The following is a 72,089-nucleotide window of genomic DNA, read 5'->3' on the forward strand; positions in this document are numbered from 1 at the left end:
TTGTTTTACTTCTACGTCTCCTTGTGTTAAGAGTTCTCCACGCCTACACAGACGGACCTGCTGCACGCCAGCGTTTTCTATTGTCATGAATGAATGTTGACCTTATGATGATCTCTTAGAAAATCGTAACCGGTTATCTAAAAAATAAAAGGTAACAACATAAATACAACCACGACTATGTTTATTAAACAAGCGGCAATAACTTACTATAATGATTGTATATGAGCCACTATAGTTCGTCACAGTGACAATGGCAAGACTGAGACCCAGAGTACCGACTGGTGTTAATTTACGGAAAACAAGTTGAAGGGTAGCCCAGCTTGATGCGTCATTTTTCATTCTCAAGCAATTATTTGAATATAACTGTGGGCTAATCCCACAATATGACTTCAAACAAGTTGAACAAACAGTACATAAAAGACATTAAAATGCACATATCTCTACTGGTTATTCTGCTGTCATACAGACAAGAAACGGCCAAGCTGCCCAAAGCCTACCCTCTCGTAAAACCCAAATAGGAGTAGTACTTCTGACTGGCCACAAGCATGTTCCACGGAAATCCCTTTAAATACTTAAACTATTGGTCCTCCAAAAGACAATTAAAATGATAACGACAATAACACCCTTTTTTTTTTTTTAAGAAATCAAGAGAGTCAGTGCTTAGTTTGCCCAGAAAACTTCATCATACGCCTACAAGAGCCCTACAATAGCAGAAATATTGAGTCAATCAATCACTTCCTAATCTGGCAACATCCCCGTCATGGCACAATACCAACATAACAACTACTACTCTTAAAACTGGGAGATCCGCAGAATCGCGTGTTACCTGCCAACACTTAGGCCTCGTGCGATGTGGGGAAAGCCGCGGAAGGAGAGGGAAAACGCGTCCCGGCCCCGGGCCAGCTGAACAGCAACGCGTCAACCGTCGAAGATACAAGGCGGTCAACATACACCAAATAACAAACAGGAAAACAGGTATCATGAAAATTAACGTACACGGTAATACTTAAACGGACAGTTAAAAATTTGACTGTTAAACTTCAGTATGAGAGTGGCCCGCTCATAACATTGCAAGTTAGTCTTGCCAGCAAAAAGAAGAAGCAATGTACAAGGTCTTTAAAAGAATAACTCCATAAAAATTTAAACAAGGTTTTTTAAAAATGAAGACATATCTTTATTGGGGCCTCTTAGGGGCTAATAGATATGGTAATTGGGATACGCACAAAAAGCCAGAAGGTCGATTACACCGTGCAACTATAACCCCAAGGGCTCCTCAACACGGAGTAAGAGAGACTGCAAATACAATCACGTACACACCCATGACCCACGCGTGCATACCTTTAGGCTGAGAGCGCACCACTTTAGTTACTGACCAAATGTAGTAACTCGCTCCAACAAAGGCCATGAGCACTACAACAAACAGAAATTACTATCAATAGTATCAAATAGCCAGTGATAACAAAAAATGATTTCAAGTACAAGATTAACATTACAATACACTAGCTTGGTGCACATAGAAACCGTCAGATTGAGACACACAAACCAAAGGGGTCACCGAAAGTCATACACAAACTGGATTCCTGGCCAGCTCACAACTGGCGGAATTAACAATCTTTAAGTACAGTACTTCCTAAACAGTCTTGACATAATTTCAAACAAATGCGGTGGATGCCAATAGCACCAGGACTTCAGGTAGGAACTGGGTAGTGCTACCCTGCTGCTTGTCGAAATTAACAAGTTGTTCAGAACATCTCGCCGTGTTTACCATCCCACAATTAGCTGATGCATGCCGTAACCGCGTTGCTCGCGACGAGGGCCGCTCCCTGCCCACTAACTCGTCGGTGGAAGCGGTCAACGCTGCAGGAAAACGCGGGCCCGCACACACCAACGTTCGACGGTGTTACCCCGCTGCAGTCGCCAGTACGCCGAGTACTCGGACACACCCGTCCGGCTCCCTGTCCCACCACACAGCCCCAGAGGGAACACGTAACCCAACAAATATTCTACGACAAGGGCTGGAGTCGACGGAACGCGCACACAAGTGGCTCCAACAGGACCACGCGCGCCATTAAGGAAGCCACCACGGAGATTTCGGTATGCGCCAAGCTACAATAACTTATTGTCATGGCGCAATAAGAGCCACTATACTTTATCACAATAACAATGTTAAAATTACATACGAATAAAAAACACAGTGTTGCTCTACATGCATAAGGGATAACGAGTGGGAGACCAGAAAACCAGAAAACATTCTTTCTGTTCTTTTCCAAGATGACCTAAGCACCTTTTCTGCGAATTCAGGTGTTACCCACGCACACAGTTCACGGACACCGACGCATCAAGATGAAACTGCGCTGCCAAGATGGATTTAGCCACATTATATCACATTACAGATTGCCATAAATATTACAAGGTGTCTTGTTAGTGACCAGTAGACATCGAACTCAACACTTCGGGATACTAGAAAAGCCATACTCCGAGCAGCGATGACGTAGAAGACTCATAGTTTATTATTGAGAGAATAAATTTTTTTAGCCATTACAAATCTAAGGACGGCATCCAACTGTGACTCATCGAATGAAACAGTTGACTTCACCTTTTCCTGAAAGTCAATTTGAGTGGCGTGTCATGTTTGTGTCTCAAAAGGGTAGACAGTTCGGACACATGATTGTGCGAGAACCACTGTGGCCGAGATGGTGGCAAGAACGGGCTGCAGTGGGGTCAGTCAGCTGCAGCAAGTGGAACCAACCACATCTTCCGCGTAATTTGGAGGCCAGTGCTGTCGTCGCAGTTGAAGTTGTGGACAAACGAGAAGGGTGTCGTCAGGGACCGGAGGGGCTGTCGATGTGTCCATAACGGCAGGCTGGGCCGAAACATGTTGGAGAGTCAGTTGCTGGAGGGGACGAACGAGCTAGTTCTCACCAGAGCCGTCAGCGAAGGCTTAAAGAAACTGGCGTGCTGTGGTTCTGTCAATCGGACGTCACTGTTCGCGGCACAGGGCGCGACGGCTTAATGAACACAAAAGCTTAGTGGAGCATTTGGTGTCTTTTCCCGGGAGGACCCTCAGTGATCCCAGTCAAAGAAGACAAAGAGGCTTCTCTATATCAAGTGGAACGCTTTTGGAGTTAACAGTTCCTCAAAAGTAGCTTTATGGGTGATAAGTGTGGTACAGCAACAGTGCATTGGCTGTGTTTTCTATCCACTAAGTGTGCATAGAAGACCGTGGCTGTCGTCTGACAAGTTGTGCTTGCTTAATAATGGCGCACTCAGTATGGGTGGGTGCACTGTGAGCGAGAGCAGTTGAAATTTCTTAAGTACACTCTCTGAACGTGATTAATTGTATTAATTCTAAAATGTATTGTTTAAATTACACCATGAGCGAATTAAGTTGTTGATACGTTCTGCTGAGAGTTCATCTTGTTACTTGTTATGTGTAATAAGTGTATTGTTTGTATTTTTGTATAAGGATTATTAAAATTTAACTGTAGTTAGTTTGGCAGAAACTTGTGTGTAACAGTTCGCGCTTTAACAATCCCATAGCGTTTTGTTTAAGTTACACCATGAGCGAATACAGTAGTTGACACATTCTGCTGAGAATTCACCTTCTTACTCGTTCTGTGTCAATAATATATTATCTGTGCTGTTGTATAAGGATTACTAAGATGCATTCATAGATAGATTAGTAATATAGCATGTAGTGTTAGCTAGCTGGTGACAGTAGTACACGTACACGAATGAGTAGTTGCTTGTTATGGTCCCAGTTACGTTAAGAGCAGTTGGGCATCTTATGTTTTGCATCTGAAGTTGCCTCAGATATTATTACCGCTCATGCCTGAGGGACAAGCAATACAAATTATTAATGTTCTAGTCTGCTTGTGTATATTAGAGCATAGGTGATATACAGGTTGCTCCATTGATAGTGACCGGGCCAAATATCACAAGAAATAAGCATCAAACTAAAAAACTACAAATAACGAAACTCGTCTAGCTTGAAGTGGTAAACCAGATGGCGCTATGCTTGGCACGTTAGATGGCGCTGCCATAGGTCAAACGGATATCAAATGCGTTTTTTAAAATAGAAACCCCCATATTTTATTACATATTCGTGTAGTACGTAAACAGATATGAATGTTGTAGTTGGACCACTTTTTTCGCTTTGTGATAGATGGCGCTGTAATAATCACAAACGTATAAGTACATGGTATCACGTAACATCCTGCCGGTGCGGATATCGATATCGTGGTGATGGTTGGCTATTGTGATCAAAATGCCCAACGGGCGTGTGCTATATATGCTGTTCGGTATGCCGGACGATATCATCCAAGTGTCCGGACCGTTCGCGGGATAGTTACGTTATTTAAGGAAACAGGAAGTGTTCAGCCACATGTGAAACTTCAACCACGACCTGCAACAAATGATGATGCTCAAGTAGGTGTTTTAGCTGCTGTCGCGGCTAATCCGCACATCAGGAGCAGAGAAATTGCGCGAGAATCGGGAACCTCAGAAACGTCGGTGTTGAGAATGCTACATCAACATCGACTGCACCCGTACCATATTTATATGCACCAAGAATTGCATGGCGACGGCTCTGAACGTCGAGTACAGTTCTGCCACTGGGCACAAGAGAAATTACGGGACGATGGCACATTTTTTGCACGCGTTCTATTTAGCGACGAAGCGTCATTCACAAACAGCGGTAACGTAAACCGGCATAGTATGCACTACTGGGCAACGGAAAATCCACGATGACTGCTTCAAGTGGAACATCAGTGACCTTGGCGGGTAAATGTATGGTGCGGAAATATGGGAGGAAGGATAACTGGCCCCCATTTTATCGATGGCAATCTTAATGGCGCAATGTATGCTGATTTCCTACGTAATGTTCTACCGTTGTTACTACAAGATGTTTCACTGCATGGCAGAATGGCGGTGTACTTCCAACATGATGGATGTCCGGCACATAGCGGTATTGAATAGCATATTTCATGACAGGTGGATTGGTCGTCGAAGCACCGTACCATGGTCAGCACGTTCACCGGATCAGGCATCCACGGATTTCTTTCTGTGGGGAAAGTTGAATGGTATTTGCTATCGTGATCCACCGACAACGCCTGAAACCATGCGTCAGCGCATTGTCAATGCATGTGCGAACATTACGTAAGGCGAACTACTCGCTGTTGAGAGGAATGTCGTTACACGTATTGCCAAATGCACTGAGGTTGACGAACATCATTTTAAGCATTTGTTGCATTAATGTGGTATTTGCAGGTAATAGCGCTGTAACAGCATGCGTTCTCAGAAATGATAAGTTCACAAAGGTACATGTATTAGATTGGAACAAGCGAAGTAAAGTGTTCAAACGTAACTAGGTTCTGTATTTTAATTTAAAAAACCTACCTGTGAGCCACATGTTTGTGACTATTACAGCACCATCTGTAACAAAGCGAGAAAGTGGTCCAACTAATACATTCATATTTCTTTACGTACTACACGAATCTGTAATAAAAAATGTGGGTTCCTATTTAAAAAAATGCAACTGATATCCGTTTGACCATCGGCAGCGCCATCTAGCGGGCCAACCATAACGCCATCTGGTTTCCCCCTTCAAGCTAGACAAGTTTCGTACTTTGTAGTTTTTTCGTTTCAAGCTTATTTCGTGAGATATTTGGCCCGGCCACGATCAGTGGACCACCCTGTGTAATTGCTTTATATAATGGAAGGCACTTTATTGTAATACTAGTATGGAGGTCTGTGCAAGGTTCTTGATGGCTACATAAATATTTTGTTTTGTTTCTTTTGGAATTTTATCACTACGCTATTGATCCTATACATAGTTAGTAAACTGAACCCAATGTCTGCATAACACCCAGCATGAGCCCGGTAGCATCTACATCCGATGCTACAGCACTGACCCTGAGAAAATAGGCACAACCAAAGAAGCTCTTCCTCTGGTATGAAAGAAGCAATTAAGGCCAGTATCAGGAAGTGCTGAATCAATCTGATTGGACTTTGCAATTTCATTTAACCACTGACTGCAATATGTACACCATAAGGTTGCCATTGGTATGAAACAGAAAAAGGGAATGAAGAACAAATCAGAACCACGTTCACTAGCGGGTGACCGATTAAGTGTGAGAAGAAGTACAGCGTATCGCAAAAGGAAGCACTAGCAGTTGTGTGGGGATTAGAGGTATTCATTTTGTGGTGTCACCGCCAGACACCACACTTGCTAGGTGGTAGTTTTAAAGCGGCCGCGGTCCATTAGTACATATCGGACCCGCGTGTCGCCACTGTGTGATCGCAGATCGAGCGCCACCACAAGGCAGGTCTCGAGATACGGGATAGCACTCGCACAAGTTGTACGGACGACGTTGCTAGCGACTACACTGACGAAGCCTCGCTCCTTTGCCGAGCAGATAGTTAGAAGAGCCTTCAGCTAAGTCCATGGCTACGACCTAGCAAGGCGCCATTAGTAACATTGCATGTATCTAAAGAGTCTCACTTGTATCGCCACAAACTCCAGATGTACCAAAAGATGGATTAAAGTTAAGTATTCCAGAAGCTACGTACTTTTCTTTATAGCATTCATTACGTATCCTGTTTCAGACCTCACGCCCATCTGCGTGAGCGTAGCGCGTGCCTTTCGGCTTCCTCTCATTGTGTCTAGGCTGACTTGTCTAGACACAACACATTTATTATGCATGGGGTTAAGTGCGATAGTTGTCATGGACCACAAGACAAAGCTGCAAATCATGGTAATTCGATTGTTATTTGCCATAGAGGCGTTTGACACACGTGTTAAATGTGTTAAATGAAAATAAAACTTGGTAGCAGATGTTCTATCTCATTTTCCCATAGACGTTCAGGAAGAGGAAGACAGCTTACGAGTCAATGAAAAATACCTAACAATGGATATAAAAGTTGTTATCAACTGGGTATGTAAACAACTGAAGAAGCTACAAAAAGAAAATCCAAACTGGCAGCCAGTATTGTCAAAACGGAACCACATGCAGGACGAAACTGAAGGCAATATACTAAATTTCAAGAAATATTTTTCAGGTGGAAGGGGGTTATGAACTGAAGACATGCTGGCCACAGAGCTACGTAGAGCTGCTAATTGATTACATGTCTTTGTGCCATGAACATTTCTGTGTTAGGTAAGGTCCCAAAAAACTGATGGAAATGATGTATTCAAACAGCATAGAAAAGTTTACGAAACAAAATATTATCAGTTGCAATAGTTGTCAGAAAGTCAAGAAAGCAAACGAAACCATGTAAAGGTTTATCAAAATATCCTACCACACGATGTATTAGACTGGATACCAGTTGGTATGTTTGGTCCATGTCAGTGCTAAGAATACATCGCATTAGCTAAGCAGCAGCGTGGAATGCAGCGCCCAAATTCGGTAAGTATTTGAAAGATATAGGTAGCCCAAGAGCAGCTCTGTCAGGTAATTGTCCTCAGTTGATCTCAGGACGATGACAATAAAAAATCATCAAAGTATTACAATGAAATTATCTACAGGCTGGAAGAAAATGGTGTGGCCCGACTTTCAGGAAACATTCTTCACACAGAATGCAAGAAAGTAAATTATAAAGATATCAGTCAGAAACGCCTTTATCTCACGCAAGCGGTCGTTTTCCAATTCTCTTCGTATATTAATGGTGAGAACACACAGGAAACGAATGTTTCAGCTCAGTTCTAAACCCTTTCCGAAATGGAATGTCCAAAAACCCCTCGGATACAGCCCGTTGTTGCATTCAATTCCCAAGGCATTTATGTATTCCTGGAGAACTGCACGCTGTTTCGCAGTCTTAAATAATATGGGCACCAAGAAACTTATATTTTGCGCCGGGTTCCGAACGCAATGCTTTCAAATGCCTGAACAAATAAAAGTCAAGTGGTTTTAAGTCTGGAGAGCATGGTGGCTATGGAACTGGTCCACCTATACATATCCATGCGTCATGGTATCTGCTTGCACAATCCGTGACGAGCATTAAACAGCAGATGCTACGTGCTCCATGATAGTTGGGCAATGAAGTGAGGCACACATCAGTAGTACCCATGTTCCACTGGCACAACAAACAGTGACTGTGAACCTAACAATTGCAACTTACGGTATATTGTAAGCAAACGTAATCAAGGGGAAAATTTGAACATTTCGTGCAAGAAAACGTTTCATGCAAACGTTTTCTGCGTGTTTCCGACTATTTATGTCATTAAGATGACACGCAGAAAATGAGGATGTCTAAAATCGAAGTGCTACGTTTCTAGAGTCATGTCCATACAACATATTTTCTTCTTCTACAAGTAAGGAATGTTTCCTGAAAGTCTGGCCATACTATTTTGTTACACTCGTATACAACACTATATCATCTAGCTAGAAAGCAGTCTGAGAAATCCATGGAAGAGAAATTCCGACCGTCAAGAACCCATTGTTCACACAGACATACTGTGTGAAGGAAGTACTTCTTCATTTTAAAGTGTTCGAAAGCTTGGGACGTATGAAACAGAAAGCAATGAAGAAACGCTAGAGATCTTATTCGATAGGTATACCTCAGAGGAGTGAAATCAGTACTCAGGGAGAACAGCATAAGGAAGAAGGAGCTGTAACAGGATAAACACTTCCCAGTTTACCATTCGTGATTCAGTGCTTGTACATGTCCAGAAGAATTCTATTGATGAGACGGAACTAAGTGAATAATTCTTTGATTTACATGATCGCCTGTTCAGGGTAACAGGAGTAAACAACAAGAAAGTGTTGGAAGTCATTACTCTGGTGTCGAACCAAATATAAGGAATAATATTCATCAAAGAGTTTCATACGTAATGGGATAGTGAATGAAGAAGAAGGATATGGGGATACGACCGAATGAATGGGCAATGAGATTAAAGCAAATACCACAGAGAAACTGTCAGGCTAGCGCAGACAGTTATTATTGTGGAACCAATAAAATATTCTCGGTTTAAAGTCACTTCGATTAAAGTAGTCAAGTGTTTAGTACCTGTCTCCGCCATCACCATCAGGAGTTAAGCTCACCGACTGCCGGGACTGGTAGGCGTTCCTCTTATATAGGCGCAACGGCAGCGTCTGAAATCTTTCAGACAGCGCTGGAGTGGCGCATGTGCAGAAGGCAAGTTTGGCTGTTCTGGCAGCCTGGTGCTGTCGCGGGAGTGAATGACATCAGAGCGGGCGCCACGTTTGAAATTGCCACACCCACGTCATTACAAGCGTCAAAACTCCGTCACAGGTTTCGGTCAGTGCCCAAAGCCTGTCCTCATGCCGTACAAAGTGTAACCCCTCGTCTTTGATAAAATGGTTGTTGTTTATTCTAATTTGCGTCGCTTTTTTATAACATATTCCCGGTATGACGGGTGAATGAAGACTCTAGACTTTTCAAATCGTATTTTATGTCCGTTTTCAAGACAATGTTCAGCCACAGCCGACTTCTATACACCCTTTACTTAATAGAATGTGAAGGCTCTGTATAACGCTCAGCAAACAGTACGAATAGTGTGACCTATGTACCATTAAATGCTGCCACATTCACACAGAACGCCATACACGCCAGGAACTCGAAGGCCTGTGTGGTTTCAATGGAGAGTAACACGTCTCTTACCTTGGAGGTGTGCTGGAACAATGATCTATCTTGCTAGAAGTTTTTCTTCAGTATGAAAGCAATGCAGTTAGCTTTGCCCCCTCCGCCGTATAACGGGGCGCCTTACGACGATGGCACGAGAAAGGTTTTGCAACTCCCCCCTAAAGTAACAGTATTCTCTGAACACGCGCTTAAAAAATTTCAGGTTCTAGATGGTCAATCGTCAGAAATAATTTTTGCCCTGTAAACTAACCGCTTTCTTGTGTACAAGGTGGTGAAAACTGCTGCCGTTGACGTAGCGCTCGGTCTTCGTAGATTTCCTGCAAACTAAATGACCTACCCGGCCTCCTACCTTTCAGTCAACTAAAATATCCAAGAACGGACACCTGTCATCCTTCACTAACTCGGCAGTAAACGTAATGCTGCGATGGGTGCCATTCATTTGGTCCACGAACTGCTGTAATGTATTTTCACCGTAAGACCATATCAAGAGGGTGTCGCCAATCTACCTTAGCGTCCTCGCTGAATTCAGAGGTTCCTCCTGAAAATGCTGCATGAAAAAGTTCGCGACGGCGGGAGACAGTCAGGATCCCACAGTTGTGGCATCCGTCGTCCTATAACAGTCGTTGCGCTACACAAAATATGTTGTCGTTAAGGCATTACGGACCAGCTTGACAATGTCAGGTGGAAACTGTTGAGCCAGAAGATTCCGTATCTCTCGTACCCGTACTCGCGTAGAAGTGACACCAAGTCCACAACAGTTATTAACTCGTTTTGGAATACCTTTATTTTCCTGAGGGTTCCAACGAATGACTGCGAGACAACAACGTATATTCACAGTGTCCCCGTTTGGTTGCGAATATCCCTGCAAGATATTTTGCCAAATTGTAGGTGAATGAAGAGTCTGGTGGGTCAAAAATAAGGAAAGGCGAAAGTAATGAGAAGTAGCAGAAATGTGAACAGTGTGAAACTACATACCAGGTTTTATAATCACAAAATAGATGAAGTTCAGAATTTCTGCTATATAGGCAGCAAAATAACGCTTGACGGACGGACCAAGGAGGACATAAAAAGCAGACAAGCATTCCCAAAATGTGAATTTCTGGGCTACAGGTCTACTAAAATCAAACACAGGTTTTAATTTGAGGAAGAAAGTTCTGAGAACGTACGCTTGGAGAACAGCATTGTATGGTACTGAAACGTGGACTATGGGAAAACTGGAATAGAAGAGATTCGAAGTATTTGAGATGTGGTACTACAGCAGAATGTTGAAAATTAGGTTGAGTTATAAGGTAAGGAATGAGTTGGTCATCTACAGAATCGGTGAGACATCCATGGTACCACAAGGAGCTGTAGAGGGTAGAACCTGTACAGGTTGACAGAGTTGGAATACATCCAACATATAATTGAGAACGTAGGTAGCAAGTGCTGCTCTGAAATGAAAAGTTTGGCACAGGAGAGGAATTCGTGGTGAGCCACATCAAACCAGTCAGAAGACTGATGACTCAAAAAATAAAATAAAGAAAAATAAAGTTGGGTGAACTGATTGCAGTAACTGTAGGCCTCAGAGGAAAATGTATAACATTCATTTCTTCGCCACTTTTTCCTTGTCTGTCTCACAGTGGTCTCTAATGTATCACGACTGAGCTTCTGATATGTACCGTCGTGTAATAAATGCAGCATCTTCCGGCGGTAGTCTTTGGTGTTTAGGAACTCAGTTGCATTTCCTTCATCCGCTGGCAAGCCAACCAAGTTCTCACTCTCAGGTAATAAACCAAGAAATGTCTAACATTAGATTTCAGTTGCTTAGCTATGGCTGGGAAATGGCTAGTAGTTTCTCTTCTTTTGCTGCGGCGTGCGAGAAATACCTAATGTGCTGTTCTACTCTACTTACTATATCCTGAGTTGACAGTCTTCCCGATGCTGAAGAAAAATTGAAGCCTTTACGCACAGCAAAGGAGACGTAATCCAGTTCTTGGTTGGATTCATTAATGACTCTTCTGTGGGACTTACTGGACTTCAGGTTGGCACTTCCGCGAGTTAAGTGGTAAAACTTGGACTACGTGTTAGATGTCGTCTTGCAGAAACCAGTACGCTGTTGCGCTGCCGTCACTACGTCTACCCACTTCCAGTCGAATGGCGACAAGGTTGATGCCGGAAGTACAGGACAACGAAGTGAGTTCCTGGCATTTACATCGCGCTCATACCTTGTCTGTCGCATTTTCTGCTCGTTATGGTGTAACTACTCTTCGTCTGTCCATAGCCACAGTGGTCAAACTATTCGCACTGTCGCTGAATGCTGTGCAAAGTATTCACGGTATATTAAAAAGAGGGAACTTAAGAAGTCGGCTGTGGCTGAACATTGGCTACAAAACAGGCATAAAGTAAAATTCGAAAAGTTGAACGTCACACGCATCATCATACAGGGGTTCTGTTGTAAAAGAAGCGACCGAAATTGGGATAAACAGCAACAATTTTAACGGAGACGAGGGGTACACAATTAGTACGGCATGAGGACAGTCTTTGGACATTGAGCGGAAGCAAAGACGGAGGTTTGGTGCTTGTAGGAACAGTGGGAGCAGTAGCTCCAAACGTGGGGACGGCCCCTAGCGACATTTGACGTCACTCGAACCCGCGGCGGGACAGAGCTGCCCCGAACAGGCAAACTTTCATCCCGAGCATGTGCCACTCCAGCATTCTCTAGAAGATTCAGGACACTGCGGTTGCAGCTATGAAAGCGGAACGCCGTGCCAGTCCCGGGAGTCATTGATTTTAGCTCCTGATGACGATGGCAGGGACAGCTATCGAAAGCTCGAGATTTTATTCGAAGTGGCGTTTCTTCTAAACGGAGAAGATATTATTAGAATATGCCTCTATGAGACTTAGTGGATACATTACTGAAGAATGGCAGATACCATTGGTATGTCTTGCAAGACAAACTGTGTGATACGGTTTTGGAATATCAGATGAGAAGTGGATGTGATACTCCAGCTACATGAGACTTAGTGTGGGGGCGGAAAATGAAGGACGGGCTATGCACACATTTTACTATCACCGATTTTAGAGGCAGCGGCGTGATGTTAGAAACAGGTCATGACACTACACTGATGATGCTACTTGTGGATGATGAAGAATGACTGCGAGATGAACATTTGACAGTTGAAACTACGGTAGTTACGGTTATGAATTTAGAAAATAACTCCCCACATGTAACTGTTAGATATTTTCTGAAGTATGCTTTGATTTTACGAAAAAACTGTGTGCAGATCCAGTTTCTTATATACCTCTGTTTTGAATAATGCATTGTCCACGTATGTCTTACCCAAAAACGCAAACAGGGCACCTAGGGAGGGTGGCAGAACAATCAAGTTTATGTCTGAGATGTAGAGAGGCGAGGTAGTTATAGTTCGCTCATGGTTCCAGGGAGTATTTGTTGCCTCCAGTTGTGTGGTCTGAGACTGTTTTTGCCAATGAGCATCGCTGTAGCTGGACGGATGTGGGAATCCAAGGGAAGTGATTGATAGGTGTCATGTATAATTTGGGCATCTGAATCGATTGTGAGGGAGCAGCAATGTTGTAGAGCTATATCGCGGTAGTTAAGTTAGTATTTCTGATGTGTGTGAGGGCGCAGTGCAGTAGACAGTGTTAAGCTGTGTCAAAATGAGGAAGGAAGCAGACATTGCTAATCTGTGCTAGAGTGAGGAAGCAATGGCAATATTATGTTTCAAATTTAATGTCTCAATTTATCAATGCGCTCAATCGACATGATTATATCAGGGCTGTAACGGAAATTGATTTGTCAAGGAGGAAGTCTAATGGAATATCAAAGGTAAATATTATAATGATGTTATTTTTTTCCAGTATTGCTGCGTCATTGTATTGAGAGTTACTAGATTTGAGAGGTAGGGAGTGTATTGTTTGGATGTTAAGAGGTTAATTAAATTTAAAATCTGCCCTGAGCACTTTTTCACAGTAAACAAATAGCTGTTGTCATTTATGCGCATATTTCATTTTCTACCAACCTTTCTCTTACAATTGTTAATGGATCATCGTACCAAGTGTGTTCGAAAAGCAGATCGATTTGCAATTAACAGAGAACTCATTGCACCTTTCGTGTGTCTCTGTGTAGATAAAGTAATTTTCAGCTTTACTATAGTGGTGCGCAAAACAGCAGTACTGCAATGCGTTGTCCAGATTTGTGCAGGATATAGGTAAGTGCAAAATATTTTGATTTTGTTTTTTCGGTCAGGGCCAACTTATGTCATTCAGAGACGGTTTTTGTGATCAATTTTGGAAAACCAATTGCTGTAGCTTTTATGTCAAGCTACTTTATTCAGGCAGCATATACTGTTCGAAATTCTTGCAGAGTGCTAACTTTTACAGTATGAAATACTTCCATTTTCATTACGACAATTTATTATTACAGTGCAGCTTTGCTTGCACATTATGACATTACAAGATCCATTACGACAGTTCTTTTATTATTAAGCTCAGAGCTTACAATCAAATACACTAATCTATATGTATTTTTAATTATTAAGAAGAGAAATTTCAATATATATTATGTTAAGAGAACTTTCATGTAGAAGGTATTTTATCTCCATTGTCGGTGTTACATGTGACCCACATTCCTTGGGTTTTTTCCCTGGAGGAAGTAATCACGTAATATCCAAAGAAATAGAAAGGGAAATGCAGTTGCTTATAGATATCAGTTTTGTCTGCATAAAGTTGTTAATCACTCATTATTATGCCAATTATTATATATATAATAATAATATATAAATTATAATAATATATAAAAATATGTAAAACATATAAATTTACAAATATTAAGATAAATAAAATAAATCTGTAAATATATTTTAATATAAAATATGTAAAAGATATAATGAAGAAAATATAATAATATGTAAATAATAATACATGAAAATATATACAGTATACAAATATATTAATAGAAATAAAATAATTATATAAATATATTTAGATATGAAATATATAAAGAATAATATAGAAAATATAATAATATACAACTATACATATATAAAATAATAAATATTATGATATTAACTATGATAATTATGTGTGAGCTCATAATTACTATGGCTGTGTCTTTATAACTCAAAACATCACAGTGTAATACAGCAAATTTTAAACAACAAAATGGCCCTGACTACTATGGACTTAACTTCTGAGGTCATCAGTCCCCCAGAACTTAGAACTACTTAAACTTAACTAACCTAAGGACATCACACACATCCATGCCCGAGGCAGGATTCGAACCTGCGACTGTAGCGGTCACGCAATTCCCAACTGTAGTGCCTAGAACCGCTTGGCCACTCCGACCGGATTTTAAACAACAAAATTACATCTTCAAGAAATTCGTTATTACGTTTGAAATGGTTCATATGTTACGAAAATTTCATTTCAGTACAGTAGAAGAAATTTAAGTAACCTTGTTAAAGGTACACAAAAGAATAAGTAAGAAGACAAGAAGCAAGATAAGAAATCATTTGTTGCAATGTTTACTTAACATAGTTTTTCGTAAATACGATACTCATTAACACATTACATTTCGCATTATGAGAGAACTTAAATTCTTGCAGGAAGCTCTAAACTGGTTGTGCTGAAAAGGAAAAAAGAAACGCATGCACAATGCGCATTGACAAAGGAAGCCGCATCGTCTTAAGAGCCAGCCAAAAAAATAAAAAAACAAAAGTAAAAAAAAATCCATGTATGGCATTGTTGCGTGTGCGACAGTGGTATGCCGGATCTATCTTTTCGTATGTACAGTGGCATTCCAGGACGTCCTCTTACCTTTCGTTCTTTGAAAACTGACTCCTGAGTAATTTCAAGGTGTCCTATTAATGTCACAGTGGTTACCTCAACAAAACTTATGCACTGTCTGAGGGCATCGCTATTCACTTACACAATATGTCGTATAAAACAGTTTTTTACAACATTATTTACAAAATCACAAATGATACATATACCACAGTGACGTTTATAGACATTGGTCATGGCTTGGGTTTTTCTCTCATTTCAGTTGCTTCCAGAACCTTTGCCCTGTAAGCTAAATTTCTCATTATGCTTTTCGCAAGTTCGGACCAAGAAATAAATTTTCGAATAAATTTTAAGTTTTTTTACAGGAATATCGTTCTCAAATTAATCAGTTCTTGACTGATACAAATTCAACTCAACTACTTTACGTACACCTAACAGCTTACCACAATTAGGGAAAGATAAACTGAAACCTCCCCTTTGAACAATTATACATGACTGTGCTTAAACTGACACACAATATTTTGTTAGCGCAACGCAATCTGACTTTCAATGATCCGTACAAAAGAATGGGCCCTGACTAACATTGAACTATATCTTTCACAAATCACTTACCTCATAAAAATCTTCGCTACTCAAGCTACTGCAATACAGCGAGCGCCACTACTACCAGCTAAATAAAAGATTCAAACTACTGAAGGCACTAACTACTGATAGGGATAGTTAGCAAATGAAAGATATTAATAGAGAACAAACAATGTATTTACCTTGATATCATCATATATAAATATAGCAGTTCATGACAAATTTCAAAACTCCGCCATCTCTCTCCCCACATCCACCACTGCTGGCGGCTCACCTCCAACTGTGCAACGCTACGCGCTGTTCACATCCAGCTGCCGCTGCCCAACACTACAATGGCAGACAACAATGCAAACTACCCACAGACTGCACACAGCACAGCCAGTGATTTTTCATGCAGAGGTGGCATTACCAATAAAAAAACCTAAACAGCCTACTTACATAGCCCCCATGCTCCCCAGAAAAAATTTTAAAAATTGGATTGGGCAGTGGCCAATACAGATTTGAAAAAAATTTTTGATAATTACAATAACAAAGAAATCAAATGCACACACTTATTGATACAATGTTGGTCAAAAGCTAAAAATTTCTCACAGTCCATAAAGACAGTCCAGATTGTTAATCACAGTAAAAATGCAGAGTTTTTCTCAAAGTCTGACCAGTAAAAGAAAATGCACACAGAAGTAGTGGATTTTCATGCAGTCTTGAAGAAGTAGTGTTGTCCTTCCAACGGAAAGACATTGCTGACTCTTGACATGCATACAGGTAATGCGCCACAACAGAGCAAACCCACAGCAGAGTCAGTCGAAATTTTGAAGAGTGTTGGTAGGTAGGTCATCACAGAGCAGACCCACTGTAGTCCTGGTAGAGATTGTGGTATTGGTGGGCCACCAGAGGTGCAGACCCACTGCAGTCCTTGTAGAAATAATGGTATTGATGGATCATCAAAGATGTAGACCCACTGTAGTCCTTGTAGAGACGGCCAGCAGCCATCTGTTGCGACTGTGCAGGTGCACAATCACCATCGAAGAGTCTTGCAGAGAATATAGCAAGTCCATAAACCACCACTTGTGCGCTCACAAAGTTTTTTAATGGTCCTTAGAACCAGCAATGCTGTTATCCAGTCCCTCGCTGAATTAGTAACACACGTGCAAACACTAACAGTCCCAACTTCTCACATATTGTCCATATACTATGACCAACAGAAATGTGTGCAGTGAAATGTAACTTACAAGTTAATAATATGATGAGCTGGTGTCAATTACAATTTTATAACATGAGAATACAATTACAAAGGTACAAAATACATCATTAAAGAACATAACAATACAGTACAGGCTTTACAAAAGAATAGAAATAAACATATACATCAGTGTTACAGGAATTATGACATGAGTACAAAAATAAAAGATCAGAATCACTTTCGAAACATGAACTTCACACATGAGCATTAAAACAAAACAGAATAAATAATGTGTAAGCATATTTATAAGGTAAATAATATATTATTAATGCCAATTATATTTGAGGATAACAGTATTCCTCATCATAGTGAATGTAGCTTAATATTAAAAGAAGAAAAAATTCTATGAAACTACACAGAGACAGGAAGAAAACAAATACACAAGGGTACACAAACACATAGTGGGATAACACCAATAGGAAAGGACAGGGTTCGTTTTCAGTGTAACATGTGGTACTGCAGTCCAACCCATAACTTCATATATCTTTCCTCTTATTTCATCCTTTGTTTCCACCAAAAAAATTCTATCTAAGCATGCTTTCTGTATTAATATGTTCACACATTTCTTACCTCAACATTTATTTCCAAGAAAATCCTACCTAAACCTGTTTTCTGTACTTTCTTTCGTATAACTTCTGAATGCATTTCTTCCAATTCATCGCAACTCATTCCCTTAGAGGCTACCCCCTCTTAAGCTAACTTAAATCTACCGAGCTCAGATGCTAAACTAAGGGACGAGGCAATGCAGCAGCACAAAATAAGTAACACAAACAGCAATGACCAAAAAAATGGAAAATTGCAAAGCAAGCTACAGTAAATCTGAATTACCAAGCAATGCAACATTACAACTAATATGAGCCAATGTGCAGCAACAAGAAAAATAAATCAGTAGTAAACTGGCTTAGCAGAGTAACACAAAGTCACATTCAGTAACACTATGCCTGGCAAACAGCAGTAACTTACCCGTATACCTAAACATGACATAGCTCAAGCAGAAAAATATTACAGTAAAAACAACAATGCAGATAAGAGAAATGTATATTCACATCTTAATGTCTATGTAATTAAAGTGGTGCACCACAAATTATTCTACAAAAGAAATTACAAAGTACTTAAATAGAAAATTATAGATGCAGTTACTGTTATTAGTCCCTTCTTATTGTTCTCTCCATTCCAATAGCTCCTTTTTCGAAGAATGTGGATCAGAAAATACTTATTTAATAAATCTGTTGACAGAAAGTGTTCACATTAGCAGATGCATTTAAGTTTATTTTATAAAACTAATGCTGTAACACAGCTGGAAAACAGGTATCAAATGAAATAAGCAATTACGCAAACCAAAGCATAAAAATATTATTCAATAGTCATGTGACATTTCATAAGTTAGTAGAAATTCTCTCAACTCTCGTAGAAAGACACTTGTCGTAATCAGGTGTGCAGATGTAAAAATATTTCTCGTCATTTCATTAGGCATTTCAGTAAATATCACAAATTACGAGCTCCACAGTATGCTTTCAACAAGGAAATGTCAATAGCGAGGATAATGGCATCCCCTTTTTTTTTCTCTACCTGTGCTTCCGGAAAGGCACACCCTAATGGCTTGTTCTCTAGGTGTCTGACACAGCGGTGTGCCGACGACCCACGTGCAGGTGGTCACTTAACTTTCTTACGGAAATATTTACGACAGCAGTTTCCGCTACAGTGACAGTCTCATATAAAAATTTCACAGGTCGAGAATTTACGTTGCAAATGTGTAGAAACAAAATCCTATGAATATAACAGTGTCCAAAAAATTTTTTGCCGGTATTGTGATACAATCACGTATTTACGCACATTTCATAACCCTTAAAGTATGCTTCTTGGTTTCCAACATACTTCTTATTCCTCATATACGGTAGCATCATCTTATTGATCATAAACATATCTCAACAGCATAGTACACATCGTCGTCGTAATAATATCACAACATCTCAGGCAATTCTCAAAATCGTCGTAGCTTCCTCCAATAATGTCAAAACCTAAAAAAAATTCTCTGCTCATTTCAATAGTGTCATCTACCTCAAACGTACTTTAAAATCATGCTCCCTTACCAAATATATCATTCAAAGCTCTCATAGTATCACAATGGTTCCGAAAAAATATGAGCATTTCACAAAGTACAGACAAAATACAATTTCATAAGTGTGAAGTTATCCAACTGTGTAATTGCGTAAACATCTGTCACTGATGTAATAAAAAAAGTTTATCTCTCAGTTAAATGATCAGATAGCTGTATAATTTGTGTGTTAGAGAAATATGGTACCGATGTGTAAAGTTGTATAAGCAAATACCATATTAGCTAGGGTTCCTTGTGGTTGCCACACACATGGTACACAAAGTAAGCCTGTACCCCCCTGAGGATTAATGTAATTATACCCTCAGGTGTTACAGATTACAGCAATGGAATGAAATGTATCACGGAACACCTTTGTATCATTGTACTCCAAATATCTTTAAAATTAAATACTTTTAAGTACAAAATCAATCACTCAAATACGTGTCCTGTAGCGCTAAATGTGCGTCTTGTTGCAACATAATCTCTGTGGAAGTGTCGTAGTTATCGTCCTCCGAAAGCTAAGTTCTGCAGAAGTCAATGTACTTACCTCATGATAAACAAAAGTGAAATGCTTTGTGTATAGATATCGTAGTTATTACGCTTATTGTTGTGATGAAGAAAGTACTGTACTGTAACGTATTGTTGTGCTACGGAAAACCCTGTCTCATTGTAGCTATACTACAAAAGTTACTACTAAAACCTGTTTTACTTTCCAGAATAAAACAGAAAACTGTGCAGATATAAAACAGATACACTGCAAAAGCAACATTGTAAATAGTCACTCATTAGTAGCGTCGTGTTGAAATCGTGTAGCTGTGAAATAAACTAAAGTAAATCAAAATGTTGCATTAAAATCTCATTGGCAGTACTGGTAAATGTTCTAATCGTGCAACTAACAAGCAAGAATGTACACACACAATAACACTGTGACGTCTGTTCACTATAACAATGCATTCGTCATTTCTGTTTCAATAAGTTCTATTGGTTCTTGACTGGATATTTAACTTCAAACATTGTTGCATGTTAACAGATTCTAGGTCTGACAAGCATTCTAGTAACGTAAAGTGGAAAGTGATATGGCAAAGACAAAGGTAAAAAACAGATTATCTTTCTATAAACGGTTTTACATGTGAAATGTGGTGTAAACCTTTACTCTTCCTAGTGCACAGAGATTCAACTTCAAAGAAATTATCATGTTGTATACATCGGTAAAGAATGCTAAAATTTTTCTCAAGGTTAGCGTCTATGTTATTTTTCTCTGAGCCCCTGGCGCACGCGGCTGCCTGCTGTGCGAGTCATTGTCTGTCTCTTTGTTGGCGCGCGTCGTTATTGGGATTAGGAGACCTAACTTCTACAAATTCGCCTTGCCGAGAGGGCCCAGCCGTGTTAGAATCCCGCCAGTTCTGATGAAATTGACGTCTGTCGTTATGATTATATCGTCTGTCGTCATGTCGGTAGTTCCTGTAGCTTCTTTCTTGTCAGTCATGTGGTGGAGAATTTCTCCCTGAATCGAAACTGTGCGTCGAACTGTTGCGCCTGAAGTTATTCTGCCTCCCTTGATAATAATTATTCTGGTTCCCATATTGTCTGTTTCTAAGGTAATCTCTGTCGTATTCATTACTACGGAAATGCAATCTTTCTCTGTAACTATTATTCTGCCAACGGTTGTCATAAGGGTGGTGTCTGTTTTGGTCACGATTTGTGTTGTGAGAATAGCCTTGTCGTGTCCATTTATTGTTTCTGTCGTCACGGAATTGTGACGTATGTGACCTGTAGCGACTGTTTTCCTGTTTTCGCATCCGGCGACTGTCTGTGTCAATTTCTAATTCTTGTAGGAGTCCCTGAAAAGCTTCAATGTCGTCTTTGCAACGTCCTGCTAAAATAATATGTCGTAAATGTTCAGGTAATTTGATTAAGCAAATGCGGATGAGTTGTGAGGGGCTGTATGGGTTTGACAGGTACTGATTCTTGTGCAACATGGCTTCAAAATATTTCACAAGACTGGAGAATTCAGATTGTTCGGAATGTTTAATCATTATGATGCTATGTTTTACTCGGTCTTGTGTGGCTTGAGACCAATATGCTGAGAGGAAGGCATGGTAAAACTCTCCTTCACTGTGGCAATCGTGAATGACCGATCGCATTCTTACAGCTGGTTCATTCTCTAAGTAGCCACACATAAATTCTAATCTGTGTTCCAACGACCAGTTGGGAGGAAAACAATGAGAGAATTGATGGAGCCATGTTTGTGGATGAATGTCGTTGCCAGAATTCTTAAATGTTTTGAATGTACATGTAGTAATGAACAGCTTATAGTCAAAATCATCATGTCGGCGAGTCGCATATCGGTCATTGTTAGGTCGTGTCAGCCGTTCCAACTCAAAATTCGGTGCACATTGCCAATTTATTTCATAACTTCCGAAATGCCCTGTGTTATTATTTTGCGGCTTTTCCGTATTTCTAAGTCCCTCTTCCTGTGTTGGAGCGTGAGTATCCTCTGAAATACGTAATTCTTGTATTACCTGTGTCAGCTGATCTTGTACTACCCGGATTTCTCTTTGGTGTTGCGTATTGATTTGATTTTGATTTTGTTTGAATTTTCTAATTTGTTCATACTCTTCTGTGTCAGTGAAAGCTACAGGTCTTGTGTCATTCAGATCATCATCTACCTTTGTAGATAAGTTAGTGACCTGATCCGAAAGTTCGGCTACTTTCTCCAATAGTGAACACATTTCCTCAGTGTGTTTTTCTGAACCAAGTTTCAGAGTGTCCATTTGTGTTGAAATCGAATCTACTGTGTCCTTCAAGTTTTCTTGAGTTCTTGCAATCTACCGAATCGGTAGATGCAACTGAGTCAATTTTAGATTGCAAGGTGTTGTGATTTTCATGAACAATAGTTTGCAGTTCTTTTATGGCTGCTTCATGATTCTGTAATGCATTTTCATGACGCGAAAAAATAGGTTGGAAATGCTCACAAATTTGTGTTTTTACGTCATTACAGACTTTTTGACATTTCGATTCGATATTATGTAACTCAGTAGTTAAATCTTCACGTGTTTCTTCAAGCGTGGTGTGAAGATTTTGTTCCATTGCGTCTAACTGTTGCTGTGTTTGTCTCTGGTGTTGTTCCATTGTGTCTAACTTTTGAAGCTTTTCCTGTGTTTGTCTCTGATTTTGTTCCATTGTGTCTAACTTTTTGAGATTTTGTTCCACTGTGTCTAACTTTTTAAGATTTTGTCCCATTTGTCTCTGATTTTGTTCCATTTGTTGCATTAATTGCAATAATAATGTATTAGTGTCTGGAATTGGTTTCTCTACGCTTTTCGGCAGTGCATTTGCACCGACAACATTCACATTTTGACAAGCAGAAAATGTGTCTTGACTTATTTGAGAATACGGTGATAACCCAAAACCTGAATCTACAGTATTTGCGAAATTGTGTCCTGTCATTTCGGATTCCTGAGGCGAGCTGTTGCCGAGCGATCGATCGATAATGCTTCTCTGTTCACTAACTGTTTCACTGCCTACGCCATTGTTTGCCGCCCGCTCCATTTCCCTATGCACAATTACCAAATTACTACTTTGAACATTAGTTAATTCATTACACAGTGGTGCTGATAAGCTACGCTAGTCGTCACTATTATTTCTCAGTTTACATTGGAGCCTAATATTACGTTTTTCACACGCCATTATTGTCACAATATTTCACACGACGACACAGAAAAACACAATTTGAAGAGGAAAAATAGGGGAACACATTAATATAGCACTGAAAATAATAGCTAGTTAATTGTAGCTGCGAAATACTTGGTGCAAATCTACATGCATGCCACAACTGTTTTACTGTACAACAATGAAAGACTGCAACTACAAAGGAGATTCTCTCTACAATTACGCGCTAGCAATAAACAAAATCTACACTAATTACACAAACTACAAGAGAAAATCAGAAGATTCCAGTGAGGTATCCTCGGCTAAGGGTCGACATATGAAACGTCCCCTTTGAACAATTATACATGACTGTGCTTAAACTGACACACAATATTTTGTTAGCGCAACGCAATCTGACTTTCAATAATCCGTACAAAAGAATGGGCCCTGACTAACATTGAACTATACCTTTCACAAATCACTTACCTCACAAAAATCTTCGCTACTCAAGCTACTGCAATACAGCGAGCGCCACTACTGCCAGCTAAATAAAAGATTCAAACTACTGAAGGCACTAACTACTGATAGGGATAGTTAGCAAATGAAAGATATTAATACAGAACAAACAATGTATTTACCTTGATATCATCATATATAAATATAGCAGTTCATGACAAATTTCAAAACTCCGCCATCTCTCTCCCCACATCCACCACTGCTGGCGGCTCACCTCCAACTGCGCAACGCTACGCGCTGTTCACATCCAGCTGCCGCTGCCCAACACTACAATGGCAGACAACAATGCAAACTACCCACAGACTGCACACAGCACAGCCAGTGATTTTTCATACAGAGGTGGCGTTACCAATAAAAAAACCTAAACAGCCTACTTACAAAACAGTAAGCGTTGGTGTGAGGTATACTGGCAATCTAAAATGGTCCATTATGAATGAATTTAAATTTTGAAATCTCATCATCACTCTCGAGCGATTTCTCCTTCCCTTTAATGAGATCGCAGTCACCAACTATAAATTTAGCATACCGCTTTTGCCTCATGACGACGTATTCGCCCCTCAGCTTTCATTTTCATTACCTCTCGTACGCTTTCTTTCTTCACCAAGATTGCAATACTAATTCGTGGAGGGAAATCAGTTATCTCTTTCACCAAACTCAAACTTATGGTCTAATATGATATCCTCCGGCGTGAATCCTGTAGATTCGTGCGTCAAAGCATTCATAATATTCTCTAAACCATTTATATATTTGTCCCACGATCTGAGATTGTGGTGATAATACGTTCGGCAAAGACGCCCCAGTTCACGCATGTATCTTTCCTCCGGATTTCCGGCCAGGCAGTAGGCCGAGGTGTATATCAGAAGTCCATTCTTTCCATACATTCGGCCCATAATTTGGAAGTAAACTGTGCCCCATCTTCGGACAAAATCACTTTTTTTACCGATATGCACAAAGTAATCGTTAGCAACTTCTTAATAAACCGCTTTCACTGTCGCCTTTCTTACCGCTGTAACATCGTGAACTTTAAAAAGACCTTCCAGCGTTACTAGAGTGTAGGTGAAATCGCCTGAGGCCTTTGGTAGAGGCCCATAGAGGTCCGTGCACACTAACTCTAGTGCGACGTCTAGTCGTATGTTCTGCATAGGACCACTATTTGTGCAGTTGTTAACTTTCACCGTCTGACACTTACCGCAAGTCTTTATGGTATCTGTTACTCTGTTTAACAAGTTGTTAAATTTCAAAACTTCAGCTATTTGCTCTGTACTTTTTTTAGTCCGCAATGACCATAGGCTAAGTCATAATAGTCCACTATTTCGGTGGTCTACTTGGTGGTTCAAGACACGTGCCAAGTGCCGCTATCCCGGTCTTTGCGTATATACAGGATACTTTTGTACATACTGTAATACTTTCTCAACTTTCCTCCGTGTTTATTCTTTAGATCATACTTGTTCTTCACTGTTTTCAAGCACTCGTCATCGCTTTGATGACGACGCATATTTTTTACAAATACTCTATCTTCTTTCGTCCTTCTATATATTGACAGTAGAACGATTTCAGTACACCTCTGGTTTCGTTTCCCCATAACAAGTCCTCATCCACATCTAGGTCATTTCAGAAAAAAATAGTCCATCCCAGATAATGAAAGCGCTTTATCTGGTGGCTTTCTAATTTTCTGTTCTAGGACATACTTAATTTATATCTGCCTGCCCTGCGGTTCTTGAAGCCGTTTTGACCCCAACACTGTAACCCTTTTGTCAATTTCTTTGGTTAACGAACTTTGTTTTACCAACAGTTCGCTAACTGTGAAGTCAGGTAAATTTTCTTCAGAAAGATGGCTATCATCTTCCGAACTGCTTCTAATTTATCTCCTGAGCTCACGCAATCTAGACCACTCTCTTCTCACTGTATGACGTCAGTCTTAACCACGTAGATGTTGTAATCTACGTGGCTTTCAGTTAGTTGTACCCTTTCACTATCGGCAAACACGTCCTGCCTCTCTTCAGAAATTTCCCGTTAGTTTTCTTTAGGGCCAGAGTTGTTGAGGTTGGCCAGCCAGAATGGCCGAGCGGTTCTAGGCGATACAGCAAGGAAGGCGCGACGGCTACGGTCGCAGGTTCGAATCCTGCCTCGGGCATGGATGTGTATGATGTTCTTAGGTTAGTCAGGTATAAGTACTTCTAAGTTCTAGAGAACTGATGACCTCAGAAGTTAAGGCCCATAGTGCTGAGAGCCATTTGAACCATTTTGTTGAGGTTGGCTAATTCAATTACTACAACATTAGGACAAGCCTGCCTCTTCGGTAGAAAGCTTTCATTTCCCTCATCAACGCTAATTTAGTGCAGGTTGATAAGCGTTAAATATTTTCCCCTCTCCCCTTTTGCACAGCTCCCATACAATCCTCTATAATTATTCAGTTCGTGATGTATCCGAAAGAATTGAAATAACGACAATTATTCGCGTTACGTATTGCCCTGCGTGATAGCGGAAGTTTTATCCGATATCAGATTTTTTAATTCCTCCAGCGAATCACACTGTATTGGAGCCTGTGGTACACTTGTTGCTTCAACAGCGGCCGCTTCTTCGTTACTGACCGCTACTCTATTTTCATCATTATTACGGACAGTGATTGCTTTGTCGACTGCCGTTTCTACTTCAATTATTGTGGCTGCGGGTGTGTTACTCGCTCTGCCTTCTTGCACATTCTCCCATCGGCGAATTACCCATTCGGATCTGTCATAGCGACGTTGCCTAGGCTTTCTTCTGAGCCTCCAAGGTCGCCCCATACTCGGTGGTCGCAATATGACGCGGTTAATGGTTCCCTGATTAAGTACGACGGACCCGCTTTTATCAGACTGTCGTAATTGCTGATTTTGCTCCAACTTACTATCATTCTGCTGATAACCGTGTACCATGTTCACCTGATTCTGGCCTCCATCATTTCTGCTATTATTGTTACCACTATGACATTGTTATAGTGGCGCTATTATTAGCATGGTGGTTGTTACCATTATTGTCATGGTTATTGTTGTTGCGGTTGTTGCCGTTGTGTATTGCTATTGTGTAATTGTTCCCATTACCACGGTTTTCAAAATTTGTGCTGTTATTCCGCGAATTAACTTCATCTTCGACCTTCTCTAAGAATGCAGTAATTGTTCCGCAGCTACTGCCTTTCTAACTCTTCGAATTATCTGGAAGCTTATTCCACAGCTTCCAGACAATTTCCAATTCAGTCCGTCCGTTACGCATGTATTCTAATTTACGGAACCTATTTTCGCAAAATTCTTTCATTGAGCCGCGCGAGTTTGCGACGTAGGATTCTGAGACTACGAAATCGCGCCATACGCACTCCTGCTACTGCTCTGACCATTATTCTTTCAAGAACGCGTCCTTAAATTCTTGAAAGCTCAAAATCGCAACATCAAGGTCTAAGCCACTTCCCTTAGCGGCGCCTGCTAGCACGTCGGTTACAGCGTTAATTATTGCTATATTCGTCCACGATTCAGGCAGTAGCCTTTCGCAATTTTTAATGAAGTCGGTAGCATGCAATCCAGCTTGCTTTTTGATGGGATCGAAACATTCCCCCTTCGCCATGGTTTTAGTATTATGTGCGTGGCATGACACACAGTGCAGCTTTACGTCTAATCTCTTTTCTAGTTCGGTTCCTTTTTAACTACCTATTGACTGGTCATCACTAACATTTCCACTTACTTCTTTTTCTCATCACACGTAGTCAATTGTCCCTTCAGTCAGGTATCTACGCCGGATGTTAACGTTTTCTAAATCGTACCCTTCTCCCTGTCGTCTTTTTGCTCGAAATTTTAAATTTATTAATTTCAAAAATGGGATCAACGATCTGTTCCAGTTTCTGTTCGATCCTTTCCACTTGCTTCTCAAGACGACCCTTTATGCATCCCATTTTTCAGTGTTCATCTGTCATGTCCTGCTTAAGTTTAATGATTTAGATATTCGATACAATTATTTCTTTCTTGATTTCATCTTCTTGTCTTAAAAACTTCAAATTATTGTTAACAGTCTTTATTGCTCCGTTCTGAACATCCATTTTAGTTAATTATGAATCAGTTATACTGTTAACTGATTCAGACTGAGCATTACATATGCCGATCAAAATGCTCAACAAATCGTTTATATTTCCAGATATTACTGGTTTTGACTCAACTCGGATTCTTTCTTTTCGGTTTCCTCGTACCCATCGTCAATGGATTTGGTTTTTATCTTTATTCCAAACTCAATAGCTTCTGCGAATGCCAGGAGTGACCTTCTGATAAGTTCCTGGCTTTCAGCGGCACTGTCTGTGATGCTATCCGCCGGTTCCTCAAGGGTGGGTACCGCTGCCAGCGTTCCCCTTTGTTCTGTCGATTGCTCCCTGTTAAGTACAATCAAATTACCAGTTTCATTTATGTCCTTCATGTTGCCTGTTTAACTGACAAATGCTAATTTAGAAATTTTGGGAGCTCTTTCCACCATTTAGTAATGCCGTGCGTGAGTGGCTTTATTTACAGAGAATCAGCTCAATGCAAAATTCATGCCATGAACAATACCAGATTGATACTGTCCTGTCATAACGTCGATTGCGATATAAATGACCGTGGTAGCATAAGCCTAATGAAATTTTACAATGAGCAAGGCTATCGTTATCGAAGGAAAATAATTCAGGTTAGTGGGACAAATGTATACAACAGACCTTTCTGGAAGAAAAATCTATTCTAAACCTAATCTATTCACTGATAATAATTTTGAAATGGGTGGAAATTAGTGGAATCACTCATGAAGCACACAGGGGGAAAAGAGCAATAATTAATAAAAAATAGTGATTAGCTCAAAAGTGTCAATTAAATGGTCTATATCTCACTTCTTTGAGTCAGCAGTCTTTAGACTGGTTTGAAGAGGCCCCCACGAATTCCTCTCCTTTGCCAACCTCTTCATCTCGAAATAGCACTGACAACCTACGTTTTCATGCATTCCAAACTCTGTCTTCCTCTACACTTTTCGCCGTCTACAATTCCATCTAGTACCATGGAAGTCATTCCCTGAAGCCTTTACAGATGTTCTACCATCATGGCCCTTCCCCTTGCCAGTGTTTTCCACATATTCTTTTCCTGTCTATATTCTGAGTAGTACCACCTCATTCCTTACCTTATCAGTCCACTTAATTTTCAACAATCGGCTGTTGCACTGTATCTCAAATCTTTCGTTTCCCTTGTGTTCGTTTTTCCCCACAGTCTAAGTTTAACTGCCATACAATGCTGTGCTCCAGGCGTACATTCTCAGAAATGTCTTCCTCAAATTAAGGCTTCCTCAAATTAAGGCCTGCGTTTGATAGTAGTAGACTTCTCTAAGCCAGAATTGCCTTTTTTGCTATTTATAGTCTACTTTTTATGTCCTCCTTGCTACATCTATCATTGGTTATTATGCTGTCTAGGTATCACAATTCCTTAACTTAATTTAAGTCCTGATATCAGTCCTGATGTTAAGTTCCTTGCTGTTCTCATCTCCTGTACTTCTCATTACTTTCGCCTTTCTTCGATTTACTGTCCATCCATATTGTAGACTCATTAGCCTGTTCATTCTATTCAGTAGATCATGTAATTCTTCTTCACTTTTACTCAGGATAGTAATATCATAAGCGAATCATATAATTGATATCCTTTCACCTTGAATTTTAGTTCCACTCTCTAGCATCATTACTTCTTCTAGGTACAGATAGAACAGCAGGAGCAGAGGTCTGCATCCCTCTCATACACCCTTCTTATTCTGGGCACTTCCCACTAGGTCGTCCACTCTTATTATTCCCTCTTGGATCTTGTACTTACTGTATATAACCCGTCTCTCCCTGTAGCTTACCCCTACTTTTCTCATAATGTCAAACATCTTGCACCATTTTACATAGTCGAACGCTTTTCCCAGATGGACAAGTCCTCTAAACGTGTCTTCAATTTTCATTAGTCTTGCTTCCATATTCAACCACAAAGTCATAATTGCCTTTACCTTGAAATTACAATGATATCAACACCCTTAGCTGCTTACGGGCGTTGGCATATGCCAACGGGGACAGATGAAAATGTGTGCCCCGACCGGGAATCAAACCCGGGATCACCTGCTTACATGGCAGACGCTCTATCCATCTGAGCCACCGAGGACACAGAGGATATTGCGACTGCAGGGATTTATCTCTGGCACGCCTCCCGCGAAACCCACATTCTCAACTTATTGTCCCGCACTACATTCGTAGTGCTCCCGCCCATTATACGTATTACTCGCGGCGCGTTGCCGATTCCCGTAAGAGTTCGGGCACTGTTCGTGCATTCACACAGAAGAAGAAGATAGTGAAGTGGCCGGTGAGCCGTAACTATATATATACTAAGATGGATAGATCGTCAGCCATGTAAGCAGGAGATCCCCGGTTCGAGTCCCGATCGGGGCACACATTTTCCTCTGTCCCCGTTGACGTATGTCAACGTCTGTAAGCAGCTAAGGGTGTTCGTTTCATTGTAATTTTATTCTAACAAGCTGCATGGTCACCGAGGGTATCTGTTCTTTCGGACTTTCGGACATGTCCGGAAGAACAGATACCATCTTAGTATATATGCCTTTATCTTTCCTAAAGTCAAACTGATTGTCATCTAATACATCTTCAATATACTTTTCCATTCTTCTGTATAGCATTCTTGTCAGCAACTTGGATGCATGAGCTGTTAAGCTGATAGAGCGGTAATTTTTGCATTTGTCAGCTGTTGCAGACTTTGGAACTGTGTAGATGATATTTTTTCGAAAGTCAGATGGTATGTCGCCCTATTCATACGTTCTACACACCAACGAGAATAGTTGTTTTGCTGCCACGTCCCCCAGAGATTTTAAAACCTTTGATGAAATATCAATCCCTTCTGCGTTATTTGATCGTAAGCCGACCAAAATCTCTTAGTCTGATTCTAATACTGAATCCCCTATCTCTTCTAAATAGACTCTTGTTTCTTCTTCTATCTCATCAGACATATCATCTCTCTGATAGAGGTCTTCAGTGTACCTTCTTTGTACCAATGTTTTGCTTTCTAAATTCTGGGACTGCCCTTTTTAGAGACGTCCAATCCCCTTTAACTGTACTGGCTATGGAGCTATTCCTTATCGGTGTAAGTATAGCCTCTTTAGTACTTCCGTATCCCACTTCTTTGCTAACTGGTTGTTTCTGACTAATCGCTTAACCTTGAGCGTACTCTTCATCACTCCTCCATTTTGGTTTGACAGTCTGTACTCGTTCCTGGATACGCCTTAAAATCCAGTATCTGATTTGGGAATCCCAGTCTCACAATGATGTAATCCAACTGAAATCTTCCCGTGTCACTCGGCCCTTTCAAGTTATACCTCCTCTTCTTGTGGTTCTTGAACAGAGTATTCGCTATTAATAGCTGAAATTTATTACAGAACTCCATTAGTAATCTCCTTGCCCCTGCCCATATTCTCTTTTAATATTTTCTTCTACAACACGAGCCGTGTGCCTCCTTCTTAGTGGAATGACTGGAACTGATCGCCTGTCGGGCCCCCTCCGTCTAATAGGCGCTGCTCATGCATGGTTGTTTACATCTTTTGGCGGATTTAGTGACATTCTGGACAGTGAAATGGACTGTGTTTGTGATCAATATCCACAGTCAACGCCTGTTTTCAGGAGTTCTGGAAACTGGATGAAGCAGGACTTTTTTGATGTGTGTATATCTAGATTGAGCTTTTTCCCTTTTTCTTTTCAGATTTTCTAGCTTCCCTACCACATTCTAACTACTTACATTTCACACCCCGACTCGTGGATCGTTATCCTTTCTTTGGTTATTCAATGTTTTGCTCGTGGTTACTTCCCTCTTGGCAGTCGCCTCCCAGAGATCTGAGTGTAAGGCTATTGTGGAATCTTTTGCCAATGGAGATACCATCATGACACATTTTCGACAGCAGGGCTCATGTCCTGTGGATACACGTTACATGTCTTTAATTCAGTGGTTTCCATGGCCTTCTGGATCCTCAAACAGTTGATCATTGCTGATTCTTCAGCCTTTAGTGGCCGTTTTTAACACGTAGTACAGGAGAGTGTCCTGAACCTCTGTCCGCTCATCCGCCCTCTTTGAGAAGGACTTCTTATGCCGGAAGTCTTCGGCCGCCAATGCACACTCAAAATCTAAGCGGTGGCTGGTTTCGAATCCAGATCCGAGCACGTTTTGATTACTGAACCAAGAAGCTGCACATTTTTTTGTTTTTCTTCAACCGTGGTCTTACCATTTTTTTCGCTTTCTCATTATTGCTATGCAGGCACGCTTTTTGTTTTTTAAGGGTTACACCTTTCTTGTTAATTTTTCTCCTTTTTCAGTTTTCTCTTTATTTATCTACTTTTTTCTGTTTTCGGCTTGCTAGGGCCACAGTCAGCTACAGGTTGGAGGAGACAAGGGGCCTGGCCACGATGCCTGCCTCCTCCCGCTTCTGTGCTGCACGCTCACACTGCTCATATTAATTTTACTTATATATTTATATATTTATTTGTGTCCATGTATACAGTGGAAAAGCAAATGAAACTTAGTCCACTCATCCCGAATCCTGAAAATGGTAAAGGATGGCAGCGCTGGCTGAATCTAAGCTAAGGTATAGTCGCTGATATTTCATTACGTATTGGGCGAACGTCAGCCACGCCGGGAACGCGCCATTTTGGTGGAGACGTGGTAAAACCGCTCTTAAGATAATTGGTAATATACGCAGGGTAACGGGAACTGCTCGAAATCTCCGCGTGTTCAGTCTGCAGGTATTGCCAAAAATCAAGGCGCGACTGACGAGCATTTCCAAATAGATAAGCCAAAGTCCCGCACTTGATCGAGGCTACCACCTGAGACGTTCGTGCAGGTAAATATTCCACTGTTAGGTAAAGAAAGGACACTGGGTTAATAACATGCGGCGGCACTCGTAGAAAATACGCTACCGTTTGTCGTCCCGACAACCAGACATCCGCAACGGCTACACCGTTGAATCGGTGATGATCATCGTCGGCACTAAGAAAAATGGTGCACAGGCGAGACTCTTCCAGTCCTGCATGGAGCTGCTGATTGTTTGGATACTTACCACAGACAGCATAATGCCAACTTGATCTGATATGCGTCGGAGAAAGCTGTTACCAATGTGCCGCCAAATCACCGCAAGAATGGGAACTCCCGTTTCACGATGTACAGGAGACACTAAGCAGGGGAAGGACAGAGAAATCCTTCGCCCGCGGCCAGCAAGTTCGTGGGAGTTCAGCGCTGGCATAACTGAGGTCCACAAAGAAGGTCGTGATGTGTGCAAAAGCTAGCCTTATCCTACGACCGGGGCCAGAAGGGTGAGGGCTACTGCCAGAAGCCGAGCAATAGATGATGCATAAAAGAGGCCTAGTGGGCTTGTGAAGTATTGCCTCACGATAGCGGACTTTAGTAAGACCAGGCACTCCTACACGAGCCGGGCGAGTTGGCTGTACTTTGAATTGAAAATTTCTGAATGCCGCTTGATACAGCGGCCTATCATAATCTGCAGCGTTAGAACCTGGGCAATACGAACCAGTCTGGTGCAGTATGGACATTCAGGTACACGCTGCAAAGGATCAGCCGGCCGCGGTGGCCGAGCGGCTCTAGGCGCTTCAGAATGGAACCGCCCGGCTGCTGCGGTCGCAGGTTCGAATCCTGTCTCGCCCATGGATGTGTGTGATGTTCTTAGGTTAGTTAGATTTAAGTAGTTCTAAGTTCTAGGGGACTGATGACCTAAGATGTTAAGTCCCAAAGCGCTCAGAGCCATTTTTTTGCAAAGGATCGAGGCGGCGTAGGGAATTGTGGCTGATCGTCATACTCGTAATTCTGAGAACTTGACGAAAGATGACCGCCGCTGTACGCCGCGTTAATGGCGTAAATGTGATCCTAAGGTAGCAAAGACGTTAGACGCGGGAAGGGGCGCCATATCATCCGGAGATCGTTCGGCCATTAGACAGCGCTTTGGATTTGCGCACATTCATCACACTTCCAGTTGCTCTCCCATGAACCGTAATGGCATCGAGGTTTCGTGCGACCCCAAGCCGAGAACGAACCAGCGGTAAGAGGTCATCTTCGTATACACGACGTCGGAATGTGTAACGGCGTAAGAAGAGTCCAGACAACTGCGTTGTCTGCAGACTTTTCAGCGGCTCCAGCGCCACTGCGCAAAGGTACAAGTACAAGGGTAGGCCTCGCCGGAACGACCGTTGAGTAGGTATCGGACCCACCAATGCCAACTGACGTGGACCAATGACCGCCGCTGCTGAAGAGCCCAGAACTGGGCAGGGAAGCTCATCCGTTCTAAGACGAAACATAGGGAGACATGGCCCACCCTGTCAAACACGCTGTTAAAAGCTATGGCTATGACCGTCGCACGACGTCTGCATGCCTTTCCCAGCGCAGTCACGTCACGACAGTCCTCAATTGCTGATTAGACGTTACCTGTGCCACCTGGCGTAGTTTGCGCGGTGGAGAGGCAACGTGGTAAGACAGACCTGCAGCGCGCCGCCAATAACCGTGCAAAAGTCGTGTAATGATTATTTAATAAGGTGATACGGCGGTAGTGGCCCGTAGTAATTCCAGGCGTCGGTTTATGAATGGGAACAATACTGTCTTCGAAAAAGGCTGGCGAAATCGAGGCTACAGACGGCATCAATTCATTATACATCTCCGTACATGGCGTAGGCATGAGACCACAAAACGTACGATAAAATTCAGTTGGGAGTCCGTCGATGCCTGCTGACTTGAATAGTGTCCCATTGAAAATAGCGATAGTGACCACCTCGGAATTCAAAAGGTTCAATTAACGTAACCTCCTCCTCAAGCGTCCACGATAGGCTCGTAGTCCAGGACGGCCCCATCATCGGCACGGAAGACTTGGCGATAATTTTCCACTAAAATATCGATGATGTCCGCTCGGCAGGTGACCCGCTGCGTACGATGGTCTACGACTTCAGATTTGTCTGCAGTATCTGCAACAGTGCACAATATGATGCATGCACAATACGATGTATAGAGGGATGCTTCCGCCACACCACATCAGGTCTGCAGGCAGGTTCCACATCTCTCCGTAGTTTCCGGCGAGAATTCGCTAGTGGGTTCGCGTTAATCAAGCTGCGCTCAGTTTGCACTTTCGGGGAAGGTGGCTGGCCATCAACATCAAGGAGGGTGCTTAAGTAGAACTCCGAAACGTGCCTATGCCAAGCGGCCATCTCCCTGCTGTAAGTGAGGAATATGCGCCGGTGCATCGGTTTCGCACATTTCAGCCAACATTCCACCACAGATGATTTGGATCGGAGATGCTGTTCACATCTTTTTCACGTCTCTGTCATAGGCTTGTGACAAACAGGATCCTGCAGATACTGAGTTTTGAGTTTCTGTGGTACTCGATTCCTACAAACCTCCTAGGCAGGGAAGGAGCAATTGGCAGATATACGTGGAATGGTCAGAGAACACAGAAGTCCAGCGTTATACACAAGGAACGCCTCAACGAGTCTACGGAGACATAAATGCGATCGAACCGACTTGCCGAATGGCTTGCGTGAAACGTTAATTCCGCGTTGTCTGCGGGCCGTGCCTGCCAGCTATACCATAGGGCTAGATGACGAACAATGAGATGCAGCTCCTGGCACGGCGTAATATTCGGCTATTGATTTTTCCGGCCGAGTACGCAGTTAAAGTCCCCTCCAAGGAGCAGATGTTCATGTCGACCTAAGAACTGTGAGGCGATCTCCTCCGCATAAAATAGTGCTCTTTGACGCCGACTCCCGTTACCAGAAGGCGCACAGACATAAATCACATGTGTGGAGTGAACCGTAATTGCCATATCCCTGGCAGATGGTAGATACATGATGTCATCAATCAGGATGTCTTCGCATATGTAATCTACTGGTCATTACAATTGCTACACGACCAAGATAATGTGCTACAGACACGAAATTTAACCGACAGGAAGAAAATGCTGTGATATGCAAATGATTAGCTTTTCAGAGCATTCACACAAGGTTTGGTGCTGGCGGCGACACCTACAACGTGATGATATGAGGAAAGTTTCCAACCGATTTCTCATACACATACAGCAGTTCACCGGCGTTGCATGGTGAAATGTTGATGTAATACCTCGTGTAAGGAGGAGAAATGCGTACCATCACGTTTCCGACTTTGATAAAGGTCGGATTGTAACCCTTAGCGATTGCGGTTTATCGTGTCGCGACATTGCTGCTTTGGTCGAGATATAATGACCGCTAGCAGAATATGGAATCGGTGGGTTCAGGAGAGTAATACGGAACGCCGTGCTGGATCCCAACGGCCTCGTATCACTAGCAATCGAGATGAAAGGCACCTCATCCGCATGGCTGTAACGGATCGTGCAGCCACGTCTCGATCCCTTAGTCAACAGATTGGGACGTTTGCGAGACAACAACCATCTGCACGAACAGTTCGACGACGTTTGCGACAGCATGGACTATCTGCTCGGAGACCATGGCTGCGGTTACCCTTGTCGCTACATCACAGATAGGAGCGCCTGCGATCGTGTACTCAACGACGATCCTGGGTGCACGAATGGCAAAACGTCATTTTTTCGGATGAATCCAGGTTCTATTTACAGCGTCATGATGGTCGCATCCGTGTTTGGCGACATCGCGGTGAACGCACATTGGAAGCGTGTATTCGTTATCGCCATACTGGCGTATTACCCGGCGTGATGGTATGGGGTGCCATTGGTTACAGGTCTCGGTCACCTCTAGTTCGCATTGACTGCACTTAGAACAGTGGACGTTACATTTCAGATGTGCTACGACCCGTGGCCCTACCCTTCATTCGATCTCTGCGAAACCCTACATTTCAGCAGGATAATGCACGACCGCATGTTGCAGGTCTTGTACGGGCCTTTCTGGATACAGAAAATGTTCGACTGCTGCCCTGGCCAGCACATTCTCCAGATCTCTCTCCTATTGAAGACGTCTGGTCAATGGCGGCCGAGCAACTGGCTCGTCACAATACGCCAGTCACTACTCTTGATGAACTGTGGTATCGTGTTGAAGCTGCATAGACAGTCTACCTGTACACGCCATCCAAACTCTGACTCAATGACCAGGCGTATCAAGGCCGTTATTACAGCCAGAGGTGGTTGTTCTGGGTACTGATTTCTAAAGATCTATGCACCAAAATTGCGTGAAAATGTAATCACATGTCAGTTCTAGTATAATATATTTGTCCAATTAATACCCGTTTATCATCTGCATATCCTCTTGGTGTAGCAATTTTAATGGCCAGAAGTGTAGAACGCCCTTCCACAGCCAAGGTGACAGCCGTGAGGGGCATAGAAGCCGTATCTTGTTATCTATGGTAGCGCTGCTAAGTGCACATCCTATAACAGTGCAATGTCTAGTTCCGAAACCCATATCATTTCTTTCAGATGATGCATCTTCACCGGCGCGTGGACGCCGTTGGCATTCCATGTCGCGATACGGTACTTGTGAAGCTGTGCACTAGGAGGGTGGGGAGCTGCAGACCGCTACCGTCAAGATACGGGGGCACCCAGTGGCAGGCGCTGCTGGTGCCCTTTGCACAGCGTAGAAGTTGACATCAGCAAGTCGCCTCCTCTTTCGGTGGATACTCCTGTACAGGATCTGCCGCTTCTTCGAAATTCTCGCTCCACGCCCACAGTGACGCCGTCGTCGTGGTATCCATATGTTCAATGGCTACCGACACTGCCAGGTCGGCTGTTACCCCTCCCCCCCCCCCCTTTTCTTCGGTAGGAGCTGCAGAGGCAGGAACATTCCCGTCCGTCGGTGCAACAGCCACTGAGAACCAGCGTTCCACAATGCAGTGACGACGACGCCGTCCAAGGTCTCAAACGCTGAAACGTAAAAGGTAATGTATTATCTGGACAGGGTGAAGAGTCTTCCGACGTCACACAGCGCCTCCTTTTGCGTCGTTTAGGGAGCGTTGTTTACGCAATCGGCCTTCCACATCCGAAGACTGCAAGGAATCTCGTCAGTCAGGCATTAGACCGCCGTCAGGCCGACCCAAGAATCGACCAAGGAGTCAAGGAGTTACGTTCAACGTCAGCGTAGAACATGGGCGCAGCCGGAGCAACCACTGGAACTGAGGAAATGGCTGAAGTCACATCGTCAGTCATCTCGTCCGTAACCGGTTCAGGAAGTATCGGAACATTATCCAGCAGCTGTTGATGTGCTTCCGAGAACCGCTGAGCGGCCGGCGGCGACTTAAGCGCCATCGTCTATGTGATCGGAAATACCTCAGACGAGGGAAGTACCACTCCTCCATTTGGTAGCTGCGATATTCGTCGCGGCAGACTTTCAGCCTGATGTGTCCCTTTTCTCCTCACCCAGAACAAGTACACGGCTGTCCGCTGAGAGTCAGATAAGAGGGAACATAACTCCGCAGATCAGTTGTGATCTGGTGCACCCTGTTAAAAACAGGGCAGTGCGTAAGTGGGCCCAGCGTTCTGCCGTATGATCATGAACAATTCCGTAAGGCCGGAGAGCCGCTAAGGCGTCATATGCAGATACCTCGAATGGCAGTTCCAACACATCAGTAGTTCTAACGCTTAATCCCACATCTTCGGCTTTGACCACGCCGACGTAACCGTCAGCCTGACGGAAACGGAATCTGTGTATAGTCGGGTTTAATATGCGCTCACACGCAGCGTCGTTGATCATTTTAACCGAAATGACAGTGCTGAGAATCGAGAGGTGGATATCCAGAAGTTCCGATGGCTGGATCTTCGCCACATCACGGGAGGGAACGTTCCACATTTAAGGCTTTCGGTCGTGCATACTTCGGAAAAAGTTGAAACATAATATCGATTAAGTTAAAGTCGTCTGGATTCTTAGCCCGCGTCATATTTCCTTCTAAAGAATCGACGTTTCAAGGGTTATTGGTTGAAATTTCTCCTACTGCCTTTGGTTGGCCACCATCATTGGCTAGATACGAAACGGAAAGAGCAAGAGAGGGGGAATGTTTACACAAAATATTGTTGGGCGCCGAGGTGACATGCAGAGCATTGTTTGTATTGCTCGCACACCGTGGCCACATATTTACTTTCTTGATGCCGGGAAGCCACGATGCCGGAAGCCTATAATCGTCCTCCCTACTGACATTATATGCATTCTTGGAAAATTCGATCACTCCTCGGACCTTTCTTCTTATAACGTTTATAAAATCGATGTCAAAGCCACAGTTGGTTCAAATGGCTCTGAGCACTATGGGACTTAACATCTGACGTCATCAGTCACCTACAACTACTTAATCCTAACTAAACTAAGGACATCACACATATCCATGTCCGAGGCAGAATTCAAACCTGCAACCGTAGCGGTCGCGCGGTTCCAGACTGAAGCGCCTAGAACAGCTCTGTCACACTGACCGGCCCAAAAAGGCACAGTTCTCATGATGTCCGCTAGTGCCGATTTAACACTTTGCTGTAGCCACGTGTGCCGTTCGTGTTCCTTAATGCGTTCTTTAACATTCTTCCAGTTTTGACTATGCACACTTTGCTGCAGTCACATGTCACTTGATAGATGCCTGCATTGTCGAGGCTACCAGGTGCTTCCGTTTTAGTCAGAAAAAATCTTTTATTTTATGTTGACTAAAGTAAGATGTCTGGATACCCCCTGTTTCTCTAGAATTCTGTTACGCGGTCAGAAACGAACGGTAGTCTAACGGAGTTTGAAGCGGTTGTTCATCATTCTTACCAGCGTGATTAATATTCAACGATGTCACATCGAAGCTAACAAGAATGTCGTCTGCAGATATCTTTATTGTGCCTATGATTTGTAAAAAAAACGTTTTCCACCTTTGGCAAAAGTATTTGTTTTACCAACCAGATGGATCAGTTTACCAGATAAACGACGTACTAAAACGAAGTTGGCGAGTTAATCCCACTGACGATCGGCCTCAAAGGAACCTATTCCATATGTATCTTGGGTAGTCCATACGTTCTGGGTGAGACAGGTATTCGAGGTGTTAGATTATTATTTATGTTCGTCGGATAGCTTTTTAAATTGTGACACCCAAACTCAGCTAGTACTTTTTCCTTCTTCCTTTGATAATTCACAGCGTCCAAAACAAAGGTAGCATTCCCCTTATCCGATTTCATTACAACGATGCTCTTACTTCTAATGATTTCATTAAGACATTTCCTTTCCTACGCTGATGTGTTGCTTTTGGGAGGTTTCGATTTCCATAGAACTCTCGACACATCTTGTTTTAATTTTTCGGCATACACCTTCAAAAGACGAAACAACGGTGCTTTGACGGCACCTACGATTCCTTCAATAGGTATTCTCTTTTGTGTAGTTGCGAAATCCAGACCTTTGCCCAGAACTGAAACAGCGGCTTTAGCGAGTACTTCTGACGAAAGGTACACCACTATTCATTTAGGATCCATAGTGGCGTCTCCCTGGTGCACTATAACCGATAGTTTCTCGAACTTCTCTTTTTGTTTCGTAGCCCTGAAATCCGAAAGCGTTGTTGAATGATCAAATGTTATTATGCCCACTTTGTCCCAGTCCTGGGTTGAGAGAGTTGCAGCCAGTGAAAAATGCAGATAAATTAAAACGGAGCTTACTTAATTCAAGTCTCTGCGTATTTGCTGGATCCTTTGACGAAGAAGTGCTTGGCTCTTCCTTTGGAAGATCCCCCTGGCTTCCAACATCGTATCACTTCACCGGGAGAGAAAGACCAGATCGCTTAGCAATTTACCTCTTCTTCTGCGAAGGTTGTCCAGTCTTCTGATGGTGGTATGAAGCTGTTTCCTATACAAACCTTTTATCAAAGCCTGCAGGCTTTCGTGACCCTTGTCACTAAAGTTAAAATCTGCTGGGTTGTTAGGTCGTGTCATATTTCCTTCTAAGATAATCGACTTTTCAACCCCTCTGCTGGGATTTTCTTCAAGGTGTTTCAGTGTCTACTATTGCTAGAATACTGTCAGATTCCAATGGCGCATTCTCTTGTAAACGGGAATTTTCCCGCGTTTGTGCTGCACCTGCTTAACTCCACCATGCTGGCATCTATCAAGTGACATGTGGTTGAGGCAAAGAGTGTATAGGAAAAACGGGAAGAAATGTAATAGAACGCATTAATAAACTCGAACGTCAGATGCGGCTAAAACAAAGTATAAAAATAGCAGTAGCGGAACATCATGGGAACTGTAGCTGTGACAACGATTTTAATAAAGTACGTGTGCTGGCTGACGAAACCAACATTTATAGAAGAAAGATCTGAGAAGCGGTTGAAATTTCCAAAAATGCATGTAATTTCATTAAAGGGGGCGGCTATTGGCTTACGGCATCGCAGCTCCTCGCCATCAAGGAAGTAAATATGAGGCCGCGGTGTGCGAGCACCGCTCTGCAAGTCACCTCGGCGGACAATAATATTTTGGATAAAAGTTCTCCCTCTCCTGCTCTGTCCGTTTCGCATCTAGCCAGTGATGATGGGTAACCAATAGCAGTAGGAGGAATTTCAACCAATAACTCTTCTCCAGTGTAATTATGGAATAGTGCCTTTCTATCAGATGTCGGCGAGCTACCAATAATACCAATTACAGTTTAGCCAATATCGCTCCAACTTCAGCGGTAGCCTATGACGACAACCCACCAATAGCAATAAGAAGAATTTTAACTGATCCTCCCACTTCTCCAGTTCAAACACAAGAATATCTGCCTTTAGCCGGCCGGTGTGGCCGTGCGGTTCTAGATGCTTCAGTCTGGAACCGCGTGGCCGCTACGGTCGCAGGTTCGAATCCTGCCTCGGGCATGGATGTGTGTGATGTCCTTAGGTTAGTTAGGTTTAAGTAGTTCTAAGTTCTGTTGCAAGCAGGTATATGTTTCAGCACGTCTCGAAATATTCGAAAAGTATACATCACAGTTCGGGACATCCCGGGAATTTCGATCGGCCAGCGGACCAGTGCCTTTTGTTGGCACTACACCCACAACCTGTTTGTGTGGCACTCTGAATTTTAACAATGAGAATAACAGTGGAACACGGACTAAAATAGCTTCAAGGTTGTACGTCATATCAACGGCAAGTTATTAGTGAGTAAAAGTTTAGTTATGTTTCTGTAAAATCCCGAGTTTCGCTCTTCGCGCTATCTAGTGACGTCTGATGGGTATTAACTCCAAGACGGAGAGGAAATGTCGTAAGCGAAAACAGCTGCGCAGGGGGTTCGAAGCCCAACTTGGCGGTTCATATGACCAGCCCTAGTGAAAAAACCTGAACACCTGGCGGAGAACAGTGTCGGCGGAAACGGCAGCTGCTTTGCTCGAGGTCGTAATTTGGAAATCCTTGAGCGCGGCCTGTGTTCCAGTGCCAAGTCGCATGGAAAGCAATTCTTCACGACCAAAGTCGGGATCAGAAGATACAGGAAAGCGGGAGAAGGCGTTCGCATTGCCACGTTTCGACGTAGGTCGAAAATAGATTTCCTAATTGTAGCGAGACAAGAACAGCGCCCGCCATTGTGGGCTTCGTGCAGCTTTGACAGGCAAGGAAGTGTGATGGATAAACAAGGAAACCAAGGGTATATGGTTAGCAAAAAGGTGAAACTTGGAGCCATACTATAAAAATGAACTGTCTGGAGCGCATACACTGTGGCAAGAAACTCTTTTCCACTTGAGAGTAACGCTGTTGCGCCGGAGTGAGAGATTGAGAGCAACAGGTCGTTCAGAGCCAGCGGCGTGTCGGTGTGCTAGGATCGCTGGTCGGGAGAGAAAGTAGCTAAAGAAGGGCCGAGAGCGGTTTGGATTTCAACACTTGTTTAAATCTATTCGGATTTCCAGGAAGGGATTGCTCAGGAGGATGTCATTACCTGGAGAAACAAAAACTGTTGTTCTATGGATTGGAACGTGGAATGTCAGAGCCCTTAACTGCGCAGGTAGTTTAGAAAATTTAAAAATGTGAAATGGATAGGTTACAGTTATATGTAGTTTGAGTTAATAAAGTTCTGTGGCAGGGTAATAATTACATAACTAAATACGGGTATTGCTGGAGTAGGTTTAATAATGAATAAAAAATAGGAACGCAGATAAGCTACTACAAATAGCATAATGAACATATTATTGTAGCCCAGATAGACAAGAAACCAACACAAACCAGTAGCACAAGTTCATATGCCAACCAGCTCCGCCAGTTTGAACAGGAAAGGGCGTACTCCTGGCTACGTGATCGGCTATCGAGTTCTCCTTGCTGAGTAATAACACATTCTTTCATTTTCTCATGTTATTGTGTGAAATATTGTACATATTAATATAAAATTGGTTACAGACTGTAATATATTGTTCTGCATATTAACTGTATTTCTGTAAATTTCTGTTATGATTGTGTAAACTTTTGATGCAAGAAGGTCTGCTGTGTATTTAACGTAACGCGATGATCCCGTTAAGCGTCCTAATCGGAGACAGGCACGAGACTTTGCCCTTTGCAATAAAAATTTTTGAGATACTTAGGTACCATTTCTGAACAAACTGTTAAAGACAGAACCTTGAAATTTTAAGGGGGATATTTAGAAATTATTGCTTTAATCTAGGTTAGATTCAGACACACGACGTTTGTAGAGATCTGTTGACATATGTTTAAAAAATTCAGTTACCGTTTTAAAAAATTGAGTCTTCTCTTTGGACCTAAATCAAAAGAAATACACTTACAAAGCTAAATGTGCCTCTGTTGTTTCACTTGTTGTCTCAGAATAAGTGTAGACAATTTCAAGTTTCTAGGAGACACGGTTTTAGAAGTAATGGTACCTGTAGGACAAAAATATAGTTTTACATAGCTTTAAGTATTATTTACCAGTTTTATAACAATTTTTATAATTAAAATTCTCCTTCACCATATTCAATACCATCTGAATCGTAGGCATCTTCCCTGTTTTATTCTCGTCTCTTCTTTGTTTTCTCAGCTATTTTGTACAGTTGAGTACAGCTATGTCAGCTTTACAAATTGTTGAAAAATAGATATTTCGTAACGCTAGTCTTGTGGTTGCACCTGTATTGACTCCTCGTCTCTCCAGTACACCAGTATTTCTTGATATGCTATTACTAAAAATCAAGGTCATCTGTTAATTTCCGGCCGTGCGGTTCTAGGCGCTACAGTCTGGAACCGAGCGACCGCTACGCTCGCAGGTTCGAATCCTGCCTCGGGTATGGATGTGTGTGATGTCCTTAGGTTAGTTAGGTTTAATTAGTTCTAAGATCTAGGCGACTGATGACCTCCGTAGTTAAGTCGCATAATGCTCAGAGCTATTTGAACCATTTGTTAATTTCCGGCCACAAACTGAAAAGTGTTGAAGAAATTTCCGTTTTACATAGGCAAAAGCTACAATTACATAACAAAAATATTTTCAATAGCTTTAATCCACTACTTGCAAAATTGTGATTCGTTGATTTTTTACTGTGTCTTCTTGTCTCTAGTTTCGAAACATATTTTTCTTAAAATCTCATATAGATATGTACTCTTAAAGTTTCCTTCATGCAGATGTTTCTATTTCATTTTATTTTACGTTTGTGAGTGTGCAGCTCTGAGGAAATATTTACAATATTCTGTACGTTATGTAACAGATGGCTCTCAGTTGTACTTCACTTACTTGTCTACTTTCTACTTTCAAAAATACGCTAAGCTCTCATCTTCTGATTTTTCGTTTTCTGTAGTTAACTGTCGTTCAGTCCTGTTATTTCTGGTACGATGCCTCAGATGGGCACGCGTCAGTGTCCGCGCTCTTCAGGCGGGCAGCTTGGGTCTTCTCTTTTCCTAGCAAGAATGGAAGCCACTGGGCCGGTCATTCTGATGCTCCTTGAAAGGTGTACGTACCAAAGGCTGGAACATTTTTTTTGTTAATGTTTATATCAAACTAATTTTCCTATGTGTTATTTAATAGGGTTGTCAAAATTTCATTCTGATGAAGACATCTTTCCAGGTGTCGAAACCTAGGTCAATGTGTTAAAAAATATTTGCAGCTGGTTGACAACGTTATAAACAGTTGCTGAAAGACAGCCGACATAAAACTGTATTATTAAAAAATAAAATAGCGTTTAATGGACCAAACTTTAAAGTTTCATAGTGTACAAACACCGTGTTTGGCTGTCGATTCCTAATTTCAAAGCTCTAACTATCATTAATGATGATGATGATGTTCTGTTTGTGTGGCGCTAAGCAGCGCGGTCATCAGAACCCTTACAAAGTCCCACCTTCACACAGTCCAATTTTTACACAGTCGAATCTAGTCAGTGTCACTAATGATGATGATGATTATGAAATGATGCGGACAATACGAACACCCTGTCCCTGGGCAGAGAAGATACCCAGTCCGGCCGGGAATCGAATCCGGGACCCCGTGATCCAGAGGCAGCAACGCTAGCCACTAGACCACGAGCTGCGGACAACTATCATTCAGATTAAGATTTCTGCCACGTGTCAACTGCTTCAGTAGATCATTAATAGCAAGGTTCATGAGTAAAGGATGCATTGTGCTCAAAACTTCTAGCGGTAAAGAGTGTTTATGCCCACAATTTTCGTCAGAACCTAATGCCCGTTGATGTTTGCATCAACTTTCACGGCCGACTGCTGCGTTGCGGGTCTTCATCACTTAATACTTTATGGTGAAAATTTGCCCTTACTGCTGTTCTCATATTTCTTAAAATTTCCTTCTGATGGCTAGTACGTAACGAGTTTGCAGCTTCTCTGTTTCAGAATTAGTAAGACGTCGTTTCCTCCAACATTTTTTTTTCCAAAGGAACAAAAGAAACATTCAGTTGTCACCTAGGTTACAGGATGGGAAACCAATTGAAATATAAATTTAAGATGCTTATATCACTTGGAGGCAGCATGAAGTCATATGCCTGAATACTGGCAAGGCACTTGATGTGCAACATATTGTAAAATATCAATATATCCGAAAATAATCATCAAATTTGGATGCGATGAAGTCCATTTTACAAAGAAAACTACAAAACATATGAAATGGCAAAAAAAAGATTTTTTGAGCCGATTGTCTTCTCTTATTATCTTTTTAAGATTTTCTTAAAGTAGAATAGCAATCTGTAAAAAACATTGACACTATCGGGCAGCTCTACCAGCGTGTGAACGCGGGAGTGGAATGGTGCGCGCTTATTTCGGATAATTCAGTCCGGTTGTGCGGGAATTAGAAGTCAAGACCTAATACGAACAGAGATATGTTTTGAAAGACATCGAACAGAAGAGTTGGGGACTGGCTTGCAGAACCTACTCTATTTGGAGACCGTAAGAACGCGATTTGGTGTGATGCATTGTTAACAAAATGGATGAATATTCTGTTGTTAAAGGATACCAACACTGATAATTTCATCTGCGGATTTGGACTGTGTGAGAGGAGGAAAATCAATTAGTAGACGGAGCAAGTGAAAGTGTGTACTCCGATATATATGCTGGAACTGTGTTCGATTATAAACTCTGACATTCAGAACTGGGGCATACGACAAAAGAACATGTCATCCATTAACGGTAACGATTACCATAACGAAATTGTAGGGGTCATTCGCTAGTCTTGTTTGTGACGAAAGATTGAATAAACGGGCACGCCATGGAGAAATAAACTTGAAGTGCACGTGTATACCTTCTTTAGGGGTACGTAGGATTTCACTTGCTGTTGGGACCTAAGACTCCCATCTCGATAGTTGCTGCTAGTACAACAAACTGGGGCGTGACCGGGAGAATGAATTTACCGTCGTTGCAGAGTGGTGTGTTTTAACTTGTATTTCATTCATTATAAATAACAATATATAGCGAGAAGAAAATTTTCTTTGTGGTCGCGGGCTGTCTTTCATGCTTCAGCATGTAACACAGATATTGTTGCAGCATCATGGAGGCCACCCCGAAACTTGACACAGCCTGAGAGTAAGTTTTAGCAGTTTCAGTGCATTTCTGGTGATGGCAAGGACGACATACCAAGTTCATCGAAGGAAATAACGAACTATACGAAATTTTCTGAAGTTGTAAATCGAGAATATTTGCTATGTTCATAAAAATGTCTATAATTCAGGTAATAAACTAAATTGTGTATGTACTAGTACGAAATTAGCGTAGAATGTGTATTAACGGATTTCTTTTCAATCCTAGCAAATTATTTTAACTTGACCATTACATAACGCGCTGAAAGCAGCTTATAAATAGTATTATAGTTCAGGTATTTGATGAATGTTTCTTAATTAAGTGAGTTAACTGATTACTCGTAGGTACTTACTCTCTTGAGACAACATACAATTAAACAAGTGGATGGTTCAGTAGAGCTATATAAGACAATGTATTTCTCTTAAAATCTGTGTTGCTGCTTCAGTTACATGTTGAACGGATAACTGTTCCTCCTGATAAAATAAATCATATACAAATAGAGGAAAAATGCTCCAGTGGGAGCACACGAAAGCGAATATTTTCCTCTTTAAGGAATTGTGATAGGAAAGTGGGGATCCAAGTGTCTCAGTCCTCAGACTTCCTTCTTCGCCAAAAATATTGGCATGCAAACATGTTCGAATTCGTTTAGCACAGAAAATTCGGAATCCTTTTACCCGGTCCCTCTTCGCAATTGAGCTTTCATACTCAGCATCCTTCATTCATTGTCATTGTCTACACATCTCTTTCTCCCACTGTGCCTCTTACCTCCCAGTGATTTACAGTATATCCGACTACCACTCTCTCCCCTCACTTACACTATGTTCTCTTGTCCCTATTTACCGCTATGCCACTGTCTCCACCATAAAATGACAGGTCAAGATTTCTAGAGGTCCAACTTGTTTTCTCTCATATATCGACGTGATTAAAATCTCGGTCTAAAGTGAGTCCTCCTCTACACCTACGTGTTACTGTTCACCGCTTTGGCAGGGTCCTTCTCCCTCCCCCCCCCCCCCTTTCCACGTCTATGTATAGCCTCCACTCGTCTCTATATTTCAGTTTCACCGTCTCCTCTCTTTTCTTACCACTCCTTCTATTTTACCCATGTCCCTTTCTCTTTTACTGCCATGTCTCTCACTGACCGTCGATATCTTTTCTCTCTTTGGCTCCCACTGCTACTGTCTTTACTCATTTCTCGTCCTCTTTCAACGCCAACTTTCTCTGTTGCACTATCAGCGTCTTTTCCCTCTTCATCTCTTACTGGAAGTGCCTCCTCTCTCCTCCACCACCAATATTCATTGCTACTCCATTTCAGCACAAAAAAGCGTGAATACGTTGAAGTGCCAAAATTTTCTGTGAAGGAGGCGGAATGAAGACTGAGGCGTCTGGTGTCTCATGAACATATCCGACATTTTTGTGCTCTGAGAAGAGCATTTTTCCCGTGATTCCCTTCCTTTCTCTACAACAGCAGGCTGTGCTGCTTGGATAAATGGAATTCTATTGTTCAGTAAAGTTTTGACAGTTTATTAATATAGTAGGACACACTTAAAAATTTTGACATGTATAGACCTAAACAACGAACAAGTAAGCATGATATAAGGATGACACAAAATCGCCTATTTAAGCTTTCTCGGGATACTTTGCTCATCAATCACATGCTTTTGTCTCCCACGACCATCAGTACCTTCTCTCTCTTTGGGTCCCATTGCTATTGGCTTCGTTCACCTCCCTTTCTCTACGAATTTCACGTATTGTATAATTTTTAGCAATGATTTAAATTCTTTTCAAGCATGTTAAGTTCCTTTTAGCCCAGTTATTGTCACTACTGTACTGCTTTATACATATTTGCATAGGCGTTACGTGCCCATCAACAGAGACAGTTTGTCAGAAAATATTATTGGCGAAAATATGTTCCCTGAGAACGAAGTTTGAAGACATCAGATACCTTACGATGATCCTTAAACCGTGGCCGTGTGTTGTCTACGACAGTTAAAACTACATTTGTGTCACTGATCGGATATTACATGCGTAAGTGTTCTAACTAACAACCTCTGGATGTCGGTAGCGGACAGTTATATGCAAAAAAGTGGCTTGGTTCCCCGAGAAAGTCAACCGAAGAATATGTGGTAAAAACTGCTACGATAATCCGTGAACAGAAAGTTTAGATGCAGCTATGTCTAGAATTGGTACTTTAAGTACTCAAAAACCATGGTTTTCGGGATATTCTAGGGAGTCACCCAGGAACAGTGCTTTTATCAGTCGCCAAGATCCACCCCAGCTCACACCTAATCCACAAGAACCAACCGAATTGCTGAACTTTCCTGGGCTGTACAATGTGTGCAGCGTTTACACTTTGAATCTATGCCAGTTCCCCCGATAGGTTTACCAATGGCTGCTGGTCCAAGGCCTATCCTAAACGCTTGACCCGCTCTCTGTGATAATTAGAGGTCATGATAAGGTCCCATGAAGTATCGCACTTTTGCCCGCATAATTCTTTAACACAGTTTTACCGTGCACTGTGTGCACGGACCAGTGTCTTTGACTGTCTTCTTTACTTCGGTCGACTGAGAAAGACAGATTGTGAATGGTACATGCCTTTGTGTATGCGCCACGTTTCATTCCTATTATAGTGTAAATATCTAAGAGTAATAGGAGGAAAGCTGGGGAACCGAGCGTTGTTCAAGTGTTTGATTTGTGGAGTAAAACTATATGGTATATGATTAGGGCCCAAGATCACACGCGCATTAATACTGGAACTATCGCCTTTTGAAAATCTGGTACCAAAAGACGTCTTGCTGTGAAAAGCTTCCTAGTGAACGGACTACTATTTACAAAAATGACAGAAGTTTTGGTAAGCGTTTATCACCACACAGCACTCTCGTTGTAAATGCAAGGGCAATACATCTCTAACAGGACGTCCACATTGCTAATTACAACATTTCAACTAAATAACGGTACTGCAAAAAACCGATACATTCTACGTTTAACTGTACATCGGACCAACGTAGTTTTTCCACAAACGTGGCTATGGAATGCTGACTAAAACAGTTGAAAATGGGTTCTCTAGCAGGTTACTTAACTGTAGGAAATAGGAGGCTCCACCGGAAATCAAAAGAAACATTCACTTCCGAAAAAGAAATCAATGGGTTTTTAGCAATACCTGCTACTTAACACGTTCGTAGAACCTACGTCCCTAATCTTCCAGTAATCTTCTTCCTCCAATTTATCTCTGTAATTTAGCTTTGTTCCACAATTAGTCAGTCAGTTTCAATATCACTGAATGATGTGTATGTATTTCAGTTGTTCTTCTTTCTTGCTGTAGTATTATTTTCTTTTTACTTGCATACTGTGCTGAGCATGGGAGAAATAAGCATTAAACATATCTTCACTTCTTATTCCCTTAGTGGTAGGCAGTCACGGTGTTCAGCACCATCCGAAAATCATTTGTCACGCTTTAGCTTATTGATTTCCATTCACTGTCGACGAACGGTAACCAGACTGCTCACCTTGTAATACGTGCGGTGAAACAACTTGCGTCGAAACATTCCCACTCTCGGATTTCACTTTATGGTTGGCACTGTTTCTATCTGCAATTGTACTTGGTGTTCCCCCAGTTGATCGAACTAGGTCACCTCCCAGAGGAACTGCGGTCAGTCCAGTCAGTAGCTAAACACTGCCATTAGCTTGCATATTACTCTGGGCATTACTGTATGTATCTCCAATTGTCAGCCATTACAATTCAGATCAGCCACATTACGTAGCAGCAAATAAATTATGCAGATACATTAGGATCCACTGTTAAATGAATAGTGAACTACTCTAGATTTTACTGTTTACGTTTTGCAGCGTAGTGCATAAAGATGTTCCAATAAACTGCTTTTCATTGTGTTTCTTACAGTTCACAGGTTTCAAGTTTTTCATTTAGAACGGAGGGAAGGAAAGTTGGAGTTTAACGTCGTGTCTAAAGCGATGTCTTTACAGGCACAGCACAAGCTCGGATCACAAAACGACGGGTACGAAATCGGCCGTGTCTTTTTTTCAAAGGAACTACCCCAAAAATTGCCTGGAACGATTTAGGGAAACCACGAGAAACCTAAATCTACATCTCTGATTGGGTCTGAACCGTCGTCCTCCCGAATGTGAGTCGACTACGCCACCTTGCCGGCCTTTCCATTTACCTTAGAGCCGATTTCGCTTTATTTTGAGAGTACTTTCCGCAAAGTAAATTACTTATTTACTTGTAATTCCGGTCCACAAGTAGCGTTGTGAGTCACTACATAGGCTTAAAAAGTCTTTCCTTCGGGTTCTTGTATAAGTATGATTCGCTTATTCGTTTGCAGCAGTCTCAGTCTCTTAAGGCTGGTACATAATATAAAAGACACTCCTGGAAATTGAAATAAGAACACCGTGAATTCATTGTCCCAGGAAGGGGAAACTTTATTGACACATTCCTGGGGTCAGATACATCACATGATCACACTGACAGAACCACAGGCACATAGACACAGGCAACAGAGCATGCACAATGTCGGCACTAGTACAGTGTATATCCACCTTTCGCAGCAATGCAGGCTGCTATTCTCCCATGGAGACGATCGTAGAGATGCTGGATGTAGTCCTGTGGAACGGCTTGCCATGCCATTTCCACCTGGCGCCTCAGTTGGACCAGCGTTCGTGCTCGACGTGCAGACCGCGTGAGACGACGCTTCATCCAGTCCCAAACATGCTAAATGGGGGACAGTTCCGGAGATCTTGCTGGCCAGGGTAGTTGACTTACACCTTCTAGAGCACGTTGGGTGGCACGGGATACATGCGGACGTGCATTGTCCTGTTGGAACAGCAAGTTCCCTTGCCGGTCTAGGAATGGTAGAACGATGGGTTCGATGACGGTTTGGATGTACTGTGCACTATTCAGTGTCCCCTCGACGATCACCAGTGGTGTACGGCCAGTGTAGGAGATCGCTCCCCACACCATGATGCCGGGTGTTGGCCCTGTGTGCCTCGGTCGTATGCAGTCCTAATTGTGGCGCTCACCTGCACGGCGCCAAACACGCATACGACCACCATTGGCACCAAGGCAGAAGCGACTCTCATCGCTGAAGACGACACGTCTCCATTCGTCCCTCCATTCACGCCTGTCGCGACACCACTGGAGGCGGGCTGCACGATGCTGGGGCGTGAGCGGAAGACGGCCTAACGGTGTGCGGGACCGTAGCCCAGCTTCATGGAGACGGTTGCGAATGGTCCTCGCCGATACCCCAGGAGCAACAGTGTCCCTAATTTGCTGGGAAGTGGCGGTGCGGTCCCCTACGGCACTGCGTAGGATCCTACGGTCTTGGCGTGCATCCGTGCGTCGCTGCGGTCCGGTCCCAGGTCGACGGGCACGTGCACCTTCCGCCGACCACTGGCGACAACATCGATGTACTGTGGAGACCTCACGCCCCACGTGTTGAGCAATTCGGCGGTACGTCCACCCGGCCTCCCGCATGCCCACTATACGCCCTCGCTCAAAGTCCGTCAACTGCACATACGGTTCACGTCCACGCTGTCGCGGCATGCTACCAGTGTTAAAGACTGCGATGGAGCTCCGTATGCCACGGCAAACTGGCTGACACTGACGGCGGCGGTGCACAAATGCTGCGCAGCTAGCGCCATTCGACGGCCAACACCGCGGTTCCTGGTGTGTCCGCTGTGCCGTGCGTGTGATCATTGCTTGTACAGCCCTCTCACAGTGTCCGGAGCAAGTATGGTGGGTCTGACACACCGGTGTCAATGTGTTCTTATTTCCATTTCCAGGAGTGTAGTATAGTTCAAAAGTCAGAGAAAGTAAAGGACCCACAAGCAGAACACAGAATAAAGATACAGTAAACTGTAGAGGGATAAAATAGAAAACTACGATGACTGAAATGGTCGCTATGATGTTTCATGGGGTTAACATGCGAAATCACCAATTCTTTCCAAATGGGTCAAAAGACAAGCCTCATTGGACTAACCCTTCTTATTAATGTTTGATAGTGCCAATATCGTTTACTGAACAATGACTTGCACTGATGAAATACTCACAATTTACTCCACAACGAAGGAAGAATACGAAGCGTGTGAGGCTCGGCTGCATATGAGACAGTAGTATTTGGGCAACAAAATAAAAACATCTGCCTCTTTCTCTTCCATAGTTGCTGTCTCCGTTCGGTTTTTTTTTTTTTTTTTTTTTTTTTTTTTTTTTTTTTTTTTCATCACCGTCACTGCCTACCACTGTCTCTCAGGGCAAGAAGCTCTTGGATGCCAAAATTTTTGGTGAGGAACGGAGATTGAGGATTGAGTCAGGGGGTCGCATACTTTTCAGGCGGAGTCTTTTCAAGACGAACATATTTACCTTTACCTTTTTGAGCTCCGGAGGAGGATTTTTCCCGCATGTTCCTTCCTTCTCCCTACTACAGTAGAGTAAGCTACTTACATGAAACTAATTTATAGATCAGTAAAGTTTTGTCAGTTTATTTACATACTTTGAGACATAAACGGTGGTCCATCTCAAGTTTCAGAAGAGATTATCTCGAAAACTATACATCGGGTAAAAATAATGCGCAAGAAAAGTTCGTAAGCTCAAAAGGGACTTCAAATAGCACAACGCGTGAATCCCAGATCCCGCCCCTTTGGGTGGGGCGGAGCGGCAACTGTTAAATATTAAATGGAAACCCCATTTTTATTGCAGATTCGGATTCTCCATAAAAAAGTAATCCAGTTTTGTCTGAAACATTTTTTTAAACTATTCACAAATGGCGCTGAAATCTAGAAAAATTAAAGAAGAAGAACGATTTATTTAGAATGATCCGAGAAGGACGCATCAAATCGATACAAAATGTGCACCAATTCTTTCATTACGGCAAATTAAGCTATTTTTTTTACAAAATGTATCCTACCCGCCACAGTTTTTGATGGAGGGAGGCAGAATGGTATTAAAATCTCGTTAGGGAACTTTTCACATATGCGTTACTCACCCGACTGTGGCGCTACTGTGAGCAAACTGCGAACTATGGCTCAGTGTAAAGGTTGGTGCAATGCGATCAGACGTCACATCACCTTCTGATTGTGAACCGTGAACATCAACTGACGAAAGTAAATTATCATTTAGCGAAACATGGCTCACTTTCCTCCTACCGAGATTGTTGATATGATGTCAATTTTTGGTAAATGGCATGAAAATTACGCTGCAGCTGCTCCACAAGCTCGGAATGGATACATGTACCGTTCACCTCGTCATCGCGAATGCAATGAAAATGACGGTCGTATCCCGTACCCTTACCGTTCTAGCCTGTGTTCAACTGGATCCCAAAATGAGGTCGTGTGATTCAGAGACAAACTGGAATACAGAAATCAACTGTTTTGAGGATTTTGAAGGCACATAAGTATCTTGTGTATCATATCACACTGACATAGGCATTAACGCCGAAAGATATGCAAATACGCGTGCATTTCTGCGAATGGGCAATGATTTTTTTAGATACATTATGTTCACTGATGAAGCCTCATTAAAAAACAATGGCAAATTAAATTGTCATGATTGTCATTATTGGTTCCCTGTCAATCCACACTCGGACAGACCCGTTGACAATCAACACAAATGGAATTTTAAACGGTAACTTGATATGACCGTATTTTGCGACCGAAATGTTACTGGGGAATCTTATTTACAACTTCTCCGTGATGATTTGTTGGAGCTAATGGAAGATATTGATTTAGAAACTAGACAATGAATAAGGTTCCTACAGGATGGAGCAGCTCCCCATTATGCTAAAAATGTGGGGACTATTTTAAATTTACGGTACCCTTGTCGGTGGATGGAACGCGGGCGACCAATTCGGAGGCCTCCACGTTCACCAAACATAACATCTCCTGATTTTTTTCTTGTAGGGTTATTTAAAAAATATTGCTTATGAAAGACAGCCCACAACCCGAAACGATATGGAGCAACACATTCGAAGAGCGTATGCGGCCATACGACGGGATGTGCTGCTCGAAACTGTGGACTACTTTCGCAGACGATACACTTTATGCATTAAAGCAAATAGGGATAATTTTGAACAATTTCTTCGTGGCTAATTTCATTAATTAAGCACCCCAAATTGTGAGACTCAAGGGGACTCACAGTAATGAGGCACCCCAACATGTGAGAGGCAAGGGGACTCACACTAATGAAGTACCCCATGGGAACATCATTCTACTACATCCATGTCGTTGTTCCTGAGTAACGCTAAAAGTAGTATTTTGTGCAAAAATAGCTTAATTTGGCGTAACGAAAGAATGGGTGCTCATTGTTCATCGATTTGATGCGTCTTTCTAGGATAATTCTAAATAAATCAGAGTTCTTCACCAATTTTACTTTTTATCTATTTCAGCGCCATCTGTCAATGATTTAAGAAAATGTTTCAGACAAAACTTGATCACCTTTTTATGGAGAATCCGAATCCGCAATAAAAAATAGGTGTTTCCATTTCAGATTTAAAAGTAGATCCCCACCCCACCGTAGGGGGCGGGGGCTGGAGGTCACGTGTAGTATCATTCGATGTCCCCCCTTTGAGCTTACAAACTGGTCTTACCCACTATTTTTACTCGATGTATAGTTTTCGATATAATCGCATACGAAAATTCAGTTGGACCACACTGTATAAATAACAAATAAGTACGCATAACACAAGAGTAACAAAAAATCGTTTGAAACTTCCTGGCAGATTAAAACTATGTGCCCGACCGAGACTCGAACTCGGGACCTTTGCCTTTCGCGGGCGAGTGCTCTACCATCTGTGCCACCGAAGCACTACTCACGCCCGGTACTCACAGCTTGGAAGGTAGGAGACGAGGTACTGGCAGAAGTAAAGCTGTGAGCGCACACTCCGCTGCAGAGTGAAGATCTCATTCTGGAAAAAATCGTTTGCTTGACATTTTTTCTGGATTATTTGCTAACCGATTGCAATTAACAGAAAACGACCGCCATATAATTTGTCTCTTATAAGAGTAAAAATATTATTAGAAATATTTCAGCATCAGGGAATAAAGCAGGTACTCCTCAATGCACCTTATAATGGAGCTACAACCATTTATTTCAAAAACATCTTCACAAAAAACTATGTATCTGTTGCATAAGAGAAGGGCACCTGTAAGCAAAAGATCCTCAGCATCAAACTCCCTGTCTTAATGTCATCCCTTTCTCTAGCCTGTCCACAATACTGTCTTCCGATCACTGTCCATTATGTGGCCCATCTAAGAATACCTCCAACACTGGCGTGATAGTATGCGATACTAAGGAGTGTGGCGTCACTGCACAGCTCTCCATGCCGTCGTGTTTCAGAGACCTGAAGCCGCTAGTATTCGGTCAGTTATCCCCTAAACGAGCACCGCCAGGTTGGGTGTGCCCCGTTTCATGCTCCTACCAAGAAAAACCCCCGACGAAATCCAAAATCGAACTCGGGGTCTCCACATGGCAGTCAACTACACCTGCCACTAAGCTATGAAGGTGGACCATCTTTTCTCCATACTTACCAGCAGTCTCAGAGTGTTTCTCTTTTAGATATGGTTTCTTTATTTTCGGCTATCCGTCACTAATACTTCCCGTTCTCATGTGTGACTATATAACTTATTTGTTCTCGTACTCCTGCATTATCATTTTGCCCCTTCTATCAACCACATTCTCTACACTTCTGTATTCCATTTTGACTGCTTCATTTTCTATACTTCATATTTTCTTCTTTCATCCACCAAGTCTGATACACGATATATCATGGAGAAATTTCTGTAGTGTCTTGTCTTGTGGCCTATTTGCTCACCTGTTCTATTTTATCTCTCAAACAAATCCACATACCCATTATTTTCATTAAGTTTCTATCCGAGTTCCGATTAGTCGTTGAGCAGCAAACTTCTTCAAAATCTAAGCAACCACTGATTATCTTAATTTATATGAGTCTCAGCATCGTAAATATCCTACCTTAATGCAATTTTTTGTTTGCTTTATAATCTGCATCTGAGGACTAACAAGGTGTGCTCACAGTTCACAACTGCTCCCCCTGAAGAACTTTACAGTTCAAAAGATGATTTTTAGTCCGCCTCGATAGGTGAGTGGTTCCCTGAGCCCCCAAATGTCTAGTATCCCTTAAAAAACAAAGAAAAACACAACATGCTAGAGCTGTTTAAAAAAAAAGTGGTCAGCGCGACGGAATCCCATGCAAAGGCGACCATGTTCCATTCCCTGCTGGGTTGGAGATCCTTCCCGCTCATGTTTCGTCCGCAATTCCTGAGCTATTTCTGAGAGACGTCGTTTTTGTTCGAAGTTCAACAATTTACAAACACTGCTGCTACACGTTTCCTGCCCAGTACATGCGAAAAAAAAATTTAAATGGGCCAAATGATACTCTGACATCATCATCATGATCTGATGGTGATTCGGCGATTTTCCAGAACCGTTTCGTTTTTCGACAATTTCGGCATAGTTGATGTGCTATGGCGTTCAGGGCGCTCGTCAGTTACAACGTCTTCCCGACCCCCTTTGAAACGTTCGTAACACTAGTAACTTCTTTTCTTACTCATTGTAGATTCACCAAAAGCCACAGTGAACATTTCGAATGCATTGCTGCATTCAACTCCATTTTTCAAGCAACATGTAACGCAAATTCTTCGATCCTTTCTTTTTCGAAAGCAAATCAAGTCAGAAAATTCGAAAACGCGTGTAGCCTTCTCGACTGTCAACTATAAACTACAGCTGAAAATTCAAACATGCATCAGGAAGATGTACGCCAACAACATACAAAAATAGGAAATCGGATGTATAAAGCCCCCCAAATTAAAAAAAAAAATTCCCATTACTTTTTGATCACACACCATACTGGATTGGAGACTACCCAACAACAGTTAACCGTTTCTTGACTAAATTGTTGACGGAAGTTGTAAACTTCATATGAACATTTTAACTGGGCTAAGAAACCACACATAGAATCAAACATTAAATCTTGAAGCTCTTAGATTAGCCTATAGGTACAAAAAAAGTAAGTTTCAGAAAATAATTACTGTTTATTTTTCAGCACAAAACATCTTAAATAATAAATTTTTATGTATATTAATTTGAGTTGTCCTCTGAGTTCACTAAAGTGTTGTACCGTGAGGTTTAGAGATGCACAATACTATACACAAAGGTACAAGCTGTTACACATTACTTTTGTTCTGTTTTCTTTGTTTTTTGTGCAACATTCGTGGCATCTTCTGTTTGTTGCACCTTTTGAGGACAAATTAAACCCAACTTTCTACAGTCGAACTTTACCAGGGACTCCAGACAGCCATCGTTTAGATATTTCGAAAAGTATAGGCGTTTCTCTTCGGTTATGACTTGAGAGGCCAGAGATAAGCTGCCTTGCTAAGCGTAAACGAAAAGTCAGCTGGTCTGCTTCTGTATTTTGAACTCCCCATATAATGTAGAAATTGTAAACTGGCAACTCAAATGGAAACAAAAATACTCTGTACCATCACTTTAGTGAATGGCGACTTACAGTGTACCATTCTCACAACTCACAAAATCTGTCAGCTTCTCCCTCTATTTTATTTCACTCTGCCGCAGTCATAGGGCAGAATACTTCACTTCTGCCGCTATCTCAATTCGTTCTCAAAACGTTTCCCTTTTTGAGATTGTGATAGATTGATAATATACACATATGTTTACTATCCTCCCACTTGACTGCTGCAATACATGTCCTGAGAGCAGTCTAAACTTCTCCTTTGCTAAGGACTGAAATTTTTTTCAGCATGTCTGGTGAATTGTTCTTGTTTGAACAAATTCCAAGAGACTGCAGCTCTCTATTGTTTGATGCATTGTAAAATAGTTAGCAGATTTCACCAGCCTTTTGCTTCCTACCACTGCATTTGTTGCAGTAAGCGCAACGTCTTCAGCCAAAGAAATTTCAGACCCACTGTCTTTCTCCATTTTTCTAGTGAAGATGCTAATGTTTGTAATACACCCAATCTTTTTACTAGCTGAGGTCCGCACTTTATGGGCAGGGTTGACTGGTTTCGTTGGTATATTTTGTTTCAGTGTTTAACGGCTTTTGAAGACCACCACTCATCCGTCAACTGTTAAACTGATAAAAGACACCACACAGCTTCCTTGGTACAGCAATGATAACAGGTGAGATTTTGTGCAGTTTGTCATATCTCAGTGGCTCCTCTTTGACACGAATGCTGTTGTCATGGCATTGAAGAAAATGGTTCAAATGGCTCTGAGCACTATGGGACTCAACTGCTGAGGTCATTAGTCCCCTAGAACTTAGAACTAGTTAAACCTAACTAACCTAATGACATCACAAACATCCATGCCCGAGGCAGGATTCGAACCTGCGACCGTAGCGTGGTATTGAAGATTTTCAACAGCTTTCTGAATCAGTTCTTTGTCATCATGGATGAGACAGCAGATTCATCGAGCAAAGGATCAGTGCTCCAACAATTTCCTAGTTGTGGAAACTGATGTATACCTGGAGAAGTAAAGATTCCCATGAAATCGTTTAGCACACGAGCGGTAATATCCTGCCAGTAGGTATCTACTTTACTTGTTTTCTTCCCCGTGTTGCCGTTTTTAGCCAAGGAGCTTTAATGTTCGGCCATATGGAGTATATTTTACTTGTTTTCTTCCCTGAGTTGTTACTTTGCATGTAAGTTTGTTTGATTGCAAATCTGTAGCAACAGATGTACTGTAACTAAAGACCAGAAAAAAATTATTTCATTATCAGCATTGAGAAAGTAGATTAGATTTTGGAGAGGATCCGCCTTGAGCAAAACGTTTTATTTTTATTTACTCAAGGCAGACTCGGTCCAAGAACAAATTCATTTGTAAGCAAATATGGACAGAAGAGCTTCAACTCCAAGATGATTACTGAGAAATTGGGTAGATTTACTGGATTTCCTTTAACGCAACAGGAAGATTTTGAAATGTAAGGAGTGTAAAAATCTCAGAGTGTTCTGGCGTCAGTTTAGGGAAATCAAACAATTAGAAACGTGCAATAAAAACGATGCCGATTTCACTGCTACATAGCATGCACACTACACACAGTTCACTTGGATAAATAGTTCCCACTAATTTACCTCGCAGTATTTCCGTGATTTTCCGAGAAAGTTGGTAAATACAAACGTACACTGTCCACTTACTAAATATAAAAGTAGAAAAATTTAACACAATTCACTGTACAAAAAATAGCTGTGCGCAAATACATAAATAAGCTGATGTGGTCAAAATAATGGTTTCATTACATTCAGAAACAGTGTCTCGGCATTGAATGACTAAGATATATAGACACAGAATAGCTTCTGAGTGCCAGCTGACAAACTTCACGTAATTCGCACTCTATAACAGAGGTGGCAGCACAGTTTAAAAGAACACTGATTACTGCTGAACTTCAGTGACTATAGTTCCCACTGTACTACTGTTAAAACACGCAACAACGATATTAGCGCTTAGTCCATTCACTTTCAGGAGTCAACGAACAGACACTTCATATGTCCTAGGTGTGTCACCCTGTGCGAGTGTGAATAAATAATTTTTCAAAATGCATGGTACCATCAGAACACTTCAGAAGACATTTTCGCTACTAATTGATTAAATTAAACTACATTAAAATTCGATGTGAATGGGGTTTCTGTATAGAGTACTTGTGATGCCTCACCACTGTCATAGTATTTAACTGTAACTCAACTCGCGCATGAACAATAGGTGCTTGGTTTCAGTACAGTCCTCTCGGTGAATATTTCAATCATCCAACAAATAACGTAGTCCCACTCTGTACACCATTGTCTAGAAAGATCTGCCTCACCACCAATAATACAAAGATTAACACAGGGAACGCCCAAACAGTAACTCATCAGCAGAAACTCGTAGAGCTAAGCAAATCAATTATAGTGGACCAGTAACCACTCTGATCTGTAAGTACACAAACTCTATTACAAGTTTCACCGCTCCGCAGCGACTATCGGTCCCACGGCTAACTATTACTATCAAGAAGCCACCTCCATTGAGAACGCATCAGTGTGAACTTGACTGTCCAACACGTCTCCACTATAACTGACCTTAGGACCAATGTGAAACTGTTTTGGGACCACCTATGCAAACGAACCTATAGCGCTGTCATTGATTTTAACAGTTAAATACTTACTTCAGGTAGTCGTATCTTTTTCCCGTGCTCCGCTTCCACTGCTGTAGTACCTTTGCCAGTCAAACTGTTACAGCTGTTGGTCAACGATTTTACTGTTGATGCACGTCATTCCTTGTGCTTTGGCATCCTGCAACATATTTAAACAATCACATTTAAGCAATTATTTAACATAACAGATGAATAATACTCAAAACACGTCCTGCAGTGCTACTGCGCCAGTTATTTAAGACGACGAAACTACTGTGATGACAACTAAAGCGTATCAGATCTTCCTTTGACTTCTCACGGAGTATTTCGTCAACATGCCCACCGCCTACTTCTTATAGTAGCTTGAACTACTAGCCCTTAAACGATGATCTCGAACTCAACTAAATACTTCAAATACTCGCATTTTTTTAATATTTCTCATGGAAGGGGAGCGTTACGCGTGCTTATATTAACACAAATTGAGAAACGACGCATGACTCATAAGAAAACCACCAAATATAATATTAAAATACTGATCATGTACAGCGGGGAAGTTTCAGCGATATTGGTATTTGAAGTACGGATGTGTGAAAAGGTGAAAGTGCCTCATATGACATTACCTTTAAGAAATAGCTGCGAGATGTGACCATGTTGCTAAAAGGTTCACTTTTCATTCCGATCATACCAGTTCAATTACCAGAGGGAGTTACTGAACACTCAGGGATAGGCCGTACTGCGAACGAAGAGCTCCGTTACATAACGTTAATACACACCACATGCATATCTAATATTGAACTGTTTTTGGAGAACTATAAGAAAAAATTCTCATATTAACAGAATGTTTACTGAGAAATGTCACAAAAGTCATTCAGAAGGTGAGCACAGGCTTATAAGAATTATTGAAGGAAACATAATCTTCAATAAAATGTTCTTGGTTTTCAAGCCCCGTCGTTCCCAATAAACCGAGAGGATTTTATTGAATAATACCACTGCGAAATACTGGGAAGACGAAATTAATGATGTGATTGCTGTAGTAAAACGGGGCTACGTCTGAGCGCAACTGAACAAATGCAATTTGTATAATGAAACAGGCCTTTCGCCACAGTTTGCTACGAAACATCTTGATAGACTTCAAATAAGTACATAATTACATTTACGTACATTATTTTATTTTTAATCATTCTCCCAATGGACTTTTGGTTGTAAACGATTCTGCCACTGGAACTTACTGGATTACTGTATAATTCATCGCTTACAGTATGTGGTATTGATTTATTGCGAGTGTCTTTGCTTTTGTTTTGGGGAAATTGGTCTTCACCTTCAAGCACTATAGTCACTTGTGAACGCGGTACACCAACTGATTACAGATCTCACTGCATGTCCATCCTTGTAATAGATGAGTACAGGGGCTTCCGATGCTGAATAAAAAATTAAAACACCTGCAGCCGTATCTTTTGCCTTTAATTTATTTCCCTACCTGTTTCGGTCTTCCATTACACGGTCTTCAGACACACTGAGCAACGTAAACTGGGCGGAGCCTAATCTCGTGTGCAAACATAAGAGGAGTCGATATTATATATCCAGTGACTTCAGGTCCCTAGTTTACACCACACTATCCCTTCCTCGATCCATGAACGAAGGAATAGTGTCGTGTAAATCGAGGATCCCATTATGTATTTACATGAGATTGGATTTCTTCCAAATTACATTGGTCGAGGGTGTGAAGATTATGTAATGGACGACCGAAACTGGTTGCTTCGATAAATTAAATTCACAAGAAATGACTGCAGGTGTTTTAATTTTGATTACAAACTTTTCCACCAATTTTGTATTTTCCAGATCAGCCAACAACTGAATATATTGATATGACGTTTGTTTAGCACTATGTTCACGTAATTAAACGAAATTAGCGAACGCATTACGTATCTTAAGCGCTAATTTTCTTCTCTCCTTTCCCACCCCACAATATGACCACAGTTAGAGGTCTCTGCTCCCCTACACAGTTGGATAAAACTGACTCGTCAATCACTGGGACTTCTCAACTTGTCACCATTCAGACACGGTGACAGATGAGCCGATATTACGAATGACAAACGACCACCCGAACGCAGCTAGTGATGCACACTTTCAGTACCAGCTGTTTGCCTCGCCGTCAGTAAACGAAATGGTCGTGTTGAAACATCGTTAATGCGATCCATTGCAAGGCTTTCACGTAAACAGAACTATCAATAGAGAAAGCGCGATATAGGCGTAAAGATAAAACATGTATTTCAAATAAATGTGAATCGGTTGCTATAATAGTAAAATTCTTAAACTTAACAAAAACAGTTTGCCTTTAATGTCAAATTTCAGTGCAAGCGGGCTACATTCATCTACCCTCACTCAAGAAATTTGCGTAGATTAGATGCAACATTTTTCTCAGCATAGTCTCTAAACACAGTGGAGTCTGTCCGTTTTTCTTCAACTTCTCTCCCTTACTAGAGTGAGCTCTTTGGGAACAACTGACCGCTGCCCTAGAGCGACAATGCGATTCATCGTGAATAAGCAATTTAAAGCATAGGCCACGCTGTATGTGTCAAAAAACGCGCATTAAAGATTCTGCCATATTAAATGGAAAGGCACTGCATTGTATCACGTCTGCCTGAAACTACTAAATGAAACTGCCGGCCGAAGTGGCCGCGCGGTTCTGGCGCTGCAGTCTGGAACCGCGAGACCGCTACGGTCGCAGGTTCGAATCCTGCCTCGGGCATGGATGTGTGTGATGTCCTTAGGTTAGTTAGGTTTAACTAGTTCTAAGTTCTAGGGGACTAATGACCTCAGCAGTTGAGTCCCATAGTGCTCAGAGCCATTTGAACCACTAAATGAAACTAGTTACCGGCTCAAATACCTGTCTGTATTATCACGCTAACAAATATTTGATCACAGTATATTCATTGTAATCGTTGACATATCAAATTCTCTCACTAAAAGCCATCGCCAATACAGATTTTGCCGCCTATTGTCGACAGTACAACAACTTTGGAAAGATAATAAACAGTTTGAAAGTTCAGACGATATTTATCACATCAGAATAACCGCTCAATACTACACGGCTCACCATTATTTATTAATATTCTGAAACAGCGGAATTCAGATTTCATGATCGGTTACGTGGAATTTTTATCCCATCGGGAGAAGTCGCAGCTTTCTCTAAAATATCAGATCTTTCCGAAAAGTCACTGTCAAAGGATCTCATTAGTTGACAAAATACTCAGCTGCTCATCAGAATCAGATTAAAATATTACAAAACTATCGGAGCACCGAGCAATCTGCCATGATGCTACTGGAGCTGAATCACAACACGTCGAGACAGGGGTGCGCAAATCTCTTCAGTTTCGAGAACGCGCTAGCATTCTCCTCCTTATTGACTGTAACACGTTGCAGGTAATTAGCTTAATAGCCTTTCTCCTTAACTTAGTTATATTCCAAAATCTACTTCTTCCGAAGGTCTAATAACCTGGTAACAACTCAATCTTTACTTGTCGTAGGGACAAAAGTAAATATTTTCTTTGTAGCACACGTAAAATGGCTACTTTGCAATAAGCATTTCTTGATATATACGATTTACTGTACGATTATAGAATGTGATTCAAACACTCAATTATCATCAATTATTAACAAATTCCAAGATTAAAACTTCACATAATCTTACTTTCACCCCCTAACTCACTCTCACGGTATAACAAGTGATGATAATAATCTGAATTGACTGAAAATAGTATCGGTAATTATTTTTTGAAAATACCAGTTCTTTGACTTTTTAACAGCCAAGAGTTCATATTCTCTTCTGCCGCATTTGCAAAAGATTTAATTTATGTTTCAGGATTTGCTACTAATGAAAAGTTATAGAAATTTAGGGTTTAGGTAATTTTTACTATTTGAGAAATTATTTCATGGATAGAACAGAAATTCGCCAAGCTTTTAGCTATTTTTAATATGAATGCTTTCTTAAAATTTTCTGGTGAGTACGATATTGACTTAATTAGTTCACAGGTTGGCGTGTGACATTTTTCGATCTGCAAGGTGTACACGTGCGAGACTTCACCTGCTGTATCCGAACACAGGGAGGAGACATGACAGCATATCAGCGTAGGACCCTACTCTTTAGTGCACTAGGCCATTGAGGTGAACAAAGGAGAATCTTGCCTCCATAATTGGCAAGGCATGTCGATATGCTACACTCTGAACTTGAGAACTTCTGAAGACTTTCACATGACACCTGCCAGTATTTGTTGCAGCACATACGCTCTTTCGTTGAGTGTCACCACTTTCAGCTCTTCTACCCTGCAAAGAGTTTGACATTAGGCTTTCCATTTGAGGTAATTTGATAGACCTCCTCTGACCGCCACGTCGATCCTATAACATTAAAAAGGAGTAGGAGGAACAGGTATAAGTACAGGTATAAGTACAGATTATTTGTATGTGGTGCCTGAATATGTACACACATCAGTGTGTTGGTTGTCTTTCTCTGGATCGAACAATCATGCCACAAACACAACACAAAACAATATTTACCATCTGATGTTTTCTCCATAGTCGTACTGCACCCATTGTTGTACTACACCTGTCAATATAGGCTGATCGTTTTGCGTCCACGTGACCCCACTTCAACACTTGATCTGATGCCCAGGGGACTTAAGCATGATTTGCTCGCTCTCGCCGTATGTGCTTGAAGGTACTAACCTACTAAAAGATATACGATGTATAATGGTTATAATTATTAATTTGTAAATGACTTAAATACTGATTTAATTTTGTTCCAATTATAAGGTTTTCCTGAAGCGATCGTCAATAATTCACAGATGATGGATAGTACAGGTCAAAGCAGCTAAAAACTCCAATAACCATGGGTCCACAAATCAACAGTTGTCGACATACATTTTCTGTTGCGGTTCATCAGTTTCTAGGAACACATGTCATCTCTAAACTTTAAATTAGGTGTTCAAAATGTTGTACATGCGTCTGAATGCGTGAATGCAACGTTTAACTCGTCCCTGAAATGAGCTGCGAATCCTCTCACGCCGTTCTAGGGAATTCTGTAAATACTGGAAGGGTTCCTCGATCAGCAAGCGTAATTTCTCAAGAGAGACGACGTCGGTAGCATAGACCAGGCTTTGGGTATGACTCCACACAAAAATATCCATGAGACTTAAATCCGGAGACTCTGCAGGTCATGGCACAGGCCCTCCTCTACCTATTCAATGTTGACAATACGTCCGAGTTAGAAGCCGGCGCACTCGTAAATGAGAATGTGCTGTGCACCATTATGCATGAATGACATGGTCAGGTGTTTGTTCAGTGGGGCATCATCATACACATTTGGAATTTCAGACCGAAGAACCGGTAAGCGCTGCCATCCGGTTGCTCTCTGTGGTAGGAGGTGTGATCCAATCATGTGGGCTGCTAGGAATCTTGCCTAGCGTTCAACGAATAACACTGCTGATGTCGTGATGTATGTGTTGTTAGGATTGATATCCGCCCATATGTAACAGCTATGGGTAAATCCAGCCTCATCCATGAACAGAATGCTGTTTAAAATGGGGGACTCATTGTACACTGTTGTTGCACCCATTGGCAGAAATTCTCTCTAGGCGGGAAGTGTGCGTTGTTGAGGGCTTGCACTCCCTGGAGATGATATGGATAGAGTACCTGCTGATGTAAGACCCGCCACACACGCTATGGCTGAGGACACGCTCCTGGGTAGCACTCCTTCTTGTTGAAGTACTTGGAAGACCGCTTACAATGAGCAACATCGTTTCCTCATCATCAGGTGTTATGAATCTGGGTCGCCTTCTCCTACATAGCGTGCAACAGTCCCAGTTTCTCTAAGGCGCTGATGTAGCTGGCCAAATGTACGCCTGCGGAGAGCAAAAGCTTCATCCAATCGTGCAGCCTCAAGGGCACTGCCATTTGCTTCGCCATTCGTGAAGTGCATGTCAGCGTACTCTTCATTGGTGTAACCTCAGTTCATGGTGCCGTCACGGTTGTAACTGATTGTCAGGCCGGCACGGCCTAGTGCATGGAGGGGGGAAGGAGAGTAGCCGTGCGTGTGTGAAAAACAGATAGTCGATCCCAAACCTTGAGATTCCATCGTAAATACCGCGGTGTCCGGGGGCGTTTACAGTTGATTCTCAACTCGAATTAATGCGATACCTCGGTAATGCAGGGTGATCTGCAGCGGATAGGCACTTGGTACAGGGAGTGGCAACTGACCCTTAACATAGACAAATGTAATGTATTGCGAATACATAGAAAGAAGGATCGTTTATTGTAAGATTATATGATAGCGGAACAATCACTGGTAGCAGTTACTTCTGTAAAATATCTGGGAGTATGCGTACGGAACGATTTGAAGTGGAATGGTCATATAAAATGAATTGTTGGTAAGGAGGGTGCCCGGTTGAGATTCATTGGGAGAGTCCTTAGAAAATGTAGTCCATCAACAAAGGAGGTGGCTTACAAAACACTCATTCGACCTATACTTGAGTATTGCTCATCAGTGTGGGAACCGTACCATTTCGGGTTGACAGAGGAGATAGAGAAGATCCAAAGAAGAGCGGTGCGTTTCGTCACAGGGTTATTTGGTAAGCGTGATAGCGTTACGGAGATGTTTAGCAAACTCAAGTGGCAGACTCTGCAAGAGAGGCGCTCTGCATCGCGGTGTAGCTTGCTGTCCAGGTTTCGAGAGGGTGCGTTTCTGGATGAGGTATCGAATATATTGCTTCCCCCTACTTATACCTCCCGAGGAGATTATGAATGTAAAATCAGAGAGATTTGAGCGCGCACGGAGGCTTTCCGGCTGTCGTTCTTCCAGCAAACCATTCGCGACTGGAACACGAAATGGAGGTAATGACATTGGCACGTAAAGTGCCCTTCGCCACACACCGTTGTGTGGCTTGAGGAGTATTGATGTAGATGCAGGTGTAGAACAGTTGATTTACGAACCCATGTTTATTGGAAATTTTTGGCCATATTTCGCCCACACTTTCCATGAGCGAATTATTGACAGTCACTTTTTAACCATCACACATTCTCTTTGGCCAGAGGTTGAAAATACAGCTACAGTCGTAAAGTTCTTTTATTATCACACGACGGGTTTCGGCCTTTCATATGCCCATCTTCAGGTGTCGTAACTTGGTGCTGTGACCCCCGAGCGCCACGGTGGACGTGTACAAGGCGGGGCTACCCAGAGGCTTAAACATACCCGTAAGTTGACAGTATACCATATAATTACTCATAAAGCAGCCTTGTCCATTCCTCCATTTTAAATCTGTAAAGTAGGAACATATGGCAAGGGCCATGCAGCAATAGTAACACCGGTTCCCGTCACTACAGCGGAGTTAAGCGTTGTCGGGCTTGGTTAACATTTGGATGGGTGACCGTCGGGTCTGCTGAGTAGTGTTGTCAAGCGGGGTGCACTCAGCCCTTGTGGGGAAAATTGATGAGCTACTTGACAGAGAAGTAGAGGCTCCTGTCGCGAAAACTGACTACCGCCTGACGAGCGGTGTGCTGACCTCACTCCGCTCCATATCCACATCCAGTGACGTCTGTAGGCTGAGGATGACACAATGGTGGGCCAGTACCGTTGGGTATGCCGATACCTGTTCGGGCGGAGTTCAGTTCAAAGTAGGAAAATATCTTCTAACGTAACGCTGTGGCAAATTATAGCGATAGCACCTTTGGAGGTTCCTAGCTTCAAGTGCGATGCATTATCGTCGAGTAAAGTTGATACTTGTAAATTTAAACTTTACTGTGATTGTGTAATTTCGCTCAACTGTTCATCATCATAAAAGAGCCACACAGAGCAAGTTTTCTTTCGGAAGGCGCCTGTATTCGATAAATTCACCAAAGCATAAAATCGTGAATATCAGTTATGTGTTTAGAAATAGTCTTTGTTGGACACAGTCATCATCGGACACCTTTCAACGAATCGCTGTTTCGTATGAACAGACTTGAATCGATTTGCAGACCGCGTTCTAACGAGCGACGAAATGGATCCGTTTTTGGAGCGACGAGAACATGCACGAAACGCTCTCGTTCATGGAAATGCAATGTAGGGAGACGTAACCATAAGACTGTCTCTCTCAGAAATTGATTGAATGTAAATACGTGATACTTCACATTCTAGTACCCGGTGGCCATTAACAAAGAGTCCTGGATTACTCACGGACAGCAACGAAATCGTTTCGCCAGCATTTAAAACTACTCATTTGCAGAAAGAGAGTTGTTTTTTGCTCGAAGCTGCAGAAACAGCCTAAGGATTGATGGCGTTTGCCAATGAGGAAAGCTGACAGCCTAAACGTTCTCTCGAACAGCTGCTATAAATACATCGTCATTCAAGAAGACTGGCTGTAACTAATAGGGGAAAAATTAGCGAACCAATTTTACGTTGTACGTTCTTCGGCTTTAAAGACTTATTTTACACAGCATTAAAGCACTTGCAAGGGAACACCTGAAAGGTATCGAATGCAAGACGGCGGAAAGTAAGGGTTCCTTTGTTATAAGGATTTCGCCCGGGGCTCATTTATTCCGATTTCAGAGGAAATTCACTGGCGAGGTGGAACGAATATTTAAGTTTCATCTGACTAGTGACGTGCAAAAAGGTACCACTGAAGAGCGGATGATACTTCTAGCAGACAGATTCGTGTACAAAGGACCGTGAACGATATGCAGTTACATTATTTGACTTAATACAAGGCATGGATGTGTGTGATGTCCTTAGGTTAGTTAGGTTTAAGTGGCTCTAAGTTCTAAGGGACTGATGACCTCAGATGTTAAGTCCCATAGTGCTCATAGCCATTTGATCTTAATATAAAATATCCATAGAAAGCCTTTGTCGTAGCTGGGAAGAATGAAAATGTGCCATACAGATAAAATCGATATAGAAAGGATGAAGATTACTGTACAACAGTAGGAAATTAGTCATGAGTGAGAATTTCAGTTTCTAAAAAAGGGTGAATAAGTAGTGACTGAGATAAAAGCAGAGAAACTAATGTATTCCTTAAAACAGTACGACGAGTTGTACTGCCTGAAAAAAATCCTAATTACACACAGGACATGGTCGGATGTCAACGTAACTTCGCACGCATACAAACTGTAGGCCTATATGTAAATGATTGGGTTTCCGGTTCTCCGTGGCAGGCAGAACGGACAAATTTGTTGCTTAGTATTATCTGTGCTTAGTACTGTTACCCGGTGTGGTAGGGTCCTGAATAGCATCAGATGGTAACGGGTCACTGAGGGGGACACAGACTGTATTATCTAGTACTGTCAGAGTTGAAAGGAGTCTCATTGCCGGTCTCCATACGGCCTGCTAGTAGATTCGTACCATATCCAGATTTTTGGGGTATTTGGATGTGGCATGAGCCGAGTGTTGGACAGCATGCGAACCTGACTGCAGGTGTCCAGAGATGTATTACCACTGATGACTATAGTCGACGAGAGGCCGAACGGGAGGCACATTGGTGTCACTCCTCGGTTAATGGTGTGGGTGTGTCATCGATAAAGATTTCGGACGGAGAGATATTTGATGGCACAATGCTACGTCACAGCTTCCTGCGTCATCTTAAGTCATGCGACAGTATTGTGGTATCATTTTTCAACAGGACAGTACTCGTCTATAAATGAAACCTGCCTACGTGAACTGTCCTAGTGATAATGAGGTACTCCCATGGTCAGGAAACTTCCCAGATCCGTCCCTGACAGAACACGTAAAGGACCAGCTCGGACGCCAATTCCTTGCTAGTACGAGTATCAGGATATCAAATCCATTTACAACAGTTGTGGGACTACTTGAATCGAGAGCAGTTACAACGACTTTAGACACCTCTCCCGACAAAATCAGAGCACTGGTCTAAATCAGAGGGGGATGCAACGTCATACTGATAAGCAGGCTCATACAACCAAGTTCTTTGTCAGTTTGAATCGATTTTTTAATCGCTGAATCAACACCATAATTATTTTTTTGAGGCATCAGTTAACCTACGTCCTAAGTTATTTGTAGCATATATCCCAATCTCTGTCTTCCTCTACAGCTTTTGCCCTCCAGAGCTCCCTCTAGTACCATGAATGTTATTCCCTGATGTCCCAGAGTTGTGTCAGTGTTTTTCATATATTCTCTTCCTCGCCGATTCTGCGGCCACCTCCTCATTCCTCACCTCATCAGTCCACTTAATTTTCAACATTCTTTTGTAGCGTCACATCTCAAACGCTTAGAGTCCCTCCTTTTCCGTTACAACTCATGATGAAAAGTTCATCTGTCATTAATTTTGCACAGTTCGCTACTAGTTTCGGTCTACGACCATTATAAAGCTTAGTCTAATCGAATAATTCAAACCGTTAGAGATTCCGCAGTTTGCAGGAAAATATGAAGTTAAATAGTATTTCACTCACTGGCATAATAGGCGGGAAAGTTATACCATAATTAGAAAAAAGTAATTTGTTCTAAGCCCACCATAGTCCGTAACAAATTTCTCACAATAATAACTGTGTACGATAATTTTCGTCAGGAACGAAGTCCACATCTACAGCTAGTAACACACGAACAGATGTAACTGGGCGAAACAGTCAAGGATACAGTAAAAGACAATGCCATTTCAGAGACAAAACGATAGTAAATGCAAGCAATTCCAGTATCAGTTTACTAGGAAGTACTTTATAATCTTGGGTTCAAAGTAAACACTGTGCATTAGTGAGCTAGACCGCGAAATTCCATATTTGCAACCGTAATATATCAAGAAACGCCATACCTGCGACCTTTGCAATCTAAAATACGGTACATCGAAACTGCCGAAAATATATCAGTTTAAACCACAGAAAACAATTTAATGACATAAAGACACCAGATAAAGCCAAAATGGGTAAATATTGTATATTACAAAGCATCGTAATTGCCGAAAAGTAATTCCGGTAGGACATATTCCTGGGCTAGGATGTTGTAAACAGAGACAAACCACCCAATAGCGTATACTAGCAAGTAATCATCAGCTCAAAAAATAGCGCATTGAGAAAAAAGAAGCCAGTCTCACACAGTATCCTATACCAAAACATAACAGAAAAATGCATTTCTCTTGAACAGAGATTGAAACCTTATTACTTTATTACGCTTTTAAGTCCACAAATCCAATGGAAAATGTTGGGGGTTGGACTGTTTGAAGGGGGGGGGGGGTGAATTTTCTAAACAGCCGACGGGGATGAACAGTCGAGTAAATCTACAGCTTAAATGTTGACGAAAATTATACCGACCCTCAACAGGTGTGAATAGAGGTGGATAGGCAATTTTTTTTATCGATATTACAGACAACCTCTAGGATCTGCCGGCTAAGACGTAACCAAATAAAACAATACAAGGCATGGGAACCCAGGGGGGTGTGCTCGGTCGGGAATGGATTTGAGAGCTCATGCCCAACCAAGAGGAAAACTGCATGTCAAGTAGAAAACAAAATCACACAGCCTAGTAGTGAATTGTGTAAAATATATGGCAGCTGAAGGTTTCACCATGAATTTTAACAATTATTTGGCGG

The sequence above is a fragment of the Schistocerca serialis genome, chromosome 4 (genome assembly GCF_023864345.2).
Source record: "Schistocerca serialis cubense isolate TAMUIC-IGC-003099 chromosome 4, iqSchSeri2.2, whole genome shotgun sequence".
NCBI classification, from domain to species: Eukaryota; Metazoa; Arthropoda; class Insecta; order Orthoptera; family Acrididae; genus Schistocerca; species Schistocerca serialis.